The sequence below is a fragment of the Salvelinus alpinus genome, chromosome 31 (genome assembly GCF_045679555.1).
Source record: "Salvelinus alpinus chromosome 31, SLU_Salpinus.1, whole genome shotgun sequence".
Taxonomy (NCBI): domain Eukaryota; kingdom Metazoa; phylum Chordata; class Actinopteri; order Salmoniformes; family Salmonidae; genus Salvelinus; species Salvelinus alpinus.
In genome coordinates this window covers 22,716,272-22,788,360 of record NC_092116.1, presented here as the reverse complement: position 1 = coordinate 22,788,360, position 72,089 = coordinate 22,716,272, and the positions used below count along the sequence as shown (strand labels likewise).

Below are 72,089 nucleotides of genomic sequence, written 5' to 3'. Positions count from 1 at the left end.
TCTTCACCATCCATCACAGCCATGGGTCTTCACCATCCATCACAGCCACGGGTCTTCACCATCCATCACAGTCATGGGTCTTCCCCATCCATCACATCATGGGTCTTCACCATCCATCACAGCCATGGGTCTTCACCATGCATCACAGCCATGGGTCTTCACCATCCATCACAGCCATGGGTCTTCACCATCCATCACAGCCATGGGTCTTCACCATCCATCATAGTCATGGGTCTTCACCATCCATCATAGTCATGGGTCTTCACCATCCATCACAGCCATGGGTATTCACCATCCATCACAGCCATAGGTCTTCACCATCCATCATAGTCATGGGTCTTCACCATCCATCACAGTCATGGGTCTTCACCATCCATCACAGCCATGGGTCTTCACCATCCATCACAGCCACGGGTCTTCACCATCCATCACAGTCACGGGTCTTCCCCATCCATCACATCATGGGTCTTCACCATCCATCACAGCCATGGGTCTTCACCATGCATCACAGCCATGGGTCTTCACCATCCATCACAGCCATGGGTCTTCACCATCCATCACAGCCATGGGTCTTCACCATCCATCACAGCCATGGGTCTTCACCATCTATCACAGCCATGGGTCTGTGTTTTGGCAATCTTCACCGTTGAATCAGCTTTGCAATTGCTTTGGCTGTGATACAGTGATGACGTCACATGTTTAAAGTCCCACTCATCAGAACATTTTTGAAAGTCCATTCCAGAGAAGGTGGGGCCACTATCAGAAACAACAGTGTGGGCAACACCATGTCTGCTGAACTGCTTTTTGCAGCATTCAATGATGTGGTGTCAGCTCGTTGAGCTCTCAGTAGTCCGAGTAATAATCAAGTAATAATTGACTCCATTGTCTTAGGTGAGATGTTGACATCACTGGTGTGATCCACCTGTTACAGGTCAGTTGTGGCTAAACACATAGCGTAGACCGTGGCTGGTGTTTGCATTTGTCTGTGCTCTGTGGTTGATTGAGCTGTTCTGGACAGGAAGTCAGCTACATGTAGTTATTTGCATTGTTTGTATTGCACGCAGAGTTGGTATCTTTGTAGGCTTAGCAACATTCTCTGCAGTCGCTTGGGTGCTGTGAGTAGGGATTTCTTGAAGATTGTCTCAAGCGGTTTGTTTTCGCTGTGTATTGTGAAGAGCTCTCTGACAGATACTGGTCAAACTTGTCACATGCAAAAACAATGGAGAGACATTCTTTCTCAATCTGTACATATCCTTGTTCTGTCTGAGTCAATGTTTTGGAGGCAAATGCAACAGGTTGTCCTTTCTGTAGAAGGGCTGTGCCCAAACCTGTTATCTTCGCTGGTTCAGGACGAAGGCCCTTTGTGGTGAGAATATGACCCATGTATGTCACACTAGGTAGCTTTAACCAGTTTATTTTTGTTCAGCTTCAGGTTGACATCTCTTGCTCTCTGCAAGAGAGCTGTAAGGTATCTGTCATGATCTGCCATCGCCTCTTCATGTTTGTCACCACATCCATAAAGTAGAATGTCATCTGCGATCACACACACTCCTTTTTGTCCCTGTAGGGCTTGTCTGCACTGGTATTCTGCAGCTGCTGGCTTGATTCCAAATGCCACTCATCCATCTACAGTTGAAGTCGGAAGTTTACATACACTTTGGTTGGAGTCATTAAAACTCGTTTTTCAACCACTACACACATTTCTTGTTAACAAACTATAGTTTTGGAAAGTCGGTTAGGACTTCTACTTTGTGCATGACACAAGTAATTTTTTCAACAATTGTTTACAGACAGATTATTTCACTTATAATTCACTGTATCACAATTCCAGTGGGTCAGAAGTTTACATACACTAAGTTGACTGTGCCTTTAAACAGTTTGGAAAATTCCAGAAAATTTTGTCATGGCTTTAGAAGCTTCTTATAGGCTAATTGTCATAATTTGAGTCAATTGGAGGTGTACCTGTGGATGTAGGCCTACCTTCAAACTCAGTGCCTCTTTGCTTGACATCATGGGAAAATCAAAATAAATCAGCCAAGACCTAAGAAAATAAATTGTAGACCTCCAATTTCCAAACGCCTGAAGGTACCACGTTCACCTGTACAAACAATAGTATGCAAGTGGAAACACCATGGGACCACGCAGCCGTCATACCGTACCAGAAGGAGACGCGTTCTGTCTCCTACAGATGAACGTACTTTGATGCGAAAAGTGCAAATCAATCCCAGAACAACAGCAAAGGACCTTGTGAAGATGCTGGAGGAAACGGACACAAAAGTATCTATGTCCACAGTAAAACGAGTCCTATATCAACATAACCTGAAAGGCCACTCAGCAAGGAAGAAGCCACTGCTCAAAACTGCCATAAAAAACCCAGACTACAGTTTGCAACTGGACATGGGGACAAAGATCGTACTTTTTGGAGAAATGTCCTCTGGTCTGATGAAACAAAAATAGAACTGTTTGGCCATAATGACCATCGTTATGTTTGGAAGAAAAAGGGGGAGGTTTGCAAGCCAAAAAACACCATCCCAATCGTGAAGCACGGGGGTGGCAGCATCATGTTGTGGGGGTGCTTTGCTGCAGGAGGGACTGGTGCACTTCACAAAATAGATGGCATTATGAGGAAGAAAAATTGTGGATATATTGAAGCAACAGCTCAAGACATCAGTCAGGAAGTTAAAGCTTGGTCGTAAATGGGTCTTCCATATGGACAATGACCCCAAGCATACTTCCAAAGTTATGGCAAAATGGTTTAAGGACAACAAAGTCAAGGTATTGGAGAAGCCATCACAAAGCCTCCAGCTCTGTCAGGAGGAATGAGCCAAAATTCACCCAACTTATTTTGGGAAGCTTGTGGAAGGCTACCTGAAACGTTTGACCTAAGTTAAGCAATTTAAAGGCAATGCTACCAAATACTAATTGAGTGTATGTAAACTTCTGACCCACTGGGAATGTGATGAAAGAAATGAAACCTGAAATAAATAATTCTCTCTACTATTATTCTGACATTTCACATTCTTAAAATAAAGTGGTGATCCTAACTGACCAAAGACAGGGAATTTTTACAAGGAATAAATGTCAGGAAGTGTGAACAACTGAGTTGAAATCTATTTGGCTAAGGTGTATGTAAACTTCCGACTTCAACTGTATACCTACCTACAGCTGTCTAGAAAGTTGTTAGATAGCTGCTCACTTCATCAGCTTTGACTTGCCAATATCCATCTTTGCCAATGAGTACTGAGAATACCTTTGCATTGGATATCTCTGGTAGAATCTCTTCTATTGTGGGCATCTGGAAGTGAGATCTCAGTAAGGCTTCGTTGAGTGCACTGGGGTCCATGCATGACAACCACGTTGCTAATCCACGGTGTTGGCCCCTTTGACTTTCGTGATGATGTCTGCATTGTCCACTGAATGTATGGCCTTTGTGATCCTTTCCTTCAGTGGAATAGGTATCCGTCTTGGTAGCTGCTACACAGGCCGGGCTGCATTGTCTACTTCCAGCTGTAGCTCTCCAGGAAGGCAGCCAAGCCCATCCAACATGTCCTTGTACTTAGAGATGATCTCCTCAGTTGTCATGATGACCACAGTGGATGTGGTGCTTGGGGTGTTGACGTGATGTAACACGTGGCTGTGGTTCACATGTATTAGGCTGAGTCTTTCACACTTGACAGCAGAGGAAGCTGGGATGTCTCCATGACCTGTTGGCTTTATCAGTGTGCCGTCATTTAGCTTGAGTGTAGCTTTGCTTGGTAGGAGAACTGGATTGCTGTCTTCCATGACTCGCTGTGTGTAGCTAGCTTATGACATTCACTGTTGATCCTGTGTTTAGTTGACATTTAATTGTATGGCTGGGGTCATATGTCTATAGCTCATCACTGAGTGGAGCTAGCTTAAGGTTAATGAAAAAATGTTTTGCCTTGTCTTCCACAGAATTAACCTGTGAGATGTAACACATTGCATCTGTTGTTCGGTCATCTGGCTCATTATCTTCCTCTAATAGATTGAGTTTAGGTTGTGTTGTGCTTGTTTACAAACTCAGGCAAAGTGTTTTTGTTTGCCACATGCTTTACAGGTGACACTATATTGGCTGTCATGTATTGAACTCTGTTTGCGACCATACGTTTGGCGTTTTGATTCTGAACGTCGCTCACAAGAGGACCGAGCACACCCCCATTCTCATCGACGAGGCTGCAGTGGAGCAGGATGAGAGCTTCAAGTTCCTTGGTGTCCACATCAACAACAAACTAGAATGGTCCAAACACACCAAGACAGTCGTGAAGAGGGCACGACAAAGCCTAGCCCTCAGGAAACTAAAAAGATTTGGCATGGGTCCTGAGATCCTCAAAAGGTTCTACAGCTGCAACATCGAGAGCATCCTGACTGGTTGCATCACTGCCTGGTACGGCAATTGCTCAGCCTCCGACCGCAAGGCACTACAGAGGGTAATGCGTATGACCCAGTACATCACTGGGGCTAAGCTGCCTGCCATCCAGGACCTCAACACCAGGCGGTGTCAGAGGAAGGCCCTAAAAATTGTCAAAGACCCCAGCCAACCCAGTCATAGACTGTTCTCTCTGCTACCACATGGCAAGCGGTACTGGAGCGCCAAGTCTCTGTCCAAGAGGTTTCTAAACAGCTTCTACCCCCAAACCATAAGACTCCTGAACAGCTAATCAAATGTCTACCCAGACTATTTGCATTGCCCCCCCACCCCTTCTCCCCCTCTTTACACCACTGCTACTCTCTGTTGTCATCTATGCATAGTCACTTTAATAACTCTACCTACATGTACATTCTACCTCAACTAACCGCTGCCCCCGCACATTGACTCTGTACCGGTACCCCCTGTATATTGTCTCACTATTGTTACTTTACTGCTGCTCTTCAATTACTTGTTACTTTTATCTCTTATTCTTATCCATATTTTTTTTGAAACTGCATTGTTGGTTAGGGGCTCGTAAGTAAGCTTTTCACTGTAAGATCTACAGCTGTTGTATTCGGCGCATGTGACTAATACAATTTGATTTGATTTGATTCGATTTATGGCGGAATACAGCTCTTTCAATGCTGTCTTAGTGCCAGCCTCTGACTGTGGTGGTATGTAAAACAGCTACAAAAAATACAGATGAAAACTCTCTAGGTAGATAGTGTGGTCTACAGCTTATCATAAGATACTCCACCTCAGGTGAGCAATAGCTCGAGACGTCCTTAGATATCGTGCACCAGCTGTTATTTACAAAAATACATAGTCCGCCGCCCCTTGTCTTACCAGACGCCACTGTTCTATCCTGCCGGTGCAGCGTATAACCAGCAAGCTGTATGCTGATAGTGTCGTCATTCAGCCATGACTCTGTGAAGCAGAAGATATTACAGTTTTGAATGTCCTGTTGGTAGTTTAATCTTCCACGTCAGTCATCATTTTATTGTCCATAGATTGCATGTTTGCTAGGAAACTGGACAGGATTCTTCCAGTCCGTGGTGAGTAATCGCAGTCCTGATGTCCAGAAGATATTTTCGGTCATAAGAGATGGTAGCGGCAACATTATGTACAAAATAAGTAAAAAAATTACTTATGCAAAAACAACGCAAATAAACAAATAAATTACTATTCCTTTTACATATGACTTGTATGACCTTAAACACACATTGAAATTATATCTGAGGACATGTACTGTATACAAATCACTGGATAATATTATTCTAACCTTTCCATATTGTATGGGCCCGTGTGATTTACCCCTTTCAGTTTAGGGATTAGTTCCATCCTGAAGTAAAAATCTGCATCTTCTATAAACACTTTAAATAGATTTGGTAGATTGACATATCTCAGGACTATTTCCTGTTGAGACAACAGATTTAACAGAGAGACAGAGAGAAGGAGAGAAAGAAAGAGAGAGAATGAGAAAGAGAGACTATAAAACTATAGCTGAAGACTGAAATGGAGCCTACAGTTTCTTCTGACACAAGGTTATTTACATTTCTGATAATTCTTAGTTTATTCTGGATACATTGCTATCTTGTTTTGGATTTCATACATTTTCGATAGGACTTCAGACCGTACGGAAGGGTCTTCAGAATGGTCACCATCAGAAGGACAGGATGTCCTGAGAATTATAATGTACACTGTATACTTTCAATTCCGTTTTATTCTTAATATTGTTTTATGTGTGTCTGATCGGATTTGTTTTAACGTTTTGTGTGCTGCGGAGAGAGGATAATCCTGGTTGAATAAATACTTGAAATAGAAGCAACCATGGCTTCCGAGTGGCGCTGTAACATCTGCTTCCAACTCACACTCTCAAACACATAGATCCCCTGAACACAGCTCACTCTCCAGATCCCAATCACCTGAATTCCGATCACCTGTTCACACACCTGGATGTCATTATCACACACTATTTAGTTCAGTTCTTTGCACCCCATCTTTGTGAGGTATTGTTTGTTTTGTGATACACTTCTATTCGGAGCGCTGGATTTCCTGTACTTTACTCTTCCTGTGTATGATCGTTTTTGCCTGCCTCACTAACGACCCCTTTTGCCTATTCCCTGCCTGTACCTTAGCCTATCGGATTTCCTGTTATCAACCTATTGCCTGATCTCCCGGACGAAGTTACTAGCCCTGCCTGTACTGTTGCCTTTTTCGACCCCCTGTGCATGACCTTCTGCTGGACCCGGTTACCTGCCTCCTCCTGTGATCCTTTACATTAAACACCTGCTGCACCCTGCGCTTGAACCCAGCTCTCTGTCCCCCTTCGTGCTCATTACAGGCGCAGCGGTCTAAGGCACTGCAAGTCAGTGCTAGAGGCCCAGCATCGTCCCGGTTTGGCCGGTGTAGGTCGTCATTGTAAATAAGAATTTGTTCTTAACTGACATGCTTAGTTAAATAAAGGTTAAAGAAACTCCGAGGAGGGTCTGATGAGTGGCCAGTCCTCTTCTGGCTGTGTCGGGTGGAGATTATAACAGTACATGGCCAAGATGTTAAAATGTTCATCGATGACCAGCAGTGTCAAATAATAATAATAATCACAGTGGTTGTAGAGGGTAAAAATGTTAGTTGGCATTTCATAGCCGAGCATTCAGAGTTAGAGACAGCAGGTGCGGTAGAGAGAGAGAGTTGAAAACAGCCTGTCCGGAACAAGGTAGCACGTCCGGTGAACAGGTCAGGGTTCCATAGCCGCAGGCAGAACAGTTGAAACTGGAGCAGCAGCACGACTAGGTGGACTGGGGACAGCAAGTAGTCATCAGGCCAGGTAGTCCTGAGGCAAGGTCCCAGGGCTCAGGTCCTCCAGGAGGGGAGAGAGAGAGAATTAGAGGGAGCATACTTAAATTCACATAGGACACCGGATAAGACAGCAGAAATACTCCAGACATAACAGACTGACCCTAGCCCCCCGACTCAAACTATTGCATCATAAATACTAAAGGCTGAGACAGGAGGGGTCGGGAGACACTGTGACCTTGTCCGACGATACACCTGGACAGGGCCAACCAGGCAGGATATAACCCCACCCACTTTGCCAAAGCACAGCCCCCACTCCAATAGAGGGATATCTTCAAACCACCAACTTACTACCCTGAGACAATGCTGAGTATAGCCCACAAAGATCTCCCCCACGAAGATCTCCCCCACGGGACACGAACCCAAGGGAGGCGCCAAACCCAGACAGGAAGATCTCGTCAGTGACTCAACCCACTCAAGTGACGCACCCCTCCTAGGGATGGGATGGACGAGCACCAGTAAGCCAGTGACTTAGCCCCCGAGACCGGGATTCTCTGCCTCTAACCCTGTGGAGAGAGGGGAACTGGCCAGGCAGAGACAGCAAGGGCGGTTCGTTGCTCCAGTGCCTTTCCGTTCACCTTCAGACCTCTGGACCAGACTACACTCAATCATATGACCTACTGAAGAGATGAGTCTTCAATATAGACTTAAAGGTCAAGACCGAGTCTGCATCTCTCACATGGATAGGCAGACATTCTATAAAAATTGAGCTCTATAGGAGAAAGCCCTTCCTCCAGCTATTTGCTTAGAAATTCTAGGGACAATAAGGAGGCCTGCGTCTTGTGACCATAGCGTACGTGTAGGTATGTACGACAGGACCAAATCGGAGCGATAGGTAGGAGCAAGCCCATTTAATGCTTCGTATGTTAGCAGTAAAACCTTGAAATCAGGCCTAGCCTTGACAGGAAGCCAGTGTAGAGGCTAGCACTGGAGTAATATGATCACATTCTTTTTGTTCTAGTCAAGATTCTAGCAGCCGTGTTTAGCACTAACTGAAGTTTATTTACTGCTATACCTGGGTAGCCGGGAAAGTAGAGCATTGCAGTAGTCTAATCTACAGTAGAAGTGACAAAAGCATGGATTAACATTTCTGAATAATATTTGGACAGAAAGTTTCAGATTTTTGCAATGTTACGAAGATGGAAAAAAGTTGTCCTTGAAAAAGTCTTGATACGTACGTCAAAAGAGAGATCAGGAAATGATTCAGTTGAAACTTTTATCAAATCAAGTTTCTTTGGTCTCATACACATATTTAGAAGATGTTATCGGGGTTTAGCGAAATGCTTGTGTTCCTAGCTCCAACATTACAGTGTGATGGGATGTATAGACATTATGGACAGTATGTGGATAGAATAGTATATGTTCAGCAATTATTGAATAGGACGGCTGTCACGTTCCTGACCGGTTTTCTGTTATTTTGTATGTGTTTGACGGTCAGGGCGTGAGTTTGGGTGGGTAGTCTATGTTATGTGTTTCTATGTTGGTTAAAGGGTGACCTGATATGGCTCTCAATTAGAGGCAGGTGGTTTTCATTTCCTCTGATTGAGAGCCATATTAAGGTAGGTGTTTTCACATTGATTGTTGTGGGTGGTTGTCTCCTGTGTCTGTGTATGTTGCGCCACACGGGACTGTTTCGGGTTTGTTTGTTCGTTCGTTTGTTTTGTGTAGTCTGTTTTCCCTGTTCGTGCGTTCTTCGTGTTACATGTAAGTTCTTACGTTCAGGTCAGTCTACTTTCGTTTTGTTATTTTGTTTAGTATCAAGTATAGTTCGTTTTTTGTCTTGTTTAAATAAATCATGTCTTATCACAACGCTGCGCCTTGGTTCAATCCATGCTCCTCCTCTTCGGATGAAGAGGAGGAGGAAATCCGTTACAACGGCCTTGAATAGAATACAGTATATACATATGAAATTAGTAAAACAGTATGTAAACATTATTAAAGTGACCAGTGTTCCACGTCTATTAACATAGGGCAGCAGCCTCTAATGTGCAGGGATAATTAACCGGGTGGTAGCCAGCTTTTGACAGTGACTAAGTTTAGGGCAGGGTACTGGGTGGAGTTTGATGGCCTTGAGATAGAAGCTGTTTCTCAGTCTTTCTGTCCCAGCTTTGATGAACCTGTACTGAAGTCGCCTTCTGGATGGTATTGGGGTGAACCAGAAGGCGAGGTCAGTACAGGTGCATCAAAGCTGGGACCGTGATATGTTTGTACAGTTTATGGTTGAGAAAGGGGAGAACGTCCAAGTTTTTACCTGTAGATTGGGTTCTTATGTTCTGTAGACACTGAGGCATCTAGAGCAATCCAGTTCTCAGAGCTCTGTGGGCAATTTAGAGCACTAAATGTAGTTTCAGCTGTCTAAAACATTTTTAAATAATAGAAACAACAGCTAAGAGCCGTGAGTGTAGAATAATACATATTTTCAGAATAATAATATTTAATCCTCTCCTCAACAAAAAGGTTGCAATCCAAACATTCCCACAGATGATCTAAAGTCACAATAAATATTAAGGAATGAAATCGCCAGACAATGTATGTACAGTATCTATCCAGTAAACAACCAAATAACCTATAAGAATGAATTCATCCATGTAATAATTAACAAATAATCTGTTATCCCAATATTTTGTTTAAATCAATATTTGATTAACTTTATCTTCACATAGCTTTAGATATTTCTGGGAAGGCTATCATCTTTGTGGAAATGACTGTTTGTATTTGTCTCTGAAAGTCCCTGTCACGCCCTGGCCTTAGTTATCTTTGTTTTCTTTATTATTTTAGTTAGGTCAGGGTGTGACATGGGGGATGTTTGTGTGTTTTTGTCTAGTCGAGGGTGTTTGTAGTGTCTAGGGGGTTTTGGTAGAGTTTATGGGGTTGTGTTCAGTGTAGGTGTCTAGGTATGTCTATGGTTGCCTGAGTGGTTCTCAATCAGAGACAGCTGTCTATCGTTGTCTCTGATTGGGAGCCATATTTAAGGCAGCCATAGGCATTAGACCGGTTGTGGGTAATTGTCTATGTCTAAAAGTTAGTAGCTTGTGTCTGCACTTTTGTTTTGTAGCTTCACGGTCGTTTTTTTTTTTTTTTTGTTAGTTTGTAAAAGTGTTTTGTTTCGTGTTCATCGCCTCTAAATAAAAAAGACAGATATATTCTTATCACGCTGCGCCTTGGTCCACTCTTTCACCAGAAGACGATCGTGACAGTCCCTTACACGCTGTAATATAATTAATAGCATGTTATTGACTGTTATTAATAACCTGTTATAAAAGCACACACTTTTGATAGCACATGTAGTTTTTACCTACGTTGAAATACCTAGAGTCCCTACTGCTAAACACACTATAGTAAACGAAGGGTATCAGTATAACCCTCACCTTGGTGTATTGATGTGGCCATTTTCAGTCAGTTACAGGGGCCTGGTTTAGATGTAATGACAGATATCTGCTACTGTGTATCCCAGCCAGTGGCTATTCCAGCATGTAAATCATGGTGGGGCAAAAATAAATGAAAGTGGGATGCATGCCAGCAAAGCCACTATAAAACACAACACTTAACAATATATTAATTGCACTACAACAGGGACAAACGGTGCCCACAAACTGTTAAGGCCTACATAAAGCTGTCCCGACAGCAGAGTCCCAACAGCAGTCTCAACACCTTACCACTGTTCTTACAGTGTTCTCCCTGTACACCAAGTTAGAGTCTTAGGATAAATAAAGTGGGCATATGAGCATATAAACATTTCTCTAAAACAGGTTATAGGCTGCATGTGCACCATCAAGTAAGAACAATATGTGAAATTAAGAGGGGCAAATAGACCAAATTATTAGCGTGAGGCACAAACCACTCATGGTTGAATTTGCGATTTCCAACTTGTTGTGTGTAATGTTCATGTCCAATAGCCGTTGAGCACTGATATGTTTTATACATCATTTATCTTCAATATTTATCTCCATTGACAAGGATTAAAAAGGATTTGCCAGTAGATTGTCGACTTGATTCATGATGATGACTGCTAGCTAAGATTTTGTGTCACACTGGTATAAGCGATTTGGAGACAGGCGGAGGAATACATCACGGGACGAGACCCGTAATACAGAAAGAACAGAACATGCAGCACAGGCTGAGACAACTCATAGGTATTCACACGACCAACGGACATGGGAACAATAATCAACAGTCAAATGGTGAACCAAAGGGCACATTTATACAATTACAATCAGTGGGAATGGGGACCAGGTGTGTGTAATGACACAGTTCCGGAGGGATCCGTGACATTTTGAAAGTAAGATGCTGACATTATCAGTACAATCAAAGCTACTGTACATATAATGTGATTTGACGTCATTTTATCTGTGGCAAATTACCTTGAGCCTTCTTGGAAGGGCACTTCTAATTTAACTCTATGGTTAATTATAACGTGATTAAACTAATCATGTAAACAGTTATTAACTAGGAAGTCGGGACCATCACGGGAAAATTTTGTTTAAAGAGTTACTATCTCCCGAATTGAATTCTCCTGAGATATTTTCATATCACAGATAACAGTCACTTATTAATGAATATCTACCATGGTCAGTCTCGCCTTGAACATAGCAATTTCTTGTAGTCTGCACGAACCCTACTTTATTTATGAATCAGCGATACACAAATTGGCTCAATTATTTATTTACTCACTAATTAAACCGGTACAGAACACACAAAGCATACTAACATTATACAGTAAATTCAGTCTCTAGAAGACTAACAAAACATGACAGTTTGGTTATAACACGATGGCGAATTCAGAGAGAGGAAGGGGGGAGGAAGAGAGACAAAGGAATTACGCTCATATTATACTTACGATTGAGCTGTCCTTGATCATCGAGATCCTTTGGTCACGGAGATGTTGGGTGTACGACTCTGGTTTGGCCACCAGAGATCAGCATGTCCTTGGTCTTTGTGGTTGAATCTGTGTTTTAAATTCACTGCTCGACTGAGGGACCTTACAGATAATTGTGTGTGTAGGGTACAGATATGAGGTAGTCATTCAATAATCATGTTAAACACTATTATTGCACATAGTAAGTCCATGCAAATTATTATGTGACTTGTTAAGCAAATGTGTACTCCAAAACCTATTTAGACTTGCCATAACAAGTTGAATACTTATTGACTCAAGAAATTTCAGCTTTTCATGTTTTATTAAATTGTAAACATTTCTACAAACATAATTCCACTTTGACATTAAGTGTAGGCCAGTGACACAAAATCTCAATGTAATCCATTTTAAATTCAGACTGTAACACAACAAAATGTGCAATAAGTCAAGGGGTGTGAATACTTTCTGAAGATATGTGACACACAAATGTAAGCAAGGTTTGAAATTATTGTTTTAGTCAAATATTACGTATATCTGAGATTCTTGCGGTCAAGTTGAAGTCTACAAATGATTTGTGATTATGTTCCGTCCAACCTGACCATCCGCTGAAGTAAACATCAGCCCACGGCTGAATCTAGGTGATGATCCTTATAATGGGTTGGCTGTCTTATTTTCTCTTCGAGTCAATTGAATTTCCAGGATCCAATAGAGATAAATACCTCAGTTACTTTCAACCAGATATATAACCATTATATAACATGAGCATTAAACTGCTTTCCAAGGCAGAAACAATTGGAAGTTCGATTTTTAAATGTCACAACAACATGGATGTAACAATCCCAAAGCAAACATGAAGAGGTGCTATCAATGTTCCACAAAATTATTTTAAATTGAAAAGTCCAAGTTTCCATCTTCTGTTACTAAAATACACCTCTTGGAACAGAACTGATCAGGCCAAGTGGTTAGACTCCCCTGTATTCTACAGTCCGGAAAGAACTAGACCACTGCTAACACTGGAAGTGAAACTGAAAGTTGCCCGTTATTTAATTAAAACCTCTGAAGGAGTCTTCTATTTTTCTTTCTCTTCTCTTGCCAGTCCTGGGCTGGATATCAAAGGTGCCAGCTAGGCAAAGCAATGCCTTGCAAAGAAGGGCACCTATTGGTAGATGGGTAAAAATGAAAAAGCAGACTTAGCCCCTTTAACACTCCTGCTGTGTTCCGGTCGATTTGGACCGATTTACAAGTTTTCTCTCTGAAAAATGTAGTTAATTTAATCTGATTGTCATAAGGTTCCATGACTTTGTCCACACAGGGCATCTGAACGCACAAAATACATTTTGATAATTTTCGGGAATTTTATTTAACCTCTAATTCCTCCCAAACCCGGATCCGGGAGCACCCCCATCAGTAAAAAAGCTGACTAGCATAGCCTAGCATAGCGTCACAAGTAAATACTAGCATCTAAATATCATTAAATCACAAGTCCAAGACACCAGATGAAAGATACACATCTTGTGAATCCAGCCATCATTTCTGATTTTTAAAATGTTTTACAGGGAAGACACAATATGTAAATCTATTAGCTAACCACGTTAGCAAAAGACACCACTTTTTTACTCCACCATTTTTTTACTCCATCAGTAGCTATCACAAATTCGACCAAATAAAGATATAAATAGCCACTAACCAAGAAACAACTTCATCAGATGACAGTCTGATAACATATTTATTGTATAGCATATGTTTTGTTAGAAAAATTTGCATATTTCAGGTATAAATCATAGTTTACCATTGCAGCCACCATCACAACTCTCACCAAAGCGACTAGAATAACTACAGAGAGCAACGTGAATTACCTAAATACTCATCATAAAACATTTCTGAAAAATACACAGCGTACAGCAAATGAAAGACACAGATCTTGTGAATCCAGCCAATATTTCAGATTTTTTAAGTGTTTTACAGCGAAAACACAATATAGCATTATATTAGCTTACCACAATAGCCAGAAACACAACACCATTTACCAGCAGCAAAGGTTAGCGATCGTAACAAACAGGCAAAAGATATATAATTTTTGACTAACCTTGATATTCTTCATCAGATGACAGTCCTGTAACATCATATTACACAATGCATATAGGGTTTGTTCGAAAATGTGCATATTTAGCGGCACAAATCGTGGTTATACAATGTGATTAGTGGCCAAAACTTCAAGCAATCTGTCCGGCGCCATCTTGGAGAGGCACCTATTCTAATCGATAAGTAATCATAAACTTGACACAGCAAATGAAAGATACATTAGTTCTTAATGCAACCGCTGTGTTAGATTTTTAAAATTAACGTTACTGCGCAATACAGCGTGCGCTAAAGCGAGACCGCACCGAAATTCATGGCGGAATTATTATTTGACATTTGTCAACATAAATACGAATTAACAGCATAAAGACTGCTTACTATTTGCTGAGCTTCCATCAGAATCTTGGGCAAGGTGTCCTTTCTCCAGAACAATCGTCTTTTGGTTGAAAGATGTCCTCTTCTCCTGTAGAAATAGCAGCTAACGCTAGCTATGTGCCGGAGAGGTGTCCAACTCCTGATAGCGCGTCACAAAGAAATCCCAGAAAATCGCAATAAACTGATATAAACTGCTATAAGTCGGTTTAAATTAACTACCTTATGATGTCTTTAACACCTATAACGAATAAAAACATGACCGGAGATATAGAACTGCTAAAATGAAAGCTTTTCAGGACGCCATTGTCATGTCCCTCTTGCGCCAGGTGCCCCGTTGAAAAGAACGGTACTTCCGTTCCATGAGCTTTTATAACGCCCCAGATGGTGCAATCCACTCCATTCAAATTCTCACCGCTTACTGACATCTAGAGGAAGGCGTATGCAGTGCATGTAGCCCCATAGCTTACATGGGGACTTATAAACTGACCCTAGAACAGGGACCTCGATTTCAGAAATCTCACTTCCTGACAGGAAATGTGCTGCAGAATGAGTTCTGTTTCACTCAGAGAAATAATTCAAACGGTTTTAGAAACTAGAGAGTGTTTTCTATCCAATAGTAATAATAATATGCATATTGTACGAGCAAGAATTGAGTACGAGGCAGTTTAATTTGGGAACGAAATTATTACAAAGTGCAAATAGCACCCCCTATTGCCAATTAACGGGAATTTTATTTAACTTCTGTACACCTGTGGTTATATATTTTTTTATTTTACCTTTATTTAACTTCTTGCGACTACAGGGGGTGCTGTTCCGAATTAGCATTTTGTCGTCTCCAAATTAAACTGCCTAGTACTCAATTCTTGCTCGTACAATATGCATATTATTAATTCTATTGGATAGAAAAAACTTTCTAGTTTCATACAACGTTGAAATTATGTCTGTGGGTGACCCAGAACTCTTTCTACAGCGAAATCCATGACAGACAGTGAAAGGTCTGAGAGCGAAGCTCTGGTTTCAGATCAGTTTTTAAGGTCTCTGTCTATCCTATGGAACGACACGAACTGCACCCGCCTTCCCCTGGATGTCAGTAACCAATGAGAAGTAGAATGGGCCTTCTAGGTAGCTCTCAGAGGTTATAAAACACCAAGGAGTGAGAGTAGCCCCCCTTTCGACGCTCGCCCTTACGCAGGAAGGGACCTCCGGATGCCATTTTCACAGGCTCGGTTATCAACTTGAAATGTATCCGTCTGTAATTTAATTCGATATAGGACTTAGAAACATCATAAGGTAGTTAATTTAAACCGTTTTATAGCAATTTATATCCGTTTAGTGCGATTTTGATGCATTTCTATGTGAAGCACCGGGCACATTTCGGGGTCCTGGTTGAACGTTAGCGGGCATTTAGACGGACAAAGGACATCTTTCGACCAAAAGAAGATTATACCCAAGAAAGAATACATTGCCCAAGAATCTGATGGAAAATCACCTCATAGTAAGTAATATTTAATATGATAAATCGTTGTTCTGTCGAAATATTTTAAACGCATATTTCGCCATTTTGTTTTCTATCCCTTCGCTTGGCGAACCCTGTATTGCACAGTAAGGATAATTTTAGAAATGTAAATCAGCGATTGCATTAAGAACTAATTTGTCTTTCGATTCCTGTCAACCCTGTATTTTTTAGTCAAGTATATGATTAGCTTTCAATTAAACTAGATCACTCTGATAGATGACGTCAGACATATTGAGGCTTGATTTCCTAGTATTTTTATTGTGTAACCACGGTTTTGTATGGCTAAATATGCACCTTTTCGAACAAACTGTATATGTATGTTGTAAAATGATGTTACAGGAGTGTCATCGGAAGAATTCTGAGAAGGTTAGTGAAAAAATTAATATATTTTGGCGGTGATTACGTTATAGCGCTCTTTGGCTGGAATCGATGCTCTGGTAACGTTTGCACATGTGGTATGCTAACTTATCGATTTATTGTGTTTTCGCTGAAAAACGCTTAGAAAATCTGAAATATGGTCTGAAATCACAAGAACTGGGTCTTTCCATTGCTATGCTTTGTCTATTTTTATGAAATGTTTTATGATGAGTAAATTGGTCATACACGTTGCTCTATCTAGTAATTCTAGTCGATTTGTGATGGTCGGTGCAATTGTAAACTGTGATTTCTACCTGAAATATGCACTTTTTTCTAACAAAAACTATCCTATACCATGAATATGTTATCAGACTGTCATCTGATGTTTTTTTTTATAGGTTATTGGCTATCAATATCTTAGTTGAGCCGAATTGGTGATAGCACCTGAAGGAGTAAGAAACTGATGGAGTTAGAATAGTGGTGTATTTTGCTAACGTGTTTAGCTAATAGATTTACATATTTTGTCTTCCCTGTAAAACATTTTAAAAATCTGAAATGGTGGCTTTATTCACAAGATCTGTATCTTTCATCTGGTGTCTTGGACTTGTGATTTAATGATATTTAGATGCTACTATCTACTTGTGAAGCTATGCTAGCTATGCTAATCAGTGTGTGGGGGGTGGGGGGTGCTCCCGGATCCGGGATTGATACTCGTGAAAGGTTAACTAGGGAAGTCAGTTAAGAACAAATTGTTATTTTCAATGACGGCCTAGGAACAGTGGGTTAACTGCCTGGTTCAGGGGCAGAACGACAGATTTGTACCTTGTCAGCTCGGGGATTTGAACTTGCAACCTTTCGGTTACTAGCCCAATGCTTTAACCACTAGCTTCTTATTGTCTTGATTGGGCTCTGAGCTCCGACCTCAGATTATTGCATGGTTTGCTTTTTCAGTAAAGCTTTTTTGAAATCTGACACAGCGGTTGCATTAAGGAGAAGTGGATCTAAAATTCCATGCATAACACTTGTATCTTTGATCAACGTTTATTATGAGTGTTTCTGGAAATTGATGTGGCTCTCTGCAAAATCACCGGATGTTTTTGGAACTACTGAACATAACGCGCCAATGTATACTGAGATTTTTTTATATAAATATGAACTTTACCGAACAAAACATACATGTATTGTGTAACATGAAGTCCTATGAGTGTCATCTGATGAAGATCATCAAAGGTTAGTGATTAATTGTATCTCTATTTGTGCTTTTTGTGACTCCTGTCTTTGGCTGGAAAAATGGCAGGGTTTTTTCTGTGATTTGGCGGTGACCTAACATAATCGTTTGTGGTGCTTTCGTTGTAAAGCCTTTTTGAAATCGGACACTTTGGTGGGATTAACAACAAGATTACCTTTAAAATGGTATAAGAGACTTGTATGTTTGAGGAATTTTAATTATGAGATTTCTGTTGTTTGAATTTGGCGCCCTGCACTTTCACTGGCTGTTGTCATATCAATCCCGTTAATGGCTGCTAGAATCTTGACTAGAACCAAAATAAAATATCATATTACTCCAGTGCTAGCCTCTCTACACTGGCTTCCTGTAAAGGCAAGGGCTGATATCAAGGTTTTACTGCTAACCTACAAAGTATTACATGGGCTTGCTGCTACCCATCTTTCCGATTTTGTCCTGCCGTACATACCTACACGTACGCTACGGTCAAAAGACGCAGGCCTCCTTACTGTCCCTAGAATTTCTAAGCAAACAGCTGGAGGCAGGGCTTTCTCCTATAGAGCTCCATTTTTATGGAATGGTCTGCTTATCCATGTGAGAGACACAGACTCGGTCTTGACCTTTAAGTCTTTATTGAAGACTCATCTCTTCAGTAGGTCCTATGATTGAGTGTTGTCTGGCCCAGGAGTGTGAGGTGAATGGAAAGGCTCTGGAGCAACGAACCACACCACACACTGGCCTATTCCCCTCTCTCCACTGGGATTCTCTGCATCAAACCCTATTACAGGAGCTGAGTAACTGGCTTACTGGTACTCTTCCATGCCGTCTCTAGTAGAGGTGCGTCACTTGAGTGGGTTGAGTCACTGACGTGATCGCCCTGTCCGGGTTGGCGCCCCCCCTTGGGTTGTGCCGTGGGGGAGATCATCATGGGCTATACTCGGCCTTGTCTCAGGATAGTAAGTTGGTGGTTTAAGATATCCCTCTAGTGGTGTGGGGGCTGTCCTTTGTCAAAGTGGGTGAGGTTATATCCTGCCTGTTTAGCCCTGTCCCGGGGGTATCGTCAGACGGGGCCACAGTGTCTCCCGACCCATCCTGTCTCAGCCTCTCTCTCTCTCTCTCTCTCTCTCTCTCTCTATCTGTCCCTCTCTCTCTCCCTCTCTCTATCTGTCCCTCTCTCTCTCTATCTGTCCCATTCTCTCTCCCTCTCTCTATCTGTCCCTCTCTCTCTCTATCTGTCCCATTCTCTCTCTCTCTATCTGTCCCATTCTCTCTCTCTATCTGTCCCATTCTCTCTCGCTCGCTCTCTCTCTCTCTCTCTCTCTCTCTCTCTCTCTCTCTCTCTCTCTCTCTCTCTCTCTCTCTCTCTCTCTCTCTCTCTCTCTCTCTCTCTCTCTCTCTCTCTCGCTCTCTCCCGACCTGTTGCACCCTCTACAACTAATGTGAATATTATTATTTGACCTTGCTGGTCATCTATGAACATTTGAACATCTTGGCCATGTTCTATTATAATCTCCACCCGGCACAGCCAGAAGAGGTGTAACGGCGTTCCTCCTCCTCTTCATCCGAAAAGGAGGAGTAGTGATTTGACCAAACTGCAGCGTTGTAGTTCGACATAATATTTATTAAACAAAACAGAAAACACGACGAACACGAAACACTTGAGAATTTACAAAATAACAAACGCAGTCAACAGACCTGGACACGAACTTACATATAACGTGAAGAACGCAATAACAGGAAAACTGACTACATAAACCGAACGAACAAACAAAACCGAAAACAGTCCCGTGTGGCGTAACATACACTTACACAGACACAGGAGACAACCACCCACAAAACCAACAGTGTGAAAACACCTACCTTAATATGACTCTCAATCAGAGGAAATGAAAACCACCTGCCTCTAATTGAGAGCCATATCAGGTCACCCTTTAAACCAACATAGAAACAGAAAACATAGACTGCCCACCCAAACTCACGTCCTGACCAACTAACACATACAAAAACTAACAGAAAACAGGTCAGGAACGTGACATAACCCCCCCCTTAAGGTGCGTACTCCGGGCGCACCAGCACAAAGTTTAGGGGAGGGTCTGGGTGGGCATCTGACCACGGTGGTGGCTCAGGCTCTGGGCGAGGTCCCCACCCCACCATAGTCAATCCCAGCTTACGTTTCCCCCTACGACTGACCACCCTCCTATTCCACCCACTTAATTTTTTGGGTAACATCGAGACAAGGGGCAGCACCGGGACAAGGGACAGCACCGGGATAGAGAGATAGCTCGAAACAAAGAGGTAGGTCAGGATAGAGAGGTAGCTCAGGATAGAGGGGCGACTCCGGACTGAAGGGCAGCTCCGGACAGAGAGACAGCTCTGGACTGAGGGGCAGTTCTGGATAAATAGCCGCTCTGGGCTGAGGGACAGCTCATGACTGGCTGACGGCTCTGGACGCTCATGGCTGGCTGACGGCTCTGGACGCTCATGGCTGGCTGACGGCTCTGGACGCTCATGGCTGGCTGACGGCTCTGGACGCTCATGGCTGGCTGACGGCTCTGGACGCTCATGGCTGGCTGACGGCTCTGGCAGATCCTGTCTGGTTGGCGGCTCTGGCAGATCCTGTCTGGTTGGCGGCTCTGGCAGATCCTGTCTGGTTGGCGGCTCTGGCAGATCCTGTCTGGTTGGCGGCTCTGGCAGATCCTGACTGACGAATGGCTCTAGCGGCTCCTGACTGACTAACGGCTCTGACGGCTCGGGACAGACGGGCGGCTCTAATGGCTCGGGACAGACGGATGGCTCAGACGGCGCTGGGGAGACGGATGGCTCAGACGGCGCTGGGGAGACGGATGGCTCAGACGGCGCTGCGGAGACGGATGGCTCAGATGGCGCTGCGGAGACGGATGGCTCTGGCTGATCCTGTCTGGCGGAAGGCTTTGGCTGCTCCTGTCTGGCGGAAGGCTCTAGCGGCTCCTGTCTGGCGGAAGGCTCTAGCGGCTCCTGTCTGGCGGAAGGCTCTGTAGGCTCATGGCAGACGGGCGGCTTTGCAGGCTCAATACAGACGGGCAGTTCATGCGGTGCTTGGCAGACGGACAGTTCAGGCGCCGTTGGGCAGACGGCAGACTCTGGCCGGCTGAGACGCACTGTAGGCCTGGTGCGTGGTGCCGGAACTGGAGGCACCGGACTGGAGACACGCACTTCAAGCCTAGTGCGGGGAGCAGGGACAGGGCACACTGACCTCTCGAAGCGCACTATAGGCCTGGTGCGTGGTACCGGCACTGGTGGCACCGGGCTGAGTGCACGCACATCAGGACGAGTACGGGGAGAAGGAACAGTGCGTACAGGGCTCTGGAGACGCACAGGAGGCTTAGTGCGTGGTGCCGGAACTGGAGGCACTGGGCTGGAGACACGCACCATAGGGAGAGTGCGTGGAGGAGGAACAGGGCTCTGGAAACGCACTGGAAGCCTGGTGCGTGGAGTAGGCACTGGTGGTACTGGACTGGGGCGGGAAGGTGGCGCCGGAAATACCGGACCGTGCAGGCGTACTGGCTCCCTTGAGCATTGAGCCTGCCCAACCTTACCTGGTTGAATGCTCCCCGTCGCCCGACCAGTGCGGGGAGGTGGAATAACCCGCACCGGGCTATGTAGGCGAACCGGGGACACCATGCGTAAGGCTGGTGCCATGTAAGCCGGCCCAAGGAGACGTACTGGTGGCCAGATATGTAGAACCGGCTTCATGACATCCGGCTCAACGCTCAATCTAGCCCTACCAGTGCGGGGAGGTGGAATAACCCGCACCGGGCTATGCACACGTACAGGAGGCACCGTGCGCTCTACTGCGTAACACGGTGTCTGCCCGTACTCCCGCTCTCCACGGTTAGCCTGAGAAGTGGGCGCAGGTCTCCTACCTGCCCTTGGCCCACTACCTCTTAGCCCCCTCCCAAGAAATTTTTGGGGTTTCTTCTCGGGCTTCCTCGCTAGCCGTGTACCTTCATATCTCCGGTTCCCTTGTCCGGTTGCCTCTGCTCTCCTCAGTGCCTCCAGCTGTTCCCATGGGAGGCGATCCCTTCCAGCCAGGATCTCCTCCCATGTGTAGCAACCCTTGCCGTTTAATACGTCCTCCCATGTCCATTCCTGTTTCGTGTTCCACTGCTCGAACTTATGCTGCTTGGTTCTGGATTGGTGGGTGGTTCTGTAACGGCGTTCCTCCTCCTCTTCATCCGAAAAGGAGGAGTAGTGATTTGACCAAACTGCAGCGTTGTAGTTCGACATAATATTTATTAAACAAAACAGAAAACACGACGAACACGAAACACTTGAGAATTTACAAAATAACAAACGCAGTCAACAGACCTGGACACGAACTTACATATAACGTGAAGAACGCAATAACAGGAAAACTGACTACATAAACCGAACGAACAAACAAAACCGAAAACAGTCCCGTGTGGCGTAACATACACTTACACAGACACAGGAGACAACCACCCACAAAACCAACAGTGTGAAAACACCTACCTTAATATGACTCTCAATCAGAGGAAATGAAAACCACCTGCCTCTAATTGAGAGCCATATCAGGTCACCCTTTAAACCAACATAGAAACAGAAAACATAGACTGCCCACCCAAACTCACGTCCTGACCAACTAACACATACAAAAACTAACAGAAAACAGGTCAGGAACGTGACATAACCCCCCCCTTAAGGTGCGTACTCCGGGCGCACCAGCACAAAGTTTAGGGGAGGGTCTGGGTGGGCATCTGACCACGGTGGTGGCTCAGGCTCTGGGCGAGGTCCCCACCCCACCATAGTCAATCCCAGCTTACGTTTCCCCCTACGACTGACCACCCTCCTATTCCACCCACTTAATTTTTTGGGTAACATCGAGACAAGGGGCAGCACCGGGACAAGGGACAGCACCGGGATAGAGAGATAGCTCGAAACAAAGAGGTAGGTCAGGATAGAGAGGTAGCTCAGGATAGAGGGGCGACTCCGGACTGAAGGGCAGCTCCGGACAGAGAGACAGCTCTGGACTGAGGGGCAGTTCTGGATAAATAGCCGCTCTGGGCTGAGGGACAGCTCATGACTGGCTGACGGCTCTGGACGCTCATGGCTGGCTGACGGCTCTGGACGCTCATGGCTGGCTGACGGCTCTGGACGCTCATGGCTGGCTGACGGCTCTGGACGCTCATGGCTGGCTGACGGCTCTGGACGCTCATGGCTGGCTGACGGCTCTGGACGCTCATGGCTCGCTGACGGCTCTGGCAGATCCTGTCTGGTTGGCGGCTCTGGCAGATCCTGTCTGGTTGGCGGCTCTGGCAGATCCTGTCTGGTTGGCGGCTCTGGCAGATCCTGTCTGGTTGGCGGCTCTGGCAGATCCTGACTGACGAATGGCTCTAGCGGCTCCTGACTGACTAACGGCTCTGACGGCTCGGGACAGACGGGCGGCTCTAATGGCTCGGGACAGACGGATGGCTCAGACGGCGCTGGGGAGACGGATGGCTCAGACGGCGCTGGGGAGACGGATGGCTCAGACGGCGCTGCGGAGACGGATGGCTCAGATGGCGCTGCGGAGACGGATGGCTCTGGCTGATCCTGTCTACCGTAAGGCTTTGGCTGCTCCTGTCTGGCGGAAGGCTCTAGCGGCTCCTGTCTGGCGGAAGGCTCTAGCGGCTCCTGTCTGGCGGAAGGCTCTGTAGGCTCATGGCAGACGGGCGGCTTTGCAGGCTCAATACAGACGGGCAGTTCATGCGGCGCTTGGCAGACGGACAGTTCAGGCGCCGTTGGGCAGACGGCAGACTCTGGCCGGCTGAGGCGCACTGTAGGCCTGGTGCGTGGTGCCGGAACTGGAGGCACCGGACTGGAGACACGCACTTCAAGCCTAGTGCGGGGAGCAGGGACAGGGCACACTGACCTCTCGAAGCGCACTATAGGCCTGGTGCGTGGTACCGGCACTGGTGGGACCGGGCTGAGTGCACGCACATCAGGACGAGTACGGGGAGAAGGAACAGTGCGTACAGGGCTCTGGAGACGCACAGGAGGCTTAGTGCGTGGTGCCGGAACTGGAGGCACTGGGCTGGAGACACGCACCATAGGGAGAGTGCGTGGAGGAGGAACAGGGCTCTGGAAACGCACTGGAAGCCTGGTGCGTGGAGTAGGCACTGGTGGTACTGGACTGGGGCGGGAAGGTGGCGCCGGAAATACCGGACCGTGCAGGCGTACTGGCTCCCTTGAGCATTGAGCCTGCCCAACCTTACCTGGTTGAATGCTCCCCGTCGCCCGACCAGTGCGGGGAGGTGGAATAACCCGCACCGGGCTATGTAGGCGAACCGGGGACACCATGCGTAAGGCTGGTGCCATGTAAGCCGGCCCAAGGAGACGTACTGGTGGCCAGATATGTAGAACCGGCTTCATGACATCCGGCTCAACGCTCAATCTAGCCCTACCAGTGCGGGGAGGTGGAATAACCCGCACCGGGCTATGCACACGTACAGGAGGCACCGTGCGCTCTACTGCGTAACACGGTGTCTGCCCGTACTCCCGCTCTCCACGGTTAGCCTGAGAAGTGGGCGCAGGTCTCCTACCTGCCCTTGGCCCACTACCTCTTAGCCCCCTCCCAAGAAATTTTTGGGGTTTCTTCTCGGGCTTCCTCGCTAGCCGTGTACCTTCATATCTCCGGTTCCCTTGTCCGGTTGCCTCTGCTCTCCTCAGTGCCTCCAGCTGTTCCCATGGGAGGCGATCCCTTCCAGCCAGGATCTCCTCCCATGTGTAGCAACCCTTGCCGTTTAATACGTCCTCCCATGTCCATTCCTGTTTCGTGTTCCACTGCTCGAACTTATGCTGCTTGGTTCTGGATTGGTGGGTGGTTCTGTAACGGCGTTCCTCCTCCTCTTCATCCGAAAAGGAGGAGTAGTGATTTGACCAAACTGCAGCGTTGTAGTTCGACATAATATTTATTAAACAAAACAGAAAACACGACGAACACGAAACACTTGAGAATTTACAAAATAACAAACGCAGTCAACAGACCTGGACACGAACTTACATATAACGTGAAGAACGCAATAACAGGAAAACTGACTACATAAACCGAACGAACAAACAAAACCGAAAACAGTCCCGTGTGGCGTAACATACACTTACACAGACACAGGAGACAACCACCCACAAAACCAACAGTGTGAAAACACCTACCTTAATATGACTCTCAATCAGAGGAAATGAAAACCACCTGCCTCTAATTGAGAGCCATATCAGGTCACCCTTTAAACCAACATAGAAACAGAAAACATAGACTGCCCACCCAAACTCACGTCCTGACCAACTAACACATACAAAAACTAACAGAAAACAGGTCAGGAACGTGACATAACCCCCCCCTTAAGGTGCGTACTCCGGGCGCACCAGCACAAAGTTTAGGGGAGGGTCTGGGTGGGCATCTGACCACGGTGGTGGCTCAGGCTCTGGGCGAGGTCCCCACCCCACCATAGTCAATCCCAGCTTACGTTTCCCCCTACGACTGACCACCCTCCTATTCCACCCACTTAATTTTTTGGGTAACATCGAGACAAGGGGCAGCACCGGGACAAGGGACAGCACCGGGATAGAGAGATAGCTCGAAACAAAGAGGTAGGTCAGGATAGAGAGGTAGCTCAGGATAGAGGGGCGACTCCGGACTGAAGGGCAGCTCCGGACAGAGAGACAGCTCTGGACTGAGGGGCAGTTCTGGATAAATAGCCGCTCTGGGCTGAGGGACAGCTCATGACTGGCTGACGGCTCTGGACGCTCATGGCTGGCTGACGGCTCTGGACGCTCATGGCTGGCTGACGGCTCTGGACGCTCATGGCTGGCTGACGGCTCTGGACGCTCATGGCTGGCTGACGGCTCTGGACGCTCATGGCTCGCTGACGGCTCTGGCAGATCCTGTCTGGTTGGCGGCTCTGGCAGATCCTGTCTGGTTGGCGGCTCTGGCAGATCCTGTCTGGTTGGCGGCTCTGGCAGATCCTGTCTGGTTGGCGGCTCTGGCAGATCCTGACTGACGAATGGCTCTATCGGCTCCTGACTGACTAACGGCTCTGACGGCTCGGGACAGACGGGCGGCTCTAATGGCTCGGGACAGACGGATGGCTCAGACGGCGCTGGGGAGACGGATGGCTCAGACGGCGCTGGGGAGACGGATGGCTCAGACGGCGCTGCGGAGACGGATGGCTCAGATGGCGCTGCGGAGACGGATGGCTCTGGCTGATCCTGTCTACCGTAAGGCTTTGGCTGCTCCTGTCTGGCGGAAGGCTCTAGCGGCTCCTGTCTGGCGGAAGGCTCTAGCGGCTCCTGTCTGGCGGAAGGCTCTGTAGGCTCATGGCAGACGGGCGGCTTTGCAGGCTCAATACAGACGGGCAGTTCATGCGGCGCTTGGCAGACGGACAGTTCAGGCGCCGTTGGGCAGACGGCAGACTCTGGCCGGCTGAGACGCACTGTAGGCCTGGTGCGTGGTGCCGGAACTGGAGGCACCGGACTGGAGACACGCACTTCAAGCCTAGTGCGGGGAGCAGGGACAGGGCACACTGACCTCTCGAAGCGCACTATAGGCCTGGTGCGTGGTACCGGCACTGGTGGCACCGGGCTGAGTGCACGCACATCAGGACGAGTACGGGGAGAAGGAACAGTGCGTACAGGGCTCTGGAGACGCACAGGAGGCTTAGTGCGTGGTGCCGGAACTGGAGGCACTGGGCTGGAGACACGCACCATAGGGAGAGTGCGTGGAGGAGGAACAGGGCTCTGGAAACGCACTGGAAGCCTGGTGCGTGGAGTAGGCACTGGTGGTACTGGACTGGGGCGGGAAGGTGGCGCCGGAAATACCGGACCGTGCAGGCGTACTGGCTCCCTTGAGCATTGAGCCTGCCCAACCTTACCTGGTTGAATGCTCCCCGTCGCCCGACCAGTGCGGGGAGGTGGAATAACCCGCACCGGGCTATGTAGGCGAACCGGGGACACCATGCGTAAGGCTGGTGCCATGTAAGCCGGCCCAAGGAGACGTACTGGTGGCCAGATATGTAGAACCGGCTTCATGACATCCGGCTCAACGCTCAATCTAGCCCTACCAGTGCGGGGAGGTGGAATAACCCGCACCGGGCTATGCACACGTACAGGAGGCACCGTGCGCTCTACTGCGTAACACGGTGTCTGCCCGTACTCCCGCTCTCCACGGTTAGCCTGAGAAGTGGGCGCAGGTCTCCTACCTGCCCTTGGCCCACTACCTCTTAGCCCCCCCCGAAGAAATTTTTGGGGTTTCTTCTCGGGCTTCCTCGCTAGCCGTGTACCTTCATATCTCCGGTTCCCTTGTCCGGTTGCCTCTGCTCTCCTCAGTGCCTCCAGCTGTTCCCATGGGAGGCGATCCCTTCCAGCCAGGATCTCCTCCCATGTGTAGCAACCCTTGCCGTTTAATACGTCCTCCCATGTCCATTCCTGTTTCGTGTTCCACTGCTCGAACTTATGCTACTTGGTTCTGGATTGGTGGGTGGTTCTGTAACGGCGTTCCTCCTCCTCTTCATCCGAAAAGGAGGAGTAGTGATTTGACCAAACTGCAGCGTTGTAGTTCGACATAATATTTATTAAACAAAACAGAAAACACGACGAACACGAAACACTTGAGAATTTACAAAATAACAAACGCAGTCAACAGACCTGGACACGAACTTACATATAACGTGAAGAACGCAATAACAGGAAAACTGACTACATAAACCGAACGAACAAACAAAACCGAAAACAGTCCCGTGTGGCGTAACATACACTTACACAGACACAGGAGACAACCACCCACAAAACCAACAGTGTGAAAACACCTACCTTAATATGACTCTCAATCAGAGGAAATGAAAACCACCTGCCTCTAATTGAGAGCCATATCAGGTCACCCTTTAAACCAACATAGAAACAGAAAACATAGACTGCCCACCCAAACTCACGTCCTGACCAACTAACACATACAAAAACTAACAGAAAACAGGTCAGGAACGTGACAAGAGGACTGGCCACCCCTCATAGCCTGGTTCCTCTCTAGGTTTCTTCCTAGGTTCTGGCCTTTCTAGGGAGTTTTTCCTAGCCACCGTGCTTCTACATCTGCATTGCTTGCTGTTTGGGGTTTTAGGCTGGGTTTCTGTACAGCACTTTGTGACATCAGCTGATGTAAGAAGTGCTTTATGAATACATTTGATTGATTGATCTGTGATAAATAGCACAATATGTTTCATCTGAGTATTTGTTATAGTCAAAATAATAATAAGTTCAAAACATGTAACGTTCACAAGAACTTAAGTTTGATAAAAAGATAAGCTATAATATAATCAGCTATAATGGGGCGGTCATTTTGGACCTGGAACACAGAATTCATTAACATAAAACGAACGCAACAGGAGGGTTAAGCATGATGAAGTTTTTAATTACACTTTGAATGCACCCAGTCACTACACTGATACAGTCGTCCTTCCTAACTCAGTTGCTGAAGAGGAAGGAAACCATTCAGGGATTTCACCATGAGGCCAATGGTGACTTTAAAACAGTTACAGAGTTTAATGGCTGTGATATGAGGCAACTGAGGATGGATCAACATCGTTGTAGTTACCCCACAACATTAACATAAATGACAGAGTGAAAAGAAGGAAGCCTGTACAATATAATATTCCAAAACATGCATCCTGTTTGCAGTAAGGCACTACAGTAAAACTGTAAAAAATGTGGCAAAGAAATGTACTTTTTGTCCTGAATACAAAGTGTTATGTTTGGGGAAAATCCAACACAAAACATCACTTAGTACCACTCTTCATATTTTCCAGCATGGTGGTGGCTGCATCATGTCATGCTTATATTTGTCATCGGCAAGGAGTAGGGAGCTTAAAAGAAGGGGGGAAAAAACGGAATAGAGCTAAGCACAGCCAAAATCCTAAAGGAAAACCTGGTTCAGGTAAAAAACAACAACATTGTTGCTCTAAAATATTGGAGAACAAATAAATCACCCGCGGGCCAAATTACGCTTTGCATGCCACCAGTTGAAGAACCCTGTTTTAATACCTTATCGTTTATTTATTTGTTGACTTGTTGCTGTCATTGCAAACTAAATAATTTGAATTATTGAAATTCCTGGGAGATATGACAACAATAAAAAGTGTTGTAGTGGTTGTAATTGGCCATGTTCCAGGTTGACTGCATTGCAGACGCATGCCAGATCGCACAACGCCTCGATAAGTGTTAAACATATAAAATAACCACATCACTTGAAGGGCCTCCCGAGTGGAGCAGCTGTCTAAAACATCACTTGAAGGGCCTCCCGAGTGGAGCAGCTGTCTAAAACATCACTTGAAGGGCCTCCCGAGTGGAGCAGCTGTCTAAAACATCACTTTTTTTAGCAACCTGATGCCGGACTGTGAGGAAAACGCAACCATTGGTTGATGCAATGCAACGTCTGCAATTGGGTCAGCCTGTAACATTACCAATCTTTTATCAAACCACTCCTCTCTTTCATATTAATGCAACATCCTGTCATGTAGCTAGGTTGAAGATGGGAAGGTTAAGACAACGTAATATCTCCATGTGGAAGCGTTAGAAAATAAACAAATTCATGGGACCAGCGTCGTTGCTGGATTCTACAGGATTAGCATTATAATTGTGACTAGCGGTCAGAAAATTCATAAAGTGGCTGTAAAATTTTAAAAAACATCTAAATGAATAGAATGACAGTAAAGCAGCTATGTGTTCAATGAGTAGTTAGCTGAAATTCACCACGATTGTGTTTATTTTTCACTTTGATGGCAAACTTTCTGTGCTGCTAAAATTCTCTTGACCAGTTGCATTTGTAAGTAAGTCTAATAAAAAAAATCCTACCTCTATTAGGCTGTTAAGGATGTTAAGCCTCATAGCCTACCTCAGCCAGTTAACTTATTTTATATAGGTCTAGGCTCGGAAGTGACAGACTCCAATTAAGCCCTCTTGTTGTTTGTAAAGTCAAATTAAAATGAATATTATTGTTGAAATGAATTGCTCGACTGGTGTAGGTTTTCTCCATTTGTTGGATTTGGACAAGGACATCCCAGCCGGCCAAACCCCCCTTTAACCCGGACGACGCTGGGCCAATTGTGCATTACCTCATGGGTCTCCCGGTCGCGGCCGGCACGGATATCGAACTAGCATCTGTAGCAACGCAGTTTGCACTGCATTGCAGTGTCTTAGACAGCTGTTCCACTCGGGAGGCCCCATCCAGGAAGTTTTTAATGCTGATCATTTGCCTTGCACAAAGTATCAAAATACAGAGAGGTGTTGGCAAGAGTCTATTGTCCTGCTAATAGCCCATAATGGACTATTATAATACATGGCGAGTCTATTGTCCTGCTAATAGCCCATAATGGACTATTATAATACATGGTGAGTCTATTGTCCTGCTAATAGCCCATAATGGACTATTATAATACATGGTGAGTCTATTGTCCTGCTAATAGCCCATAATGGACTATTATAATACATGGTGTCCAGGTCAAGATAACCAAAATATTTCTTTATTAAAGACTATCAGAAAGAATGTTGCTACTTATTTATTTTGATCCAAAGCCATGAATGAGTGAGTCACTCAGCTTTATGGAGGTGCCGAGGCTATATGACTGAGTCACTCAGCTTTATGGAGGTGCCGAGGCTATATGACTGAGTCACTCAGCTTTATGGAGGTGCCGAGGCTATATGACTGAGTCACTCAGCTTTATGGAGGTGCCGAGGCTATATGACTGAGTCACTCAGCTTTATGGAGGTGCCGAGGCTATATGACTGAGTCACTCAGCTTTATGGAGGTGCCGAGGCTATATGACTGAGTCACTCAGCTTTATGGAGGTGCCGAGGCTATATGACTGAGTCACTCAGCTTTATGGAGGTGCCGAGGCTATATGACTGAGTCACTCAGCTTTATGGAGGTGCCGAGGCTATATGACTGCGCCATCAACTTGATTATTTAGCAGACACCACTTGCTTTTATATTCAGTCAACACATTTATCTTAATTAAGAAATCATGGAATATAATTTAACATTTTTATTTCTCTTAGAATAAAAACCTTACTGTAACATTCAATCACCTTCTTCATCCCCATCATTCAGTTAATTGAAATTCATTTTTGAAGTTGTGCACAATTATTTGGTTTATGTTGCACATTCATTGTCAGTTAGAGAGACAGTAGCGCCTTGGGACCCAAAAGCATAATCAGTGCTCTAACTCCCCCTTGTGCTGGTCTGGAGTGATGAAGCAGTGACGCAGGGTACCGTACTAAACCACAAATTACCTCCCGCAGCATAATCGCAAAACTTTTAGTTGAGCAACCACTGTATGATGTTGACATGATCAGTCCATATCTGCATACTACAGTAGATATAACATGATTTGATGTCCATTTATCTGTGGTCAATGTCCTTGAGCCTTCTTAGATGGGAACTTCTAATGTAAGTCTAAGGCAGCACCCAAGGGGCTTGCATTTTTGAGCTCTACCTGTAGATTTTGCGGTGACGTAGTGTCCCCATGAGTGACAGAACACTGAGCCAATCACGGCGCAACTAGAGAACATTACCAACACCTACACTCCGTATTTTCCGCTGGCTTTACCACCAACACAGAAAGCACTGAGCTAGGCTGAAACACCTGCATTTTGAAGCTGCCTTAGTCAAGAAATCAAAAAAGAGACCATGTTTGTATGCGGCTTTAAAAAAAATATATATTTTTTTACATTGTTTGCAAACTGATATATGACACATATTAATGCCAAAATAACATGCAAAACAGCAAAAACAAACAAAAACATAGTTTTTTTTATACACAGGTTCTGCCCCGCATGCCTTGAATGGCGTGTCGCCAATGCTGGTTTCACATGAACTAAAACAATTTCTATGTGTATTTACAAGTCCTTCTCCAAACAGATTACTCATTTACCTAGCTATTATCAATAGCTCTTATCCATTTATAAGTTACAGTTCATGGAGGATGGTGTTATTTCTTTAGAGAAAAAGGGAATAACGTTCCATTTACGCACGTTTAACTTGGGTCGGAATCAGGGGCTTGTTGAATAGCTGCTTAAAGAGTTATGGGATATTAGAATTGTCTTGTCCTAACCTGTATATTTTGAACCAAGTCATGTGGGTAAGAAGGAAACCTGACCTTTGACCTGCATTTGTCGAATGGTTTGTGTTAAAGGAATTTAATTCCTATGTTTATCAACCAATTAAAACACTCTGCCCATACATACGAATTTGTAAGATACTTATCAGCATAAAATGGACAGAAACCAGTCTTAAAATCAATCAATCAATAGCGTTTATTCTCGAGAGTACTGATCATATTATAATTTACATCAGGTTATATAATAAAGATGATGTCATAGGTTTTAATGTCCATCCTCCTCTCGGATACAATGGCAGTACAGTTCACAGCCTCATTACGTTGTCTGCCACCTGTTAGACAATCTACAACCAACCCAAGGTCTCTCCCCTCCCTGGGTAGAGACAGCATTTCCTGTAAGGAACACATCATTCCAGCCTGTCTGAAGATAACTCCATTCTTTCTAATAAGGAACACATTATATTCAGCATTATGATTATAATAAGATTCATTCATCCATACAGTAACATAGTAGTATTCTGTTTAGTTATAATTCTAAGTCAAATGTATACATATTTTAGTCATTAAACACAAAAATCCCGTAACAGTTTGTTACCATGGAAATGTGTTGTGGTTTACGCAAGGTACCACATGTTGGCAAAATTTTGGACTTTGGACACCTATTATATTGTGGCTCAATAAAGTCAGTCTCAGTCTGGGATATAATATTGAAACAGGATATTCAAAACAGACAGAAAATATATACAACTTCCATGTGTAGCTGCATTACAAAGCAGTTCAATGCTTATGTTTGGTATACAGTGCCTTCGGAAAGTTTTCAGACCCCTTCACCTTTTCCACATTTTGTTACGTTACAGCCTTATTCTAAAATGGATAAAATAAAATAAAATATTCAGCAATCTACACACAATACCCCATAATGAAAAAGCGAAAACAGGTTTTTAGAAATCTTTGCACATTTATTAAAAATAATATAATTTACTTATTTACATTAAGTATTAAGACCCTTTGCTATGAGACTCGAAATTGAGCTCAGGTGCATCCTGTTTCCATTGATTATTCTTGAGATGTTTCTACAACTTGATTGGAGTCCACCTGTGGTAAATTCAATTGAATGGACATGATTTGGAAAGGCACACACCTGTCTATATAAGGTCCTACAGTTGACAGTGCATATCAGAGCAAAAACCAAGCCATGAGGTCGAAGGAATTGTCCATAGAGCTCCGAGACAGGATTGTGTCGAGGCACAGATCTGGGGAAGGGTACCAAAGAATTTCTGCAATATTGAAGGTCCCCAAGAACACAGTGGCCTCCATTATTCTTAAATGGAAGAAGTTTGGAAGCACCAAGACTCCTACTAGAGATGGCCACCGGCCAAACAGAGCAATCGGGGGAGAAGGGTCTTGGTCAGGGAGGTGACCAAGAACCCGATGGTCACTCTGACAGAACTCTGGTGGATATGAGAGAACCTTCCAGAAGGACAACCATCTCTGCAGCACTCCACCAATAGGGCCTTTATGGTACAGTGGCCAGATGAAAGCCATTCCTCAGTAAAAGGCACATGACAGCCAGCTTGGAGTTTGCCAAAAGCCACCTAAACACTCTCAGACCATGAGAAACAAGATTATCTGGTCTGATGAAACCAAGATTGAACTCTTTGGCCTGAATGACAAGCGTCATGTCTGGAGGAAACCTGGCACAATCCCTACGGTGAAGCATGGTGGTGACAGCATCATGCTGTGGGATGTTTTTCAGCGGCAGGGACTGGGAGACTAGTCAGCATCAATGCTAGATGAACGGTGCAAAGTACAGAGAGATCCTTGATGAAAACCTGATCCAGAGTGCTCAGGACCTCAGACTGGGGAGAAGGTCCACCTTCCAACAGGACAACAACCCTAAGCACACAGCCAAGACAACACAGGAGTGGCTTCGGGACAAGTCTCTGAATGTCCGTGAGTGGCTCAGCCAGAGCCCAGACTTGAACCCGATTTAACATCTCTGGAGAGACTAGAAAATACCAGTGTAGCAATGATCCACATCCAACCTGACAGAGCTTGAGAGGATCTGCAGAAAAGAATGTGAGAAGCTCCCCAAATGCAGATGTGCCAAGCTTGTAGCATCACACCCAAGAAGACTCAAGGCTGTAATCGCTGCCAAAGGTGCTTCAACAAAGTACTGAGTAAAGGGTCTGAATAGTTATGTAAATGTGTTATCTCAGTTTTTTTTTCTCAATACATTTGTAAAAATGTATATAAACCTGTTTTTTCTTTGTCATTATGGGGTATTGTGTGTAGATTGATGAGGAGGGGGAAATATTTAATACATTTTAGTGTAAGGCTGTAACGTAAGAAAATGTAGACGTCTGAATACTTTCCAAATGCGCTGTATGTATAAAGGTATGTGGACACCCCTTCAAATTAGGGGATTTTGTTATTTCAGCCACACCCATAGCTGGATTATATAAAATCGAGCACAATGCCGTGCAATCTCCATAGGAAACATTGGCGGTAGAATGGCCTTATTGAAGCGCTCAGTGACTTTCAACGTGGCACCGTCAGTTTGTAAAATTTATGTAGTGCTAGCGCTGCCCCGGTCAACTGTAAGTGCTGTTATTGTGAAGTGGAAACATAGGAGCAACAACGGATCAGCCGCGAAGTGGTAGGCCACACAAGCTCACAGAATGGAAAGTCAGCACAAGAACTGTTCTTCGGGAGCTTCATGAAATGGGTTTCCATGGCCGAGCAACAGTACACAAGCCAAAGATCACCATGTGCAATGCCAAGCGTTGGCTGGAGTGGTTTAAAGCTCATCGCCATTGGACTCTGGAGCAGTGGAAACGCATTCTCTGGAGTGAACGCTTCTCCATCTAACCATCTGGCAGTCCGTCGAACGAATCTGGGTTTGACGGATGCCAGGAAAATGCTACCTGCCCCAATGCATAGTGCCAACTGTATAGTTCCGTGGAGGATGAATAATGGTCTAGGGCTGTTTTTCATGGTTCTGGCTAGTTCCCTTAGTTCCATTGAAAGGACATCTTAACGCTACAGCATACAATAACATTCTTGATGATTCTGTGCTTCCAACTCTGTGGCAACAGTTTGGGGAAGGCCCTTTCCTGGTTCAGTATGACAATTCCCCTGTGCGCAAAGTGAGGTCTCTACAGAAATGGTTTGTCGAGATCGGTGTGGACGAACTTGACTGGCCTGCACATAGCCCTGACCTTAACCCCATCGAACACCTTAGGGATAATTTGGGATGCCGACTGCAAGCCAGGTCTAATCGCCCAACATCATAGCCGACCTCACTAATGCTCTTGTGGCTGAATGGAAGCAAGTCCCAGCAGTAATGTTCCAACCTCTAGTAGAAAGCCTTCCCAGAAGAGTGGAGGCCGTTATAGCAGCAAAGGGGGGACCAACTCCATATTAATGCCCATGATTTTGGAATGAGATGTTTGATGAGCAGGTGTCCACATACATGTAGTGTATATCTTATTGAGAAGTAACAGGTTTTCTATCTGTATTGGATGCCTGACATTTTCGCCGATCACTCAAAACATCGAATACTTTAGCAAATATAAATATTTACATTTTAATCATTAAGCAGACACTCTTATCCAGAGTGACTTACAGTGAGTGCACAAACTTTTTGTACTTAATGCTTTTTTTGTACTGTTCCCCTGTAGGAATTGAACCCACGAGCTTGCCGTTGCAAGCACCATGCTCTACCAACTGAGCCACATGGGCTAGAATTTATATTTATTTTAGCACAATGACAAAATCATTTAAATCAGTACAAAAGACACATCTGTTGGTAGGTATTTATTTCAATACATATTCTAATACCCGTGTTGTAAAAATGATGTCACAAATCATTCATCACTGTAAAATGTTTCATTAGGCAGGTACATTAAGCTTTATGAAGTTTTATCTTCATATATTTATTTACATCACTGGTATTCCTTACCCTCACTAACTTGTCATTTATAAAATAGCCCAAATGAAATAATTTCATTGTTTGCATCATCGTTATATTATATATTTCCTTAATATATTTTCTTGTCTGTAAGTAATCCAGAGCGTCTAGGTGAACCGGTTGAGCAAATGTTATATTTTCAGAGGAAATTCAATTCCAACCCAACTGTTATCAAATGTTATATCTTTGACAAAGCCTCTAGGCTAAAACACTGCATTGCTGTTCTGCTGGCTACTAATATTTACATGTAGAAAAATAAGAATGATAAAAGAATGATGCTATACTCCTCTTATGTTGTGTTTTCTTGTAAACACAAAGTAATAAAACAAAGCATAACTGCCATCATTTATGCCCTTTTCCCCTAAAACAAACTTAAAATGCCCCCCATTCACCATTCTAGCTCCTTATTCACCCTCCAGCTCTTTGATTAGCAGTGGCTCCAGCTCCTTCAGGATCTCATAGAAAATATGTTTTGCTCTGATGCCACTTGCCCTCAGAGGTCCCATGTAGAGTTCCCTCATCTGGTCCTGTGTGGTGCGTTTGGCCATTACTGTATTGTAGCCCTCATCATTGATAATTCTCTTGTCCAGGATTTGATCCAATATGGGCTTCACCAGGCACACTCTCTGGATAAGGTCTGTCCGGTGGAGGTCCACAAAGTGCAGGTCTGAGGCAAAGATTGGTTGCAGGACAATTGCATTTAAACACAATGAAATTCACACATGTAATACACTAAAATCGAAATTAAAACCATGATAAATTGTGCTGAAGCTTGGATGCTACGGAAGATTATTAGAGCCATTTCAAGAGAAAAAAATAAACGGCAAACGGTGGTGGTACTTGTATTTTAGATTTGTCTTGCATGATGGTACTTTAAAAAAGTGGCAATATTTAGAGAATAAACTAGACATTTTATTTCGAGAATAAAGTCAACATTTTGAATATAAAGTCACACTTAGTATTTCAAGATTAAACTAGTGTATCTGGTTAACCGCACGTCTCTCTGGCTCCCTGTTGCTGTCCACGCCACCGTTGAAATGCATGCAGTTTGATGACCTGGTGAAACTATACTTGACAATTGGCTTCAGTAACAAGGAAATACTTTCTCTTTAAGCACATAATAACCAAATGATTATGATTATTAGAACCTGGAAAATGTTGTCCAACAGATTCTTTTTTAGGGGTTGGTAGATCAGCTTTTTATGTTGCAGATAGATTGTAGTCAATGTAATTGTCTGCATCATTTTCAATCCCCCACATATATTTTTTGTTAATATATTCACATACAGTACCGGTCAAAGTTTGGACAAAACTACTCATTACAGGATTTTTCTTTAGTTTGACTATTTTCTACATTGTAGAATAACAGTGAAGACATTGAAACTATGAAATAACACATATGGAAACATATAGTACCAAAAAGTGTAAAAACAAATCAAAATATATTTCTTATTGTTCAAAGTAGCCACCCTTTGCCTTGATAACAGCGTTGCACACTTTTGGCATTCTCTCAACCATCTTCATGAGGTACTGTAGTCACCTGGAATGCATATCAATTAACAGGTGTACCTTCAGTTGTGTTGTGACAAGATAGGGGTGGTATACAAAATATAGCCCTATTTGATAAAAGACGAAGTCTGTATTATGCAAGAACAGCACAAATAAACAAATAGAAACGACAGTCCATCAATACTTTAACCTCTCTGCGCTACGGATCCCTTTATCATTTTCATCATCATTTTCCTAAACAACCGCTGAATTGCAGGGTGCAAAATATTACTAAAAATATTTATAATCATGCAATCACAAGTGAAATATACCAAAACACAGCTTAGCTTGTTGTTAATCCACCTATCGTGTCAGATTTTGAAAATATGCTTTACAGCGAAAGCAATCCAAGCTTTTGTGAGTGTATCAATCAATGCTAGAACAGCTAGCCCCAAATTAGCATGGTCACAAAAGTCAGAAAAGCAATAAAATTAATCGCTTACCTTTGATAATCTTCGGATGTTTGCACTCACGAGACTCCCAGTTACACAATAAATGTTCTTTTTGTTCGATAAATATTAGCTTTATAACAAAAAAACGCCATTTGGGTTGCGCGTTATCTTCAGAAAACCAAGCCTCATTCCGGTCCTGAAAGGCAGAAGAAAATTCCCAAACGTATCAGATTCAAAAATATTACTAAAAATATTTATAATCATGCAATCACAAGTGAAATATACCAAAACACAGCTTAGCTTGTTGTTAATCCACCTATCATGTCAGATTTTGAAAATATGCTTTACAGCGAAAGCAATCCAAGCTTTTGTGAGTGTATCAATCAATGCTAGAACAGCTAGCCCCAAATTAGCATGGTCACGAAAGTCAGAAAAGCAATAACATTAATCGCTTACCTTTGATAATCTTCGGATGTTTGCACTCACGAGACTCCCAGTTACACAATAAATGTTATTTTTGTTCGATAAATATTACTTTTATAACAAAAAAACGCCATTTGGGTTGCGCGTTAAGTTCAGAAAACTACAGCCTCGTTCTGTTCGCCGAAAATTCCAAAAAGTATCCGTAATGTTCGTAGAAACATGTCAAATGTTTTTTATAATCAATCCTCAGGTTGTTTTTAACATACATAATTGATAATATTTAAACCGGACCGTAACCTATTCAATAAAAGAGAGAAAGAAAATGGAGAGCTACCCCTCTCGCGCGCAGGAACTAATCAAAGGACACCTGACTAGTTTTGAAAAATCTCGCTAATTTTTCAAAATAAAAGCCTGAAACTATGTCTAAAGCCTGGTCACAGCCCGAGGAAGCCATTGGAAAAGTAATCTGATTGATACCATTTTAAATGGAAGAAAGACGGGAAATGAAACACAGATAAAAAAATAAATTAAAAAAAATCACTTCCGGGTTAGATTTCCTCAGGTTTTCGCCTGCAAAATAAGTTTTGTTATACTCACAGACAATATTTTGACAGTTTTGGAAACTTTGGAGTGTTTTCTATCATAATCTGTAAATTATATGCATATTCTATGATCTGGACCTGAGAAATACCTTGGGAACGTTATTTAAAAATAAAATAAAAATCTGACCCCTAGCGCCAAGAAGTTAAGACATATAGGTCAGTCAATCCGGAAAATTTCAGGAACTTTGAAAGTGTCTTCAAGTGCCGTCGCAAAAACCATCAAGCACTATGATGAAACTGGCTCTCATGAGGACCGCCACAGGAAAGGAAAACCCAGAGTTACCTCTGCTGCACAGGATAAGTTAATTAGAGGTAACTGCACCTCAGATTGCAGCCCAAATAAATGCTTCACAGAGTTCAACAGACACATCTCAACAACAACTGTTCAGAGAAGACTGCGTGAATCAGGCCTTCGTGGTGGAATTGCTGTGAAGAAACCACTACTAAAGGACACCAATAAGAAGAGACTTGCTTGGGCCATGAAACACGAGCAATGGACATTAGACTGGTGGAAATCTGTCCTTTGGTCTGATGTCCAAATCTGATGAATGTGTGATGTCTGCATGTGTGGTTCCCACTGTGAAGCATGGAGGAGGAGGTGTGATGGTGTGGGGGTGCTTTGCTGGTGACACTGTCAGTGATTTATTTAGGAGAGTGATGGAGTGCTGCATCAGATGACCTGGCCTCCACAATCACCCAACCTCAGCCCAAATGAGATGGTTTGGGATGAGTTGGACCGCAGAGTGAAAGAAAAGCAGCCAACAAGTGCTCAGCACATGTGGGAACTCCTTCAAGACTGTTGGAAAATTGTTCAAGGTGAAGATGGTTGAGAGAATGCCAAGAGTGTGAAAAGCTTTCATCGAGGCAAAGGGTGGCTACTTTGATGAATTTGTTTCACACTTTTTTGTGTACTACATGATTCCATATGTGTTATTTCATAGTTTAGATGTCTTCACTATTATTCTACAGTTTAGCAAATGGTAAAAATTAGTAGGTGTGTCCAAACTTTTGACTGGTACTGTATACATTATCTTAATTTCCACAATTAACAAATACAATTCCTAATAATGTAGGCAGTTCATGCAAGGGAGTGTTACCTCTAACCAGGATTGCCATTACAAAAATAATTTTTTTGCAAGCAATTATTATTATAGCAAACAATTATTGTGATTCATCCTATATTGTTCCAAACACCTTTACTCCCTTGCAACAGTTGTGGGATGTATACACACACACAGACAGACAACTCATACACACTCAACCCCTTTCCCCCACAAACAACCATAAACTCAGATGCTCAACAGTTATTCCATCCCAGAGCCCCTCAAGAAAGGGCTTGATTTTTGAATGCATATACAGTTGCAGCTGTTTGAGAAGGCATGCAACATTTAGCAAAAACAGGCATCTGATCTCCTAGGTGATGGAGATCATACTCACCCCCTTCCCCTGAAACACAAACATGCTGGTCCCAGTTGTGACCATTTCCCCAAGCATCTCTGTGCAGTCAGACCTTTGATTATTTTGTGCCACCAAGGCCACAATAATATTCCCCCTCTCTGAATGTCAGAGTGTGACCCCCGCCCCATTTGTTACTGCAGCTAGCACTGCCACTGCCTGGGTGGGGGGACCCCACCGGAATCCCCACCGGTTAGGTGCACGGTTGTCAAGGTTCTCATTAGTAGCTTTGAGAATGTCCTTGTATATTATGCTCTCCCATTTGTATTTGTATTTATTATGGATTCCCATACTCTTCCTGGAGTCCAGCAAAATTAAGGCAGTTTATACAATTTTAAAACATTACAAAACATTCACAGATTTCACAACACTCTGTGTGCCCTCAGGCCCCTACTCCACCACCACATATCTGCAGTACTAAATCCATGTGTATGTATAGTGCGTATGTTATCGTGTGTGTGTGTGTGTGTATGTGTGTATGTGTGTGTGTGTGTGTGTATGTATGCGTGCGTCTGTGCCAATGGTTGTGTTGCTTCACAGTCCCCGCTGTTCCATCAGGTGTTTTTATCTGTTTTTTAAATCTGACTTTACTGCTTGCGTCAGTTACTTGATGTGGAATAAAGTTCCATGTAGTCATGGCTCTATTTAGTACTGTGTGCCTCTCATAGTATGTTCTTGACTTGGGGACTGTGAAGAGACCTCTTGTGGCATTTCTAGTGGGGTATGCATGGGTGTCTGAGCTGTGTGCCAGTAGTTTGACATGCATATTATTAATATTAGCTCTCTGTGTACATCCAAGGGCTAGCCATGCTGCCCTGTTCTGAGCCAATTGCAATTTTCCTATGTCCTTTTTTTGTGGAACCTGACCACACGACTGAACAGTAGTCAAGGTGCTACAAAACTAGGGCCTGTAGGACCTGCCTTGCATATTATTTCTTCTTCTTATTAATATTATTATTACTTGTTGTATTCGGCGCATGTGACAAATAAAGTTTGATATGATATGTTGTTAGTTTTCTTAACAGTTTTGGAAACTTTAGAGTGTTTTCTATCCAAATCTACCAGTTATATGCATATCATGTCTTCTGGGCCCGAGAAGCATGCAGTTTACTTTGGGCATGCATTTCATCCAAAATTCAGAATGCTTCCCCCTACCCTAGTGAAGTTAAGACTAGATCATTGTGTTAATATTTCGCAATATGAGCTGGGTAGAGTTGAGACTTTCAAGGCCAACTGAACTGTCGACATGTGATAACTCTGAAACAAAATAACAGGAAAGAGGACTCCCCAACTCAGGTAGGGGGAGTAACTGTTAGGAATGGCTAGACTTGTAGAAGATAATGAGAGATTATGTGTTAGTATTGTGGAAAAATACAGCCCAACTAAAGAGAGGTGGAGTTTTATCACCTTTTCCACACTGACTTTACGGAATTCAAAACTACAATTCTTGTCTTTCATAATTTGGTCCAATATACTTGGATGTGTAGTGTCAGAGTTTCTACTGGTGTGTGTGTGTGTGTGTGTGTGTGTGTGTGTGTGTGTGTGTGTGTGTGTGTGTGTGTGTGTGTGTGTGTGTGTGTGTGTGTGTGTGTGTGTGGGAATTATAAAATGGGAATTATAAAATGTTCTCATTTTTGACTTCAGAACGTTCTCTGAATAAAGTATTGATCTATTGCAGACTGAGACTTTGTCTAAATTCTTCTACTAACCCGAGCTTTACAACCTCGGGGGAATTGGTCAAAGCTTAAGTGATTGTTGAGTCGACATCATTGGGATTGCAAATTCTCTTGACATATACTCAGTAATTTTCCATCCAGATTGTCAGACCCCAGTGGCTTGTCATTGTTGATAGACAACAATAATTTTATCACCTTTTCCACACTGACTTTACGGAATTCAAAACTACAATCCTTGTCTTTCATAATTTGGTCCGATATACTTGGATGTGTAGTGTCAGAGTTTGTTGCAGTTATGTAATCCCTAGGTTTTCTTATCTTATCAATGAAAAGTCATTAACTTCACTAGGGTAGGGGGCAGCATTCGGATTTTTGGATGAAAAGCGTGCCCAAATTAAACTTCCTGCTACTCAGCCATAAAAGCTAGAACATGTGTCAGATTTAAAAAAACTTTACGGAAAAAGCACACCATGCAATAATCTGAGTACAGCGCTCAGACACAAAACCAAGCCATACAGATATCCCCCATGTTTTGGAGTCAACAGAAGTCAGAAATAGCATTATAAATATTCACTTACCTTGGATGATCTTCATCAGAATGCACTCCCAGGAATCCCAGTTCCACAATAAATGTTTGATTTGTTCGATAAAGTTCATAATTTATGTCCAAACACCTCCTTTTTGTTAGCGCGTTTAGCCCAGTATTCCAAATTCATGACGCGCGATCACTAGGAGCAGACAAAAAGTCAAAAAGTTCTGTTACAGTCCTTGGAAACATGTCAAACAAAGTATAGAAACAATCTTTAGGATGTTTTTAACATACATCTTCAATAATGTTCCAACCGGAGAATTCCTTTGTCTTCAGAAATGCAATGGAACTCAAGCTAACTCTCACATGAACGCCCATGGTCAGCTCGTGGCACTCTGGGAGAGACCTTACTCAATCCCCTCTCATTCGCCCCCACTTCACAGTAGAAGCATCAAACAAGGTTCTAAAGACTGTTGACATCTAGTGGAAGCCTTAGGAAGTGCAATATGACCCCATAGACACTGTGTATTCGATAGGCCAAGAGTTGAAAAACTACAAACCTCAGATTTCCCACTTCCTGGTGCATTTTTCTCAGGTTTTCGCCTGCCATATGCGTTCTGTTATACTCTGCGACATCATTCAAACAGTTTTAGAAACTTGAGAGTGTTTTATATACATATCTACTAATAATATGCATATATTAGCAACTGGGCCTGAGTAGCAGGCAGTTTACTCTGGGCACGCTTTTCATCCAAATGTGAAAATGCTGCCCCCTATCCCAAACAAGTTAAGGAGAAGTGGATCTAAAATTCCATGCATCACAGTTGTATCTTTTAGCAATGTTTATTATGAGTATTTCTGTAAATTGATGTGGTTCTCTGCAAAATCAATGTTTTGGAACTACTGAACATAACGTGCCAATGTAAACTGATATTTTAGGATATAATTATGAACTTTACCGAACAAAACATACATGTATTGTGTACCATGAAGTCGTATGAGTGTCATCTGACGAAGATCATCAAAGGTTAGTGATTAATTTTATCTCTATTTCTGCTTTTTGTGACTCCTCTCTTTGGCTGGAAAAATGGCTGTTTTTCTGTGACTTGGCTCTGACCTAACATAATCGTTTGGTGTGCTTTCGTCGTAAAGCCTTTTTGAAATCGGACACTGTGGCTGGATTTACAACAAGTGTATCTTTAAAATGGTGTAAAATACTTGTATGTTTGAGGATTTTTAATTATGGGATTTCTGTTGTTTTGAATTTGGCGCCCTGCAGTTTCACTGGCTAGCGTCCCACATACCCTAGTGAAGTTAAAGTAGTTTGCAATATCAGTGGGCTTTGTGATGAATGAGCCATCTGATTCAATGAATGAAGGAGCTAAGTTGTTTTTTTCCCCCACAATTTAATTGAAGGTGCCCCAAAGCTTTTTACTATAATTTTTATATAATTTATCTTTGTTTCATAGTGTAGTTTATTTTTATTTTGTTTAGTCACATGATTTCTTAATTTACAGTACATTTGCCAATCAGTTGGGCTGACAGACTTAATTGCCATACCTTTTGCTTCATCCCTCTCAACCATACAATTTTTCAATTCCTCATCAATCCAAGGGGATTTAACAGTTTTTCCAGTCATTTTCTTAAGACTAGATCATTGTGTTAATATTTCGCAATATGAGCTGGGTAGAGTTGAGACTTTCAAGGCCAACTGAACTGTCGACATGTGATAACTCTGAAACAAAATAACAGGAAAGAGGACTCCCCAACTCAGGTAGGGGGAGTAACTGTTAGGAATGGCTAGGCTTGTAGAAGATAATGAGAGATTATGTGTTAGTATTGTGGAAAAATACAGCCCACCTAAAGAGAGGTGGAGTTTCTACTGGTGTGTGTGTGTGTGTGTGTGTGTGTGTGTGTGTGTGTGTGTGTGTGTGTGTGTGTGTGTGTGTGTGTGTGTGTGTGTGTGTGTGTGTGTGTGTGTGTGTGTGTGTGTGTGTGTGTGTGTGTGTGGGTGTGGGAATTATAAAATGGGAATTATAAAATGTTCTCATTTTTGACTTCAGAACGTTCTCTGAATAAAGTATTGATCTATTGCAGACTGAGACTTTGTCTAAATTCTTCTATTAACTCGAGCTTTACAACCTCGGGGGAATTGGTCAAAGCTTAAGTGCTGGTTGAGTTGACATCATTGGGATTGAAAATTCTCTTGACATATACTCAGTAATTTTCCATCCAGATTGTCAGACCCCAGTGGCTTGTCATTGTTGATAGACAACAATAATTTTATCACCTTTTCCACACTGACTTTACGGAATTCAAAACTACAATTCTTGTCTTTCATAATTTGGTCCGATATACTTGGATGTGTAGTGTCAGAGTTTGTTGCAGTTATGTCATCCCTAGGTTTTCTTATCTTATCAATGAAAAGTTATTAACTTCACTAGGGTAGAAGGCAGCATTCTGATTTTTTGGATGAAAAGCGTGCCCAAATTAAACTTCTTGCTACTCAGCCATAAAAGCTAGAATATGTATCAGATTTTTTTTTAACTTTACGGAAAAAGCACACCATGCAATAAACTGAGTACAGCGCTCAGACACAAAACCAAGCCATACAGATATCCTCCATGTTTTGGAGTCAACAGAAGTCAGAAATAGCATTGTAAATATTCACTTACCTTTGATGATCTTCATCAGAATGCACTCCCAGGAATCCCAGTTCCACAATAAATGTTTGATTTGTTCGATAAAGTTCATAATTTATGTCCAAACACCTCCTTTTTGTTAGCGCGTTTAGCCCAGTATTCCAAATTCATGACGCGCGATCACTAGGAGCAGACAAAAAGTCAAAAAGTTCTGTTACAGTCCTTGGAAACATGTCAAACAAAGTATAGAAACAATCTTTAGGATGTTTTTAACATACATCTTCAATAATGTTCCAACCGGAGAATTCCTTTGTCTTCAGAAATGCAATGGAACTCAAGCTAACTCTCACATGAACGCACATGGTCAGCTTGTGGCACTCTGGGAGAGACCTTACTCAATCCCCTCTCATTTGCCCCCACTTCACAGTAGAAGCATCAAACAAGGTTCTAAAGACTGTTGACATCTAGTGGAAGCCTTAGGAAGTGCAATATGACCCCATAGACACTGTGTATTCGATAGGCCAAGAGTTGAAAAACTACAAACCTCAGATTTCCCACTTCCTGGTGCATTTTTCTCAGGTTTTCGCCTGCCATATGCGTTCTGTTATACTCTGCGACATCATTCAAACAGTTTTAGAAACTTGAGAGTGTTTTATATACATATCTACTAATAATATGCATATATTAGCAACTGGGCCTGAGTAGCAGGCAGTTTACTCTGGGCACGCTTTTCATCCAAATGTGAAAATGCTGCCCCCTATCCCAAACAAGTTAAGGAGAAGTGGATCTAAAATTCCATGCATCACAGTTGTATCTTTTAGCAATGTTTATTATGAGTATTTCTGTAAATTGATGTGGTTCTCTGCAAAATCAATGTTTTGGAACTACTGAACATAACGTGCCAATGTAAACTGATATTTTAGGATATAATTATGAACTTTACCGAACAAAACATACATGTATTGTGTACCATGAAGTCGTATGAGTGTCATCTGACGAAGATCATCAAAGGTTAGTGATTAATTTTATCTCTATTTCTGCTTTTTGTGACTCCTCTCTTTGGCTGGAAAAATGGCTGTTTTTCTGTGACTTGGCTCTGACCTAACATAATCGTTTGGTGTGCTTTCGTCGTAAAGCCTTTTTGAAATCGGACACTGTGGCTGGATTTACAACAAGTGTATCTTTAAAATGGTGTAAAATACTTGTATGTTTGAGGATTTTTAATTATGGGATTTCTGTTGTTTTGAATTTGGCGCCCTGCAGTTTCACTGGCTAGCGTCCCACATACCCTAGTGAAGTTAAAGTAGTTTGCAATATCAGTGGGCTTTGTGATGAATGAGCCATCTGATTCAATGAATGAAGGAGCTAAGTTGTTTTTTTCCCCCACAATTTAATTGAAGGTGCCCCAAAGCTTTTTACTATAATTTTTATATAATTTATCTTTGTTTCATAGTGTAGTTTATTTTTATTTTGTTTAGTCACATGATTTCTTAATTTACAGTACATTTGCCAATCAGTTGGGCTGACAGACTTAATTGCCATACCTTTTGCTTCATCCCTCTCAACCATACAATTTTTTAATTCCTCATCAATCCAAGGGGATTTAACAGTTTTTCCAGTCATTTTCTTAAGACTAGATCATTGTGTTAATATTTCGCAATATGAGCTGGGTAGAGTTGAGACTTTCAAGGCCAACTGAACTGTCGACATGTGATAACTCTGAAACAAAATAACAGGAAAGAGGACTCCCCAACTCAGGTAGGGGGAGTAACTGTTAGGAATGGCTAGGCTTGTAGAAGATAATGAGAGATTATGTGTTAGTATTGTGGAAAAATACAGCCCACCTAAAGAGAGGTGGAGTTTCTACTGGTGTGTGTGTGTGTGTGTGTGTGTGTGTGTGTGTGTGTGTGTGTGTGTGTGTGTGTGTGTGTGTGTGTGTGTGTGTGTGTGTGTGTGTGTGGGTGTGGGAATTATAAAATGGGAATTATAAAATGTTCTCATTTTTGACTTCAGAACGTTCTCTGAATAAAGTATTGATCTATTGCAGACTGAGACTTTGTCTAAATTCTTCTATTAACTCGAGCTTTACAACCTCGGGGGAATTGGTCAAAGCTTAAGTGATTGTTGAGTCGACATCATTGGGATTGAAAATTCTCTTGACATATACTCAGTAATTTTCCATCCAGATTGTCAGACCCCAGTGGCTTGTCATTGTTGATAGACAACAATAATTTTATCACCTTTTCCACACTGACTTTACGGAATTCAAAACTACAATTCTTGTCTTTCATAATTTGGTCCGATATACTTGGATGTGTAGTGTCAGAGTTTGTTGCAGTTATGTCATCCCTAGGTTTGCTTATCTTATCAATGAAAAGTTATTAACTTCACTAGGGTAGAAGGCAGCATTCTGATTTTTTGGATGAAAAGCGTGCCCAAATTAAACTTCTTGCTACTCAGCCATAAAAGCTAGAATATGTATCAGATTTTTTTTTAACTTTACGGAAAAAGCACACCATGCAATAAACTGAGTACAGCGCTCAGACACAAAACCAAGCCATACAGATATCCTCCATGTTTTGGAGTCAACAGAAGTCAGAAATAGCATTGTAAATATTCACTTACCTTTGATGATCTTCATCAGAATGCACTCCCAGGAATCCCAGTTCCACAATAAATGTTTGATTTGTTCGATAAAGTTCATAATTTATGTCCAAACACCTCCTTTTTGTTAGCGCGTTTAGCCCAGTATTCCAAATTCATGACGTGCGATCACTAGGAGCAGAAGAAAAGTCAAAAAGTTACGTTACAGTCCTTGGAAACATGTCAAACGAAGTATAGAATCAATCTTTAGGATGTTTTTAACATAAATCTTCAATAATGTTCCAACCGGAGAATTCCTTTGTCTTCAGAAATGCAATGGAACTCAAGCTAACTCTCACATAAACATAGACACTGTGTATTCGATAGGCCAAGAGTTGAAAAACTACAAACCTTAGATTTCCCACTTCCTGGTGCATTTTTCTCAGGTTTTCGCCTGCCATATGAGTTATGTTATACTCTGAGACATCATTCAAACAGTTTTAGAAACTTCAGAGTGTTTTCTATCACAATCTACTAATAATATGCATATATTAGCAATTGGGCCTGAGTAGCAGGCAGTTTACTCTGGGCACGCTTTTCATCCAAACGTGAAAATGCTGCCCCCTATCCCAAACAAGTTAAGGAGAAGTGGATCTAAAATTCCATGCATCACAGTTGTATCTTTTAGCAATGTTTATTATGAGTATTTCTGTAAATTGATGTGGCTCTCTTCAAAATCACCGGATGTTTTGGAACTACTGAACATAACGCGCCAATGTAAACTGAGATTGTAGGATATAATTATGAACTTTAACGAACAAAACATACATGTATTGTGTAACATGAAGTCGTATGAGTGTCATCTGACGAAGATCATCAAAGGTTAGTGATTAATTTGATCTCTATTTCTCCTCTCTTTGGCTGGAAAAATGGCTGTGTTTTTCTGTGACTTGGCTCTGACCTAACATAATCGTTTGATGTGCTTTCGTTGTAAAGCCTTTTTGAAATCGGACACTGTGGCTGGATTTACAACAAGTGTATCTTTAAAATGGTGTAAAATACTTGTATGTTTGAGGATTTTTAATTATGGGATATCTGTTGTTTTGAATTTGGCGCCCTGCAGTTTCACTGGCTGTTGACGCTAGCGTCCCACATACCCTAGTGAAGTTAAAGTAGTTTGCAATATCAGTGGGCTTTGTGATGAATGAGCCATCTGATTCAATGAATGAAGGAGCCGAGTTGTTTTTTTCCCCCACAATTTAATTGAAGGTGCCCCAAAGCTTTTTACTATAATTTGTATATAATTTATCTTTGTTTCATAGTGTAGTTTATTTTTATTTTGTTTAGTCACATGATTTCTTAATTTACAGTACATTTGACAATCAGTTGGGCTGACAGACTTAATTGCCATACCTTTTGCCTCATCCCTCTCAACCATACAATTTTTCAATTCCTCATCAATCCAAGGGGATTTAACATTTTTAACATCATTTTCTTAATGGGTGCGTGCTTATTAATAACTGGAATAAGTAGTTTCTTAAATGCATCAAGTGCAGCGTCTGGTTGCTCCTCATTACACACCACAGACCAGCAAATATTATTTCATCATCAACATATGAAACACTACAAAACTTATTGTATGACCTCTTATACACTATATTAGACCCAGCCTTTAGAACGTTGGTTTTCCTAGATATGGCTACTATATTGTGAACACTACATCCTATGGATCTGGATACTGCTTTAAAGCAAACATCTGCAGCATTAGTAAAGATGTGATCAATACATGTTGATGACTTAATTCCTGTGCTGTTTGTAACTACCCTGGTAGGTTGACTGACAACCTGATCCAGGTTGCAGGCACTGGTTACAGTTTGAAGTTATCTCCTGAGTGGACAACTTGATGATAGCCATTCAATATTTAAATCACCCATAAAATGTACTTCTCTGTTGATATCACATACATTATCAAGCATTTCACACATGCTATCCAGATACTGACTGTTAGCACTTGGTGGTCTATAGCAGCTTCCCACAATATTGGGCTTTAGGTGAGGCAGATGAACCTGTAACCATATTATTTCAACAGTATTTAACATTAGATCGTCTCTAAGCTTTACAGGAATGTGGTTCTGAATATGGACCGCAAAACCACCTCCGTTGGCATTTCTGTCTTTTCGGTAGATGTTATAACCATGTATTGCTACCACTGTATCATCAAAGGTTTTATCTAAGTGAGTTTCAGAGATAGTCAGAATATGAATGTCATCTGTTACAAACAAGTTATTGACTTCATGGACCTTGTTTCTTAGGCTACATATGTTAATATGGGCTATTTTAAGCACTTTCCTGGATTGCTTGATTGTTTTTCATGTTTTACTGGGAAGCTTATCAGAGGAAGACTTACTCATGTTATTTACATTGGAGCTGATAGTGCAGGGTGAGCTGCATAAAGTGGTCTTCCTACAATTGCACACCGCCTCAGTGCTAACAGTGTAACTCTGGTTTACAGGCTCATGATTACTGCTTACAATAGCTGTAGGATAAACAGATGTATTCGGTGCAATTAGGGGTACATCAATTAAATTACATATATTGTGTTTGCCAATGCCCTTAAGATCAAGTATATTTGATGCAGCATTATGATGACTCATTGTCACAATGGTAGGGATTAACTGAGCTGGTCTTGGATCATTAAATGCATGGACAGAGTCCAGGAGCCAAGATGATTTGGATGGACTTCCTCATTCCTGTAGAGTATATTCTGTTTCCAGAAGGTGTAAAATGTATCAATAAAAGTGACTCCAGCAGAGCATCAGTAGTCTTTTAGCCAGATGTGTAATGCCAGCAGTCTGCTGAATCTTTCACACCAGCGGCCCAACGATGGTACTGGACCTGAAATTGTTGGCCATTTTTTGGAGTCTTTTAATGCTAAAATCAGTTCTTTAAAATCTACTTTCAAATGTTCCGAGCTAGCCCTCCTGATGTTGTTTGACCCCACATGGACTACGACAGTGTCAGCTCCCGGCATCTGTGGTAGAACAGTCGGAAGCAGCCTTGTTAAATCCTGTACTCGTGCTCCTGAGTAGCACAGGGTTTTTGCCATGGGGACCGAGATGTTTCTCACCATAGAGCTGCCTATGATGACAGCTGGTGATGTGAATGGTCTGGTCTCTCAGGCAGCCTCAGGTTCTGGTGAGGCTGGGAGCTCCGAGGATCTGAACTTGAGGTAGAAGCCACCGGAGTGGGAGACAGAACCGAGGACGAAGACGGAGGTACCTCCGGATCCGATCTTGATTGGGAAGCCACCAAGGATGAAGGAGCCGGAACCTCTGGATCCAGGGCGACAAAGCTGTTTCTGGTCTATGTCAGTTCCGGGCTCAACATCTCCATGGAGACCCCCGTTGCCAGAGGGCGCCTTCTTCGACTTCCATGGCGAGTGACATACCTCCATGGCTGGTTGGTTGGGTTGAGAACAGCTCCTTTCTCCAGGGAAGGGGGAGACCTCTTCGGGGATGGGACCCTGCCTAACACCGGCCAGTCGGCTGTGGAGGGCCGACACGGCGGCGAAACTTCCACCAGACCAGAGTGGCGTCCGGCTACTGGAGTGGAAGAAAAAGACGTGGGTTCCCCAGCAGCGTATGCAGGTTTGCTACTTGCATGCTTAGAGTAGCTACTTCGCTCCTGTAGTCCTCCGCAAGCATTCAGTTGCTACATTGAAAGTCAACACGGTCCACATTGTCCCGGAACAAAGCAAAGTAAACACAGCTCCTGCAACTCTAGAAACGTTCAATAGCGGCCTCCATTTGAGACCACCGAGCCAGCAAAGCTAGCTGTGCTTTAGCATCACTCCCCCTATACGGAATCTGTCAGGATCCCGGGCCAGATAGCAGCGCTCACAGTAATAGCCCAACAGAGCCGCAGGATTCAAAATAAAATAAAAGTATATAAAAACACTGTCGGCTTTTAAACCGAGGGCTTTAGTTCAGGTTTCGGCGTTCGACAGCGTTCAACAACAACAAACATATGTCGCGCTCTGATGACGTAGATTAGGGCTTTGGCTTGTTTTTAAAATTGTTAAATGTAGTGTTTATTTAAGTAGGAAAATCAGTTAAGAACAAATTCTTATTTACAATGACGGCCTACACCGGCCAAACCCTAATTAGGATAAAGCTGGGCCAACGCTAGGACAACGCTGGGTTGTGTTACAGCCCGAGATCGAACCACGGTCTGTGGTGACGCCTCTAGCACTGCGATGCAGTGCCTTAGGCCGCTGCGCCACTCAAGAGCCCCCTGGCAGGGTAGGACCAACCCGGCCAGACAGGCTCAGAATCTTGAGGGGTTGGTGCTTCTTTAGTACGTCTCTGACCGCATTCATCTTTCTGATTTGGCTGCTTACAGACTACTTACATTAGCCCCATTAAACAGATCACTCAGGTCACTCAGGTGGGTGTCTAGGGTATAGGTTTGGGGACAATTCCATCATGATAGGACAATAAATAAATAAACTATATTTATAATTCATTTAAAAATGTATATCCCATATCTGCACAAAATTGAAAGCTCTCTCACAACCCCTTCTCACAAACACACATTGGCTCTGGGATTTGCAACCCTTATCCTTTTTCACTCACACTTTTCCAAACACAAAAACACACACCCCACCTTCCATCACAACACATCCGTACATACCCACATACAGTGCCTTCTATGTCCTCTGTGTTTTATCTCTACCATGTTGATTGAATACTTTTGTGTTCCAGTTCTTTACATTTAAAGATGTATTATTTAGCTAATTATCTTTTATTCTAATTTATGAAATACTATAAATGGAAAGTCTAATACTAATTATTTTCCAACATGGTATAGTGGTATAGTGTAGTTGTAATATATATTTTTTAACAATTGTTGTATTTTATAGCTTTTTATATGGTTAGTATTGAGTGTTCCATTATTTGACTGCTCTATGGGAACTTTGTAATATTTAAAGTAACCATCGAGTAGTCTTTGTGTCTCGGAACATTTGGTTATCAATATACAGTTTATCGACTACGAGAGCTACACGTTTCACTTTTAATCTATTCTCCTTAAAGATTGGGTACAGAACTTTGCGCAGTTCTTCAATTTCCTTCGGGAACTGATCATTCATGCCTATTTTAGTGTCTGCAAGTCCTTTACCCAGGCTTTTAAAAATGATTTTATCTTTAAAGAAAGCAAATTTGGCAACGATTGGGTGCTTATATCTCTGTACTCTCTGTCCAAAATGGTGTACACGTTTGAGTTGGATTTTGTTGACAGCTTCGTGTGGGATCTGAAGCGCTGTAAGGAGGAACTCCCTCACTACACCCTCAGGAACTTCTCCTTCTTTCTCTTGGATACCAGTAAGTACCAGATTTACTCTCGTATATCTAGTCTCTAAACTTTTCTCCGAAAGATGTTCTCCTTTTAAGTTCAATAACGTCGGTTTCAATCCGTTTCAAAGTCCCTTTTAGCTTGTTTGTTTCTTTCTCCATTGTCGCAGCTTTTGCGTCACTCATCTCGAGACTCGCCTTCAACTTCCAGTTTGTCATTTATCGATTTTAACAGATCGGTTTCCACCCTTGCCATTCCCAGTGGTGAAAAACTTTAATCGTCTGTGTCCGTCGAGGAGTCGCGTTTTCTTTTGGAGATTGGTTCTCCTTGTTTTACTCTCCATCATGTTTGGGCGTTACTTGTTTTCATAATGTTTGTTGATATATTTCTCTAGCCTTATGATTTGTTTTGTGTTGTTATCCAGATGGAAGTTTTTTACCCACCAGTATGTGAAGTGTTAATATTTAGTCTAACTTACATATATTGAATATTATGTTTTCATCTTGAGGTGATCTGCACTGCTGTGTTCAGTCCACCATCTTCTTTCCTTGGACCATTTCAGGACGAGGAACTGTGGTTACATACATAGGGTTGTATGTGTATGCAGATGTGTATGCAGCCAAATGGCCATCAATCTAATTATCTAATACATTTGTTCAAACAGGCATCACTGCGCACTCACGCTTATCAATCTAATGATCTAATAAATCGCACGCACACGCAAGCACACACACACCAAGTGTGTCGAAATATTGCCACTTTATTTCCGAAATATTGCCTTTTGTATTCTCTAAATATTGCCAATTTATTTTACGAAATATTGCCTTTTGTATTTTCTAAATATTGCCAATTTATTTACGAAATATTGCCTTTTGTATCCTCCAAATATTGCCACTTAATTCACAAAATGTAATTTTGACTATATTATTCTGGAAATCTTGTCACTTTCTTCTCCAAATATTTCCACTTATTTTTAAAGGAGTATTATGCAAAAAACAATCATCCAAGTACCACCCATCACTGTTTATTTTTTTATTGTCTTCACTTGTCCCTAATAGGCATCCATAGAATGCAGATGGGATCCAAGCTGAATGAAAAATAATTTAGTTTAGGATCTTCTAATGTTTACAGGAATGTTACAGCACTTACTTTGTGAATTCTGAGGGGTTTTGTGTCTGTAGTCAGCTGGGGGAAAAACACACACGAAATTAAATTATTATTATAATCTTTGACTTTAACTGACATGGTGTCTGTTGAGACACTGATCTTTTTTGCAAAATATTTTTCTGACCTTTTCGTATTGTGTGATCCCAGACGATTTCCCCCTCCACATCACTGATTAGCTTCATACCGAAGTCAACATCTGCATCTTCCATGAACACCTCAAAGAAGTTTGGTGTAGTGTTGTCATATCTCAGCTTCATTTTCTGTGGAGGCAGTAGGTGAGAGAGAGTTGTTTTTTTGGTAGTTTTTTTAGGATATTAAAATTGCTATTGCTTTTTGAATTAGATTGATATTCTGTGGGAGCTCAAACCATACAGGAGGTTTAACTTCAGCAGAAGGAGGCGACGTTGTGAGGCTGAACCAATCCTTCATCCGAAGGGACTTCACTGGTTGTGGTTTTCTGATACTCCTGTATCCATAAGACTGCTCCTTTTTCTTCATTGCCTGAAGAAGCATAAGCCGACATATTCATACATTACATTTAGTTGGATTTTGTAGTTTGAAACAGATTTCAATGAATTAATTATATAACATATTCTAAACTAAAGAATCTAAGGCAACCATGAGAATAACTGCTGGGAGATGTTGACACAGCAACACCATATCGGACTCTTACCCCCAAGATTTCCTAACACCACAGGTGTTCCAGTACTGCTAATATTTAGGTGCAGGAGCTCCACAATACTTTTGAGCTAATATTCTATAAGAGGAACAGGATCTCAATAGTAGAACATTTGAGGTGCTGGTAGTCAGCTCCGGTGAGCTCCTGCCCAGGTCAAGCACTGAATAGGAGCTTGGCTATGTCTAGACAATTATACACTGTATATTAAATGTCAATTTTATAAATCCACGGATATTATCTGCATTGATAACATTGAGAGATGATTTAACCACAGAGGTGAACAATAAGTGGAAATAACCTTTTCTACTGAAGAATCACAGGGAACTAGATATGCATGTAGCGTGAGGAATGCTGTCTTGGCCTGGTAGAGCAGCAAGTCACAGTGGGCTTTCAGCGGAAAGCCAGATCTCACGAGAACTCCTTTTGCAGAGAAGGTTGGATGGACGATCTTGACGTGGAAGCGGGTGACTTCATCCACTTGTTCTACGGACACACCACAGTCTTCTACATGTAGAACTTTCACTTTCTCTTTAAAGGAGGGATCATCGCCTGCAGAGATAAAAACAGGCACATTTGCATAAACATCAGGTTGACATCAACAACAAGGCTTTTTAAAAGTAGTTTGCATCAGTTATATTTTAATTATAAACATATACGCCCATACCGAAACAGGCAAAATGTGGCAGATGCACTTCTTCCAGTTCTCCTGCAACGATTGTGACGTCCAATAGGGGACCTCCTTGCTTGTACCCCAAGCTTTTCATCATTGCACTGTGAGGTTCCCAGGAGCTGAATTGATACTTCAGATTGACATGGTCTTTACATACCCACCGGAGCCCTGATACTCTGCACTCGTAGCGCCCCAGGGGAGACATGCTAGGGATGCCATGATAAGAAGACAGAATGGATTTAGTAAGTAAGTCATGTATTTAATTGTTTATCAGCAGTTGACAAACATCATAATGGTTACTTTACTTTGTTAAACATTTCTGTAGATCTTCACATACTGTATTTCCTAAGTTTTTACAAGTAGTTCAACAAATGCTATAAAGTCAGACTTTCTTTAAATAATGGATAGGAGGTTTATTCCATCTAGTTAATGTTATCCTAAGACAGAATTGTTGGGTAGCAAAACTTAAAGCTTTTATCATACGATATATGGTGAGGGACTAATACAATCCAGGAGTGTACCTGAACATTGGGCCTTCTTCAGTGAAGACCGCAGGTTCAACCTGAACCCAGTTGGTAGATTCCTGAATAAGAGAACATTGATCTCTGGTTATCACAGATGATCAAACTGTATTTACAACATAATTTTTAAAACATTGTAGTGTGAAGGTTCTACTTTGCACTTTGAAGGGTTTCTTTGCCTTCACTTTTGTAAACCTTATTCTATACATTTATTTTTACTTGAATGAAGAATGGTTTCTGATTTGAAATATACACTCTTAGAAATAAAGTAGCTAAATTAAACAATATAGGGTTCTTTGGTTGGTCCCCATAGGGGAACCCTTTTATGTGCTAGGTAGAACCCTTTGCAGAGGTTTCTACCTAGAACCCTCTATGTAGGGTTCTTCATAGAACCCCCTGTAAATGGTTCTATCTAGAACCCTCTATGAATAGATTTACTAAGAACCCCCTTTTATTTTTGGAGGGTTCTTCCTAGAACCCTCTATAAATGGTTCCACCAGCCTTAACCAATGAAACTTTTTATGACAATACATTACATATATCATAAGGCCTTTCTTTGAATGCCTAGTTATACAATAACACAGTGGTGGTAGGAAACTCCTGGTTTACAGGCCACATCAGGCCTGCAAGTCACATTATGCTCACTTGCAAAGTGATGCGTAATTCTAATTGGAAACCAGCCAGAGTGAGGATATCCAACAATTCGAATTTGTATCACCCACAACCTGCATTCAGAATAACTGTCAGGGTAGGGAATATTGATAAATGAGACTAAATCTAAACTTGAACAACCATCCCAGTAACGGGTGCAATAAGTCCAAGGACTAACAGACTGTATTAGTTTAGGAAAATGTATGTTATTTTTCTTTTTGTAGCACAAGATTAATCAACCAATCAATGTACATGCAAAAACACAGGTTTTGAAACAAACAATTCTGAAAATCAACCGGCAATAGAATATGCTGGGAAATATGATATTGATGGGCGCGGTTTTTAATGTTCTACTCTACATAGAGGAAAAATGACAACCACTCAACTGGTTATTAATATCAACACTGGGGTTCTTTTACACCACTATGTCAGTTACATGTCAAATGATTAAAGGGAATACCAGATATATGCACAAATATTCCCATATAGGTTTACTCACACCTAACTTTTTAAACTCCTGAAGTTAAAGTTTAAACACTGAGGTAAACACAAATGTCCAGGCACTATCTAAAATAAAAATGCACAATAAATAAACTAATTCAGATTCAGAAGGGGTTCTGTGTAGAAGGTTTCTTGCCTTCCAAAGAAACCTTCTTGCCTTTAAAAAATATCTAAATATACTTTTCTTCCAAAAACGGTTCTTTGCATGTTAATGGTTTTACGTAGAACCCTTTGCCTTACAAATATCCATTGTCTCCCAAAAAGGGTTCTTCAGATGACAAGTGTTGTTGGTAGAACCCTACCCCTCCACAAAGAACCCTTTTATAATCCTGCTGTCAATTGGGTAATTCCATCTGAAAATGGAGCAACATGTTTTGGATTTTCCCACCATATTTTCTTATTTTTCATGAAAACAATTTATATTCATGAATACCGAGCACAGTCAACATAGGTGGTGGTAAAGAATTTGTATTTGTCAAACACTTATCTACTACTATTGTACGGTCTATGAATACTGTAACGAACATTAACTCACCATGACATTGGCACAGGTTGTGCAACTTCTCACAGGCCCTGGGGACAGACACATCAATCAGAAAATCAAGTACACAAAGTACTAACTACTGTGTTAATACAGTTGTGGCCAAAAGTTTTGAGAATGACACAAATATTAATTTTCACAAAGTCTGCTGCCTCAGTTTGTATGATGGAAATTTACATATACTCCAGAATGTTATGAAGAGTGATCAGATGAATTGCAATTAATTGTAAAGTCCCTCTTTGCCATGCAAATTAACTGAATCCCCAAAATACATTTCCACTGCATTTCAGCCCTGCCACAAAAGAACCATCTGACATCATGTCAGTGATTCTCTCGTTAACACAGGTGTGAGTGTTGACGAGGACAAGGCTGGAGATCACTCTGTCATGCTGATTGAGTTCGAATAACAGACTGGAAGCTTCAAAAGGAGGGTGGTGCTTGGAATCATTGTTCTTCCTCTGTCAGCCATGGTTATCTGCAAGGAAACACGTGCTGTCATCATTGCTTTGCACTAAAAGGGCTTCACAGGCAAGGATATTGCTGCCAGTAAGATTGCACCTAAATCAACCATTTATCGGATCATCAAGAACTTCAAGGAGAGCGGTTCAATTGTTGTGAAGAAGGCTTCAGTGCGCCCAAGAAAGTCCAGCAAGCGCCAGGACCATCTCCTAAAGTTGATTCAGCTGCGGGATCGGGGCACCACCAGTACAGAGCTTGCTCAGGAATGGCAGCAGGCAGTTGTGAGTGCATCTGCAGGAACAGTGAGGCAAAGACTTTTGGAGGATGGCCTGGTGTCAAGAAGTGCAGCAAAGAAGCCACTTCTCTCCAGGAAAAACATCAGGGACAGACTGATATTCTGCAAAAGGTACAGGGATTGGACTGCTGAGGACTGGGTTAAAGTAATTTTCTCTGATGAATCCCCTTTCCGATTGTTTGGGGCATACGGGAAAAAAGCTTGTCCGGAGAAGGCAAGGTGAACGCTGCCATCAGTCCTGTGTCATGCCAACAGTAAAGCATCCTGAGACCATTCATGTGTGGGGTTGCTTCTCAGCCAAGGGAGTGGGCTCACTCACAATTTTGCCTAAGAACACAGCCATGAATAAAGAATGGTACCAACACATCCTCCGAGAGCAACTTCTCCTAACCATCCAGGAACAGTTTGGTGATGAACAATGCCTTTCCCAACACGATGGAGCACCTTGCCATAAGGCAAAAGTGATAACTAAGTGGCTCGGGGAACAAAACATCCATGGCCAGGAAACTCCCCAGACCTTAATCCCATTGAGAACTTGTGGTCAATCCTCAAGAGGCGGGTGGACAAACAAAAACCCACAACCTCTGACAAACTCCAAGCATTGATTATGCAAAAATGGGCTGCCATCAGTCAGGATGTGGCCCAGAAGTTATTTGACTCTTTGCATCAACTTCATGTAATTGTCAAAAACAATGTTGGCAACCTGTAGATAACCAAATAGTCCTCTGTTGTTAAAGATGTGTGAGACTTTGGTCATACCATCATCTTGCATGTCTGCTCCTTGCTCATTTTCAGCAGCCCTTTCCACATCTTTGAAAGCCTCAAAGGCATTTACTGCCAGTTGCAAGATGTCTTGTGCAGAGATGGAAGGATCATGGACCCTGCTGTTTAAATGTGTCTTGTATACTTGCCCCAGAGTGCCCCAGAACATTGATATTTTGGGTCCATGGCCAGGAAACTCCCCAGACCTTAATCCCATTGAGAACTTGTGGTCAATCCTCAAGAGGCGGGTGGACAAACAAAAACCCACAACTTCTGACAAACTCCAAGCATTGATTATGCAAAAATGGGCTGCCATCAGTCAGGATGTGGCCCAGAAGGTAATTGACAGCATGCCTGGGCGGATTGCAGAGGTCTTGAAAAATAAGGGACAACACTGCAAATATTGACTCTTTTCATCAACTTCATGTAATTGTCATTAAAAGCCTTTGACACGTATGAAATGCTTGTAATTATACTTCAGTATTCCATAGTAACATCTGACAAAAATATCTAAAGACACTGAAGCAGAAAACTGCGTGTAAATTAATATTTGTGTCATTCTCAAATCTTTTGGCAACGACTGTACAGTCTTAATTTCCTGGTACACAAAGCAATGTAAAATCAATGATATGACAAATATCATAAGAATTATATTTAGTGCTAACAATAATCTCTATGAGATGAGTCACAAATACTCCCAGCATCACTGTTTCCCCTGTGTAGATTGGTGGTGATGGGTTCTGAGTTCTAAACTTGAAAATATGAAGTATCTGTATTCATTTCACTGAGGGAGAGAGGGGAATGTAGAACGTTTACATTCAGCCAGAATATGTTATTGTTAGACATCAGGGATCCTATGGGAAGAAGAATGGCCACAGTCTGGTACAAGTCAACATGACAGTCATGAGTTGGGGAGAAGTGAGGAATTTGAGCAGAGGTCAGGTTAGGTCAGATGAAGTGAGGAAGAACAGATATCACAAAAATTCTGTCTAGCAACAGAGGTGTATTGGCTGTTCAGAGGTGTAAGGGTAGGAGCAAAAACGTAAATGAACTTGAGTGAGAGACAATAGAGATGAAAATTAGAAATATAGGACTATACAGTAACTGTCTTACCGTCTTTGATCGATTTGATGTCAGGTACTTCCAACATTTTACGAGGTACCCCCCCTGTCATCCTATCTGAATGAAAGAAATGTCCGTGATGGGATGGGTACTGTATGCCATAGGCCACAGGACCTCTAATGGTGAAGCCTAGGTAGAAGCAGACGTCTCCAGGCTTCCAAACTTTGCTTCGTTGGTCGGCACAGACTTTAATCTCCTTGCCATCAACACACGCAATCACTCTATGCTGTCTAACCACTCCAATGACTGGAAGAAGAAGATCCTGGACACTGGGTTCTCTCCACACCTCACCACTGCTCCACTTTTGATCTATAAAGTCTGGCCTTTCCTCTGGCCCTGCCATTGGATTCTCCCTTGCCAATAGGTTGTCTATTTTTGATCTATGAACCAGTCTGCTCAAACCCTCACCCCGTCCCAGGAAAATAAGGGGGCGAAGGTACCTTGAGCGAAGATGCTTCTTGTATGTGTTGTTGTAGGAGTCTTGCATCTCCAGAACACATTTGTTGAGGTCAATATTGAATCCCATTTTCTTATGCTCCTCGGGCCAGAACAGCAAAAGGACTAAGAGGTAAAACTCTGGAGTTTGGTTACCGAAATTAGCCAAAAGATTTCTCTCCAGAATGCTTCTTAGGATTGGCAAAGAGGTAAGCATTGGAGATGCTGCTTCCACTTTGCTTAAGATGATGTTGGCAAGGATGAAGTTTTGGGCAGCTTTGTTCTCACCACCACCATCTTTCTTTTTTTCACATTCTTGTATTTCCTCCCACAATTTTGTTATTCGGCTCAAGTTAGATTCATCATAGCCCTTATCAAGACAGCAAAGCAGTCCAGGGAAGGCAATGGCCATTTCCTCTTTGAGCTTCTGGAGGGGTACATCTATTGCAGACTCAGAGTGTATAGGTGTGCATGTCCCCACATATTTGCAGTAGCAGTTCTTGACATCAGTCTGAAAGTAATGCGGTTCATTTTTTTTTATGTTGGGCTTGGAGTACGTCAGGTAACCATCAAAAAACTCACATTTCCTCTCCACCTCATCCCTGAGGCTGCTGATGAGTGGCTTGTACTTGAAGAGCTTTTTTTGTCTGATTGATATGAAGAAAGATTCAGCTGATATTTCCATGGTAAGGACCTTTTGCCAGTTTTTGTCAAGCGAGACAAGCGAGTCAAAAACAATGTTGGCAACCTGTAGATATCCAAATAGTCCTCTGTTGTTAAAGATGTGTGAGACTTTGGTCATACCATCATCTTGCATGTCTGCTCCTTGCTCATTTTCAGCAGCCCTTTCCACATCTTTGAAAGCCTCAAAGGCCTTTACTGCCAGTTGCAAGATGTCTTGTGCAGAGATGGAAGGATCATAGACCCTGCTCTTTAAATGTGTCTTGTATACTTGCCCCAGAGTGTCAGCAACAAATGAATTCTTTGGATCTCTGTCTTTTGCTATTTTTGCCCACTGCTCTCCTACACCATATTCCCCCATCCTAAGGCAAAAGAAACGAGCAAGAGCTTGAGGAAAAAATGGGTTTTGTGTGATTCTTTCTGAAGCTAATCGCAAAACAGATACACAATTGCTTTTGGATTCTTTGGCTTCAATATCGAGAATCAACCTGGAAAACTTGTCTGTCCTCTCTTCTCCCATTTCCCTTTTTGTTAGCTTGTTTTGTAAAACGTATTTTTGGGAAAACAGATCCTGTGTTTCATTTCCTGCATTCTGCTGATGGTCCACTGTGATTTCCCTCTTAGTTAGCATGTCTTTGATGACAGGCATCAAATGTTGCTGCACCTCTTCTCCACAAAAGTCTGTCAGAAAGTTCCTTGCTGTATCACTCCTGGTCACACCTGCCATAGCCAGTAACTCAACACACTGCTGTGCAATCAGTGAGTGAGCCATGCAGACATGTTTGTCTTGTCCCTGTCGTGCAGGGAATGTCACTATCAGCTGAGTGAAAGGCTCCATTCGCTGCTCAAAGGAAGGTCCTCCATAAATGGGATCTGGAGGACCAAGGAATGCCTGACATTGAGACTGCAGAAGGTGGGATCCAGGGACGTAGGCATTCACCAGTGATAAGAATGCAAGAAGTTGGGAATTTTTAGGTCTTCTTTTTTTCCTGACATCTAAAAAGGCACATGTTTCTTTAACATAATCTCTGCAAAAATTGGATTGCATTATGTTAAAGCCATGAAACTGTTTGTGTTCATTAATGTAGCTTCGACTGATCTCAATCTGTTTCTCCTCAAACTGTTGTTTCTCTGCTTCAGAAAGTTCCGTCCTGAGAATAATATGTCTTGATTTGTTATGGTACTCTTGTTTGATAACTGCCTTACGCATACAGTTTAAAAGGATGACCACAGGCCTGTGGGTCGTGATGTTTCTCTCTGCAATCTCTTTGATGATGGCATCCTGCAAATTCTCCAGAATACGCTCATCTTCCAGCATTAAGAGCACAGTGTTCTGCTGGCCTTGACCGCCTGCAGTGAAAAGGTGAATCACCTGCTTGGCGATAGCGGTGATGTCTGAGGTAGGGCCTGTTAGAACAGCACATCTGAGCTTTTTACGCATATCCCAGAGCACCTGTTTGGCCAGAGTTGTTCCTCCGCTGCCTGGCTGATGCAGCAGATTCATGGTAGAAGTCAGGTCACCCTTACACTGTTTCTTAATATTTTCCATCAGTTCAGTGTAACCGTCTCTTTTGATAAAGGGGGTTGTTTTATCAGCTGACGTTGCCCTTTCGGCCCAGTAGAAGTTAAGCCATTGAGGTGGGGCTCCTCTGTAAAAATCTACCTCTGTCTTCTTAGCTACTGCGGAGTCTATGTCCTCTTCTTCAAATGCATTTGCGTACAAAACATCCAGAAGTGAAATGGAATCCCTGATTTCACTTCCAACATAACTTTCACGACCACGGGCATTGGACAGGGATGAGCCCTTGTTGTGAGCCATCTTTGTTGTCTCCGGTCCCAAGCTTAACCAGTGTTCTGTATATTAGTTCTACTTCATGTGGTGGTATGGACTCTGAGAAAGGAGACAATAATGTTTCAGTAAGACTGTTGAAGGTCATTAATGGTTATAAACTAAAGGCTGATTACAGTATATCTTTTACCTTTTTGGAGTTTCATTTATATAGCTGATGATTTGGACATTGGTTGGATTTATCTACTGACACTGCATGGAGCTGACAAATACAGACTGTGTTTTGCTTCTTGTTGCTACCCTCTAATAAATAGGCATCTATTGTAGCAACCCAACACCTAGCGACCTTGTGAAGAGGTTTGGATCTCTTCATGTAATGGCTAAGGTGTTGGGTTGAAAGTCGTGGGACCCGGGGTCATGTCCCGGGCAGGGCTACCCCCGAATTCGGTGCATTGGTGTCAGAAGTTGGATGGCACCTGAGGCCATCGGAGGGGCGTGTACACATGAGGGACGTGGTATAGGGAAGCATGGGGACACACTCTCCCAAGGAACAGGGAAGTGTTGTGAACTTAAACCAACATCTAACGATGGCTGGGTTGACAGTCATGTGACTGTCCGGAAATCCAGACATGTTTTGTGCTAAAGTTCCACTCCTTGAGCTCTGTGTCATACAGTAGCAAGAAAAAGTATGTGAACCCTTTGGAATTACCAGGATTTCTGCATAAATTGGTCATAAAATTTTATCTGACCTTCATCTAAGTCACAACAATAGACACACACAGTGTGCTTAAACTGATAGCACACTAACAATTTAAGTTTTCATGTCTTTATAGAACACACCATGTAAACATTCACAGTGCAGGGTGGGAAAATGTATGTGAACCCTTGGATTTAATAACTGTTTGACCTTCCTTTGGAAGCAATAACCTCAACCAAACATTTTCTGTAGTTGCGGATCAGTCCTGCACAACGATCAGGAGTAAATTTGGACCATTACACTTTACAAAACTGTTTCAGTTCAGCAATATTCTTGTGATGTCTGGTGTGAACCTCTCTCTTGAGGTCATGTCACTGCATCTTAAGAAGAATCCTAGACTGTCAGCTAAAGACTTACAGAAATCTCTGGAACATGCTAACATCTCTGTCGACGAGTCTACGATACGTAAAACACTAAACAAGAATGGTGTTCATGGGAGGACACCACGGAAGAAGCCACTGCTGTCCAAAAAAAACATTGCTGCACGTCTGATGTTCGCAAAAGAGCACCTGGATGTTCCAAAATATTGTGTGGACAGATTAAACTAAAGTTGAGTTGTTTTGAAGGAACACACAGCACTATGTGTGAAGAAAAAAAGGCACAGCACACCAACATCAAAACCTCATCCCAACTGTAAAGTATGGTGAAGGGGGCATCATGGTTTGGGTCTGCTTTGCTGCAACAGGGCCTGGACAGTTTGCTATCATCGACAGAAAAATGAATTCCCAAATTTATCAAGACTTTTGGCAGGAGAATGTAAGGCTACCTGTCTGCCAGTTGAAGGTCAACAGAAGTTGGGTGTTGCAACAGGACAACGACCCGAAACAAAAATACACCTTCTGGAGTGGCCCAGTCAGAGTCCTGACCTCAACAGGTTAACCTCATTGAGCATTCTGAGCTGTGCACTTGCAGTCATCTTTGCAGGACGGCCAGTCCTAGGGAGAGTAGCAACAGAGCTGAACTCTCCATTTTTAGACGATTGTTTTACAGTGGACTGATGAACATCAAGGCTTTTAGAGATACTTTTGTAACCTATTCCAGCTTTATGCAAGTCAACAATTCTTAATCTTAGGTCTTCTGTGATCTTTTTTGTTTGAGGTATGGTTCACATCAGGCAATGCTTCTTGTGAAAAGCAAACTCAAATTTTGTGAGTGTTTTGTAAAGAGCACGGCAGCTCTAACCAACATCTCCAATCTCATCCCATTGATTGGACTCCAGGTTAGCTGACTCCTGACTCCAATTAGCCTTTGGAGAAGTCATTAGCCTTGGGGTTTCCAACCTACACTGTGAAATTTTAAATGATGTATTCAAAACAGACAAGAGGAATACAATAATTTGTGTGTTATTAGTTTTAGCACACTGTGTGTGTCTATTGTTGTGACTTAGATGGTCAGATCAAAATCAGGGTGTAGATCAGCTTTAAAATTACACACATACCCACATATACATAAATATACATTGATACACATACAGTATATATACTGTATATAGTATATATATACTGTATATAGTATATATATATATATATATATATATATATATATACACTTTACAAATATATTTTCCTTCATTATTTCGCACAACTTGCAAAGAAAAAGCCATATCTAAGACTGGCCAATAAAAAGAAAAGATTAAGATGGGCAAAATAACACAGACACTGGACAGAGGAACTCTGCCTAGAAGGCCAGCATCCCGGAGTTGCCTCTTCACTGTTGACGTTGAGACTGGTGTTTTGCGGGTACTATTTAATGAAGCTGCCAGTTGAGGACTTGTGAGGCGTCTGTTTCTCAAACTAGACACTGTAATGTACTTGTCCTCTTGCTCAGTTGTGCACTGGGGCCTCCCACTCCTCTTTCTATTCTGGTTAGAGACAGTTTGCTCTGTTCTGTGAAGGGAGTAGTACACAGTGTTGTACCAGATCTTCAGTTTCTTGGCAATTTCTCGCATGAATAGCCTTCATTTCACAGAACAAGAATAAATTGACGAGTTTCAGAAGAAAGTAATTTGTTTCTGGCCATTTTGAGCCTGTAATCAAACCCACAAATGCTGATGCTCCAGAAACTCAACTAGTCAATAGAAGGCCCGTTTTATTGCTTCTTTAATCAGAACAACAGTTTTCAGCTGTGCTAACATAATTGCAAAAGGGTTTTCTAATGATCAATTAGCCTTTTAAAATGATCAACTTGGATTAGCTAACACAACGTGCCATTGGAACACAGGAGTGATGGTTGCTGATAATGGGCCTCTGTACGCCTATGTAGATATTCCATTAAAAAATCTGCCATTTCCAACTACAATAGTCATTTACAACATTAACAATGTCTACACTGTATTTCTGATCAATTTGATGTTATTTTATGGACCAAAAATGTGCTTTTCTTTCAAAAACAAGGACATTTCTAAGTGACCCCAAACGTTTGAACAATCTATTTTCCAATAGTTATATATTGTTTGTTTTTAGTCCTGTTCTTCCTCTAACTTCCACCTCTCCCATCTATTGCTAATGTCCATCCAGTTTGATTTCTATTTACCATTTACTTTTAACTGTGCTATTTCACCAAAGTTCTGAACCTATATACATTTTACAGACACAGTATATTTTACATTTGTTATCTTGTTGTTATTAGTCTGACCTTTCAGCTTAGTTCAACCCCTCCCATCTATCTCTTAATTAACACCATCCATATTGGATTTCTATTTGCCATATCTTTTTCAACTGTTCTGTGATACTCAACAAAAGTTCTGAACCTTTCTTTTCTCATAGTTTCTACAGATTGTAAATTAATAACGATATAATAATTTTAGCAAAAAGGTATATAACAATGTCTTGGTTGCAAGAATTTTGTATAATTTATTTAAGTTTTAATTTAAGTTTTGAATCCGGCGTTGTTTTTCGTGTCAGTTCATAAACCATGTGCCATGGAATCGGTACATCGAAAATATCTTCCCAACTATTTTGCAATCTATCTGGCACAGCTGTCCATTTTTTAGTTCTTAAATGAAACTGGTATATTTATCACAACCAATTTTGGTCTTTAATGCAGGGCCGACAGATAAGTTCCTCACTTTTCCTCCTTCCACTTGCCTCTTCCATTTTTGCGGTAATGCTGCAATTAGTTAGTTGTAATTTTGAGTAGAGCAGACATTTCCATATATGTGTGTTAGATGCATGTGTGACATAACTCCACCAGTTATATTTATGATATAATTTACAAAGATTATACTTTGTAAAAAAAAAATGATTGAAAAATATAGTTTTTTTATATCTATTATATCATAGTATATTTGAGTTTAACCACCATATTTGTTGTATTATTTGTTCTGTCTTTTCTGGTGGATTAAACTGAAATTGAAAACAACCTTCTATGGCGTGTTTAAAAAATAACGCCCTGATCTGTTTCACCTGTTCCTGTGATTGGCTCCACCCCCTCCAGGTGTCGCTTATTATCCCTGGTGTATTTATCACTGTGTTTCCTGTCGCTCTGTGCCAGTTCGTCTTGTATGTTTAGTCAAGTCAACTAGCGTGTTTTTCCCCGTACTCCTTTTGCTATTCTCCTTTTTCTAGTCCTCCTGGTTTTGACCCTTGCCTGTTTTCTGGACTCTGTACCCGCCTGCCTGACCATTCTGCCTGACTTGATCATGAGCCTGTCTGCCACTCTGGACTCTGATCTGGTTTTGACCGTTTGCCTGTCCACGACCATCTTCTTGCCTACCCCTTTAGATTATTAAACATTGCAAGACTCCAACCACCTCCCTCCTGTGTCTGCATTTGCGTCTCGCCTTGCATCTTGATACATTGTTACTAATTTGCTAGAGAACCAGTTTGGATTTAAGTATACATTTTGTATGACTGATGCCCTAAGTGAGAGGTCTAATGCTTTAATAATTTCTGCCCCCCGAATTCATATTCATTATTTAAATAGGCCCTTTTAATTTTGTCTGGCTTGCCATTCCAAAAAAAATTGATTATTTTTTGCTCATTATTTTAAAAAACAGGACAGGCAGAGGTTCATAAATGGGTCAGAGTCAGGCAGGTACAGTACGACAGGCAGGCTTGAGGTCAGGGCAGGCAGAATGATCAGAACCGGAGAAACTAGGAAACAGAACTTGAGAAAGCAGGGAGACAGGAAAACACGCTGGTAAGACCTGACAAGATGAACTGGCAACAGACAAACAGAGAACACAGGTATAAAAACACTGGGAATAATGGGGAAGATGGGCGACACCTGGAGGGGGGTGGAGACAAGCACAAAGACAGGTGAAACAGATCAGCGTGCGACAATAATACAGTTTTGTATTACTTGTAGGGTCAATAGATTATTATATATATTTTCAAAGAAGCGTGAATCATCATTATTTTGACCGTATAGGTTTAATGAGACTTATCTGTTTAAGGTCCAATATCATATTTAAAATCATCCATCTACCTTGAGGATCTGTTTGGGACAATTTGCACAATTACTCTTAATATCATCACCCTTTTTGAATTTATTTTCCCATGGGAGAAGTATATTAAACCCCCCAGTCCTTTTTCCACACAACTTCATCTAAAATGGTTGAATGAGTTTCCTGTAAACAATAGATAATATATTCCTTCTCTTTTTGCCAGGAAAATACTGACCGTCTTTTCTTATTATCTGCTAAGCCATTACAATTATAACTGGCTATACTTAATTCACCATTTACCATATTGAAACACAAGTTTCAAATCTATTTATCATAATATATGTTTGTAAACTCACCATTAAAAAGTACCATAGTGTTTGAGTGTCCATATAGCTGTACCATGACATTTGCATTGCTACTAAGTAAACTTTCAGTTGGTCCCCACTATTCCACCTGTTAAAACCCCTCCCATCCCAAGTTGGGTTGTCATCCCAGTGACCAGCAGACCACCCCCGTCCCCCCGGATCCCAGGGCATCCCTCAAAGAGCACACAGTGTAACAGTTTGGGTGTAGAAAGTCTCCCCCTTTGAGAGCTGGCGGCAGCTTGACGGCGGCAGCTTTACAATCTTTGGGGATCGCTGAGAGGTTGAACAGTCTAGTAATAGGGTTTGGAACAATTGCGGAGGATAATTTTAGAAATAGAGGGTCCAGATTGTCTAGCCCAGCTGATTTGTAGGGGTCCAGATTTTGCAGCTCTTTCAGAACACTCAGCTATCTGGGTAAAGGAGAAATGAGGGAGGCTTGGGCAAGTTGCTGTGGGGGGTGCAGAGCTGTTGACCGGGGTATGAGTAGCAAGGTGGAAAGCATGGCCAGCCGTAGAAAAATGCTTATTGAAATTCTCGATTATCGTAGATTTATCATGGTGACAGGGTTTCCTAGCCTCAGTGCAGTGAGGCAGCAGGGAGGAGGTGCTCTTATTCTCCATGGACTTTACCGTGTCCCAGAACTTTTTGGAGTTTGTGCTACAGGATGCAAATTTCTGTTTGAAAAAGCTAGCCTTTTCTTTCCTAACTGCCTGTGTATATTGGTTCGTAACTTCCCTAAAAAGTTGCATATCGCAGGGGCTATTCGATACTAATGCAATATGCCACAGGATGTTTTTGTGCTGGTCAAGGGCAGTCAGGTCTGGAGTGAACCAAGGGCTATATCTGTTCTTAGTTCTACATTTTTTGAACGGGGCATGCTTATATAAGATGGTGACGGAAACACTTTTAAAGAATAACCAGGCATCCTCTACTGACGGGATGAGGTCCATATCCTTCCAGGATACCCCGGCCAGGTCGATTAGAAAGGCCTGCTCGCTGAAGTGTTTTAGGGAGCATTTGACAGTGATGAGGGGTGGTCGTTTGACCGCGGACCCATTACGGACACATGCAAAGAGGCAGTAATCACTGAGATCTTGGTTGAAAACAGCAGAGGTGTATTTGGAGGGCAAGTTGGTCAGGATGATATCTGTGAGGGAGAACGTGTTTATGGATTTAGGGTTGTACCTGGTAGGTTCCTTGATAATTTGTGTGAGATTGAGGGCATCTAGCTTAGATTGTAGGACGGCCGGGGTGTTAAGCATATCCTAGTTTAGGTTACCTTACAGTATAAACTCTAAAGATAAATGGGGGGTAATTATTCCACATATGGTGTCCAGGGCACAGCTGGGGGCTGAGGGGGGTCTATAACAAGTGGCAACAGCAAGAGATTTATTTCTGGAAAGGTGGATTTTTAAAGGTAGAAGCTTGAACTGTTTGGGCACAGATCTGGATAGCATGACAGAACTCTGCATCCTGTCTCTGCAGTAGATTGCAAGTCCACCCCCTTTGGCAGTTCTATCTTGGTGGAAAATGTTGTAGTTGGGGATGGAAATCTCAGAATTTTTGGTGGCCTTCCTAAGCCAGGATTCAGACACATCAGGGTTTGCGGAGTGTGCTAAAGCAGTGAATAAAACAAACTTAGGGAGGAGGCTTCTGATGTTAACATGCATGAAACCAAGGCTTTTAAGGTTACAGAAGTCAACAAAAGATAGCACCTGGGGAATAGGAGTGGAACTGGGGGCTACAGGGCCTGGGTTAACCTCTACATCACCAAAGGAACAGAGTAGGAGTAGGATAAGGGTACGGCTAAAGGCTATAAGAACTGGTCGTCTGGTGCGTTGGGGACAGAGAATAAAAAGATCAGATTTATGGGCGTGGTAGAATAGATTTAGGGCATAATGTACAGACAATGGTATGGTAGGATGTGAGTACAGTGGACGTAAACCTAGGCGTTGAGTGACGATGAGAGAGGTTTCGTCTCTGGAGGCACCAGTTAAGCCAGGTGAGGTCTCCGCATGTGTGTGGGGTGGGACAAAAGAGCTATCTAAGGCATTTTGAGTGGGACTGAGGGCTCTACAGTGAAATAAAACAGCAAGAACTAGCCAAGACAGCAGTAGACAAGGCATATTGACATTAGAGAGAGGCATAAAGCAAACACAGGTGTTGATCAGGAGAGCTAAGACAACAACGGGTAAATGGCGATGAATGGGCAGAGCAGGTTAGTTAGGTACATACAGGACCTGAGTTCAAGGCTGGGGCCGACAGGTAAACAAAATGAGGTACTGTGTTATTGAAACAGTCCAGGGGGCATCAGCTGTGTAGCCGAGTGATCATAGGGTAAAAAGAGTAGAATTAGGTGAGTCAGGGTGCCGTTCTGTAGTCACTACTACGCTAGGCGAGTAGGGGACACAGTGTTCAGAAAAGCTAGCGGGCCGGGGCTAGTAGGTGGTTCTTCGGTGACATCGTAACAGAATAGCCTGTTGAGACCCACTCGGACGGTTACGTCGGTAGACCAGTCGTGATGGATCGGCGGGGCTCTGTGTCGGCAGTAAAAGGGTCCAGGCCAATTGACAAAATAGATATTGTAGCCCAATAATTGGCTGGAGGACCTCTTCGGCTAGCCGGGAGATGGACCTAGCTCTAGGCTAGCTCCAGGGTAACTAGTGCTTGCTTTGGACAGAGACATTAGCCAGGAGTAGTCACTTGGATAGCAGCTAGCCAGCTGCGACAATCCGGTGTAAAGGTTCTTTGCTTGCTGTAGGAATCCGGAGATGTGTTGGAGAAAAAGCAGTCCAATATGCTCTGGGTTGATATCGAGCTGTGCAACTGTCAGGAATTGACCGGGCTGAGGCTAGCTGATGTCCGAGTTAACGTGATGACCGCTCGCAGTGGCTAACTGACTACTAGCTAGTAGCTAGTTAGCTGGCTAGCTCCTGATTGGGGTTCCGGTTCTAAAGTGTAAAAAAATAGCAGATCCATGCCACATTGGGTGAGGCGGGTTGCAGGAGACTATGTTCAGTCCGTAGATGGAAATTGAAAAAAAATATATTAAAAGTATTTATGAAATATACCCGAAGAAGACGATATATACAGTGGGGCAAAAAAGTATTTAGTCAGCCACCAATTGTGCAAGTTCTCCCACTTAAAAAGATGAGAGAGGCCTGTAATTTTCATCATAGGTACACTTCAACTATGACAGACAAAATGAGAAAAAAAAAATCCAGAAAATCACATTGTAGGATTTTTAATGAATTTATTTGCAAATTATGGTGGAAAATAAGTATTTGGTCACCTACAAACAA

The 72,089-nt window shown here is 42.6% G+C and overlaps 1 protein-coding gene across 1 annotated transcript; it reads right to left on the bottom strand.

The window, feature by feature from the left end:
- Positions 1-35,653: 35,653 nt before the first annotated feature.
- On the bottom strand, positions 35,654-63,353 carry LOC139561695 (sterile alpha motif domain-containing protein 9-like). The gene is made up of 9 exons (XM_071378950.1): positions 60,365-63,353; positions 57,730-57,767; positions 56,043-56,104; positions 55,516-55,727; positions 55,150-55,400; positions 54,545-54,673; positions 54,297-54,432; positions 54,155-54,190; positions 35,654-36,470 (listed from the first exon to the last, which is right to left on the bottom strand). The coding sequence occupies exons 1-9, from the start codon at positions 63,306-63,308 to the stop codon at positions 36,208-36,210; spliced, it is 4,071 nt and encodes a 1,356-aa protein (XP_071235051.1). The 5' UTR covers positions 63,309-63,353; the 3' UTR covers positions 35,654-36,207.
- Between the last annotated feature and the right edge of the window lie 8,736 nt (positions 63,354-72,089).

What these genes read in the sequence shown, in the direction of transcription:
- LOC139561695 (XM_071378950.1), bottom strand. Translation starts at nt 63,308, where the DNA reads ATGGCTCACAACAAGGGCTCATCCCTGTCCAATGCCCGTGGTCGTGAA. An exon ending in GAAGAAGGCCCAATGTTCAG is followed by an intron (nt 55,728 to 56,042) that starts GTACACTCCTGG and finishes TGGCATCCCTAG; the next exon opens with CATGTCTCCCCTGGGGCGCT. An exon ending in CTGCTGAAGTTAAACCTCCT is followed by an intron (nt 54,433 to 54,544) that starts GTATGGTTTGAG and finishes CTGCCTCCACAG; the next exon opens with AAAATGAAGCTGAGATATGA.